At 45.8% G+C, this 71,566-nt stretch overlaps 3 protein-coding genes and 1 long non-coding RNA gene across 4 annotated transcripts in view; 2 read left to right on the top strand and 2 right to left on the bottom strand.

Moving 5' to 3' along the window:
• KLHL6 (kelch like family member 6) overlaps positions 1-13,976 on the top strand; it is an 18,948-nt gene extending 4,972 nt beyond the window's left edge. Inside the window, exons 3-7 of the mRNA XM_021396806.1 lie at positions 3,261-3,710; positions 5,942-6,179; positions 10,166-10,368; positions 10,786-10,999; positions 12,989-13,976. Of these exons, the coding sequence (XP_021252481.1) occupies positions 3,261-3,710; positions 5,942-6,179; positions 10,166-10,368; positions 10,786-10,999; positions 12,989-13,290 (1,407 nt within the window). The 3' untranslated portion in view covers positions 13,291-13,976. The remainder of the gene's footprint in view (positions 1-3,260; positions 3,711-5,941; positions 6,180-10,165; positions 10,369-10,785; positions 11,000-12,988) is intronic.
• Positions 17,890-19,104, bottom strand: GPR148 (G protein-coupled receptor 148). Its single transcript, XM_021393869.1, has one exon. It carries the CDS (start codon positions 19,102-19,104, stop codon positions 18,061-18,063), a length of 1,044 nt encoding a protein of 347 aa, XP_021249544.1. The 3' UTR covers positions 17,890-18,060.
• On the top strand, positions 42,193-55,348 carry AMER3 (APC membrane recruitment protein 3). Its single transcript, XM_021396780.1, has 2 exons — positions 42,193-42,280; positions 48,257-55,348. The coding sequence occupies exon 2, from the start codon at positions 48,281-48,283 to the stop codon at positions 51,227-51,229; it is 2,949 nt and encodes a 982-aa protein (XP_021252455.1). The 5' UTR covers positions 42,193-42,280; positions 48,257-48,280; the 3' UTR covers positions 51,230-55,348.
• LOC110398820 lies at positions 42,481-45,366 on the bottom strand. The gene is made up of 3 exons (XR_002438640.1): positions 45,168-45,366; positions 44,854-45,023; positions 42,481-42,855 (listed from the first exon to the last, which is right to left on the bottom strand). It is a non-coding gene; the product is annotated as an uncharacterized LOC110398820 (long non-coding RNA).

The following is a 71,566-nucleotide window of genomic DNA, read 5'->3' as shown; positions in this document are numbered from 1 at the left end:
GTCATGACTGAGGAAGTCAGACTGAGCAGTGTTATTCAGCCTTTGGTCCAAAAGGTATTCACGTGCCCTCTAAATCACCTGTGAGGTCTAGCAAATTGCAGGTCCCAGTACCAAGCTGCAAATCCCTAACAAATTGCAACCAGCATAACCTGCCAAGTGCCGATGTGTGTGTGTCCAGGTCTGTTCATTAAGGGAGGCGAGGAAAACCTGACTCCCTAAGCACCGCAGTTCTTGATGAACTAAAGATTCCTGAGTCTTAACTAAAGTAGCATGTGCTGATGCGACATCAGCCTGGTCCCTTGGGGTGACAGCAGCTGGTGCTTGCTGTGGGGAGAGCAGGGAAGTTACCCCTTACCATGGGGTAGCTCAGGGAAGGTGCTGCAGTGCCTGGGACTGGGTGCAGCTTGCTGAAGTTTGCAGCAGATCAGTACTGCAACAGATAGCACTCAGCAGTTGCTTTGGGTTAATTTTTCAGGACGCATTCCTGTGATTTTTTTTTGTTTGTTTTCTTCTGAAGCTTTTTACCTCAGGATCATTCCTCATGCTTTTTTTCTGAAACCATCAAGAGCATGAACTTACATTTTTTCCTTTCTCTTCCCTATTTATCATGAAAATTCAGATTCAACTTGATTCCCAGAGCTGGTACTGCTGGTACTTTAGGGAAAACTGTCAAATGCTGTAAGAGTGTTGGTAAAGCCAGGAGGGTGCCATGAACAAGAATAGTAAACTGCAAATACCTAGAAAACTAGGAATGTTCTACAAGAAGTAGTGATCCCAAGCCTTGCTGCAGCTGTCTTGGACGCCCTGAATATTTATAAGGCCTGAAAGCCTCACATTATACACGGGTGAGGTTTTTGGCTGAAGATATGTTTTGTGTAAAAAAGATTTAGTAACTATGAGCATTCTGCCAGTTTGCCTCCGCTATGCACACTGAAGAACAAAAAGAAACATTTGAAAGAGACAAATGTTTAATTTCAATATATTTACAGCTCAAAAGATGAATGCTTCATTTTATCGTAATATTTTTCTTGGGGCACTTCTTTACTTTCCACTTAACAATGTGAGAAAACCGATTTCCAAACAGTACTTTTTTATCCAACCAGCAACAATTTTTGGCAGCGCCTCTCTTCAACCTCTCTGATTCGACAGAGAACCAGAAAACAAATAATTTGCAGAGCATGGCCTGGGTCAAAGCTGGGACAAGCAGGGAGTTACACTGGGGGAAAAAGGCTTCATTATTCAGAGGGAAGGCCGAGTGGGGGCCATGCAAGCATATGGGATGCCTCTAGTGAGTAAGAACATGAATTTGAAGGAGTATTAGAAGTACCCAACATCTGGGGAGGATGTTGCCAGGTAACAGGGCTTTCAGAATGCCCAGGGCCGCATGAGGAGGGATCCTCATGGAAGGGAAGGATGACAATTCAGAGTGCGTGAAGGACAATGAGAGCAGAGGAACCAGAGGCCTGTGGTGTCCTCCTCCTGCATCACCTGCTCTTGTGGGGCTGACTGGTGTGTGCCCAGCAAATTGTGGGGAGTTTGGGGGAGTTTTGCCTCTAGATGAAGGCAGTGGTGGGAGCTAGGCAGCAGGGGTGAGGAGCCGCAGCCTGGGGAAGTCCTGACATGCTGCGCTCCTGAAGGCTGGTCTCTGGCTCAGCCTCGGCAGCACTGCTTCTCACGCCCACGCCTCGCGGTTCTGCATTCTCCTGGCTGCACAGGGGCGGCCCGGCACTGTGCGGCCGTTACACCTCTGGTGCCTGCTTGTGGGTATTGCTCTGAGCAAATGCATGCGTAATGAGAGCACTGCACAATGGTGGGACCATGCGGGGAGAGCACTGTGCTGGGGTCTGCTTCCAGACTTGCGAATGGCTTCGTGGGAGACCATGGCAAACCCCATCTATGCTATTTCCTGCATCTTAGTACCAGCAACTATGAAAGGGCTAATACATAACCTGCCTCAGGTCTGCAGACTGCTGGTGCTGGCAAAGTCCTTTCAGGTCCTCAGGAGATGCATGGTGGGTTCACAGTGTGAGCCTTGCAATGGCGTGGCCCTGTGGTGTGCTGCTGGCAGATGGATGTCACAGGTGATTGCAGCATGTCCTGAGGCCATGCGTAGCCTGGTGCACCAGTCCGTTGTGTTTCTCTAAACTCCTGACCACATCCAAATGTAAAACAGGAACCATGTAGTCTGTACCCAGCGTCTGTGATTGGCCAGCTCTGCTCAACAGTCTAAATGTGTCAGTGCAAAACCACAGAGTCTAGAAGATTCTATCCTGATTAATGAAACAAATCTAAATACTATTGTGTTCAAAAATGTCTTTTATTTGTTTCACTTCCTCTTTGCCCCTAAATTACTGTTATGCAATTTCCCCCTGTGGGGCAGAACAAGATAAAACGGTCTGCTTGCTGTATTGGCTGGAAAAAGGACCCAAAGGGCATGAACAGAAATGTGCAGCATCTGTTCTAGCCCATCTTTCTGTATGTCACTATTGCATCACTCGGTGACAACTGATACAAAGCACTGATGTCCTACCACATCCGAAATCACAGAGGCAAAGGAAAGCCCAGGCCAAAGTATTGTAATCTATCATTTGTGTTCAAGAAACGTTTAGATGTTGTATAAAGGGACATGGTTTAGTGTGGAAATATTAGTGATAGGTGGATGATTGGACTGATGATCTTGGAGGTCTTTTCCAACCCTGGTGATTCTATGATTCTATGATTTCTGCCCTGAGTAATCACCAGCAACCCAGCTCACATTGTAGCCCCACAGATATCTGTGGTCCAGGATCTGGGTCCAGGGAGACTGACGGGGCTGTTAGGCAAAGGAGATTAATGACAGTAGTTGTGATGCCCTACTAAACACAAACATGGGAAATTCTTTGATGAAGATTGCATGTGAAAGGCACATCTATGTTTTGTGAAGGAATACAAAGTCACTAAGACCTCCAAAAATCTCCTCCACGGCACATAGTAGCAAGACAGCCCTCACTGTTCAACAACTCAGAAATGTGCAGGTGGTCCTTCTCTTCCTGCCACATCTCCAGTACTGGATGGCACACCTGTGCATGCTGGGAAGGGCAGCACTTTGGTCCTCACCTTCCAGATCACAACATTCTGGGAGACCCCTGTCCTCGTATGACAGATTTCGTGTCTCTCCCAGCTCCTGGCTGGCTAGGGCCCACCCTGAGCTCATAAACTCTCCTGTGTTGTGTCACAAGAAGCCACTCTGTGCTATGCATGTTTTTTTTTTCTGCCCACAGTTCCTGCGCATGGTAGATGCTTGTGCTAGTTTTCTCACTGAATCCCTTCAGCCAGACAACTGCGTTGGCATCCTGAGGCTGGCTGATGCCCACTCCCTGCACAGCCTGAAGCAGCAGGTGCAGAACTACATTATCCAGAACTTCACCCAGGTCCTGAGCTACGAGGAGTTCCTGGAGCTCCCGGCCGATGTTCTCTGCAGCACGCTGAAGAGCGACGATCTTTACGTCACGGAAGAAGCACAGGTGTTTGAAACTGTCATGAACTGGGTCCGTTACAAAGAGTCAGAGAGGTTTCCTCTCTTGCCAAGTGTGCTGGAGAACGTCCGTCTGCCCCTGTTGGACCCTTGGTATTTCGTAGAGTCTGTTGAAGCCGATCAGCTCATTAGGCAGTGTCCGGATGTCTTTCCTTTGCTCCAGGAAGCAAGAATGTACCATCTGTCAGGCAATGAGGTGAGTAAAAATGGAAGGCATTTGTTGCTCCTTCTAAATGCCTCCTGCTTCTGCTCAAAAATCCCATGAGAAGAAGCACTACTATGAGGTGGAAAAAGAGGTATTCACACCGAGGTGTCACTAATTAGTGCTACTGAAAAGTCAAGATTGGCTTCACCAGTTATCCTGATTTAGAATGCACAGAAGCTTTTAGTAGTGTGTTTTAAAATCAAAGCTTCTAGCTCCCTGTTTATGAACACGTGGGCTCAAAAGCTCATACACAGACCTGAGCAACTAAACAAAGACCCAGATGACTTCCTTAGTAACTAGGTAACACAAATTGCATTACTTCCCAGACCTCACCATCTTAGCTAGTATTTCAAGCCCAAGAAAGGATGAATAATTTCCACACTAAACTCTGTCACAGTCTGTGGGGACATATCTTTCAGAAAGACCTTCCAGGGAAGAAGACAATGTCTCCCCAAAGGAGCCATGTGCCTATCCTCCTCATCTTCTGGGTCTCTGTACCCAAAGAGAAAGGTTAATCTGGGCACCTAGTCAGGGACTGTCCTGCCTGCTCGAGTTGGGCTGTGGTGGATGTCCAGTTCCTCACCTGGAAAGTTAGCAATCAGTCACATCTCCTGGCCCTACATGTGGGTGAGAGGGGAGAGCAGCCGGAGGTCAGATTTCCTAACAGGAGCAAAGGTACAGGAGTATGTGAGGACAGGAATGTGCAGGGAGGTGTGGGAGGGTGGGATGCCTCAGGAAAGTGCTATGGATCCATAGCTGACCGTGAATGTGAGTCACTGGAGGGGAGGAAGACCAGGTTCTTTGTGCTGGTGGCTGGGTGGGTCAGGTCCCAGCCACTCGGGGCAGTGGCAGCTGCTCTGGCGGAACTTCTTAAAGAAGCCGTGCCCCACAGCCTGCAGGCTGGCCTTGTTCTCCATTTGGTGCGGGACATATAAAGGGAGTATTGCTCAGGGCTGTACACTCATTGCACTCGTCTTCAAAGGGCAGCCGTCAGAAGCAGCCCTGCCAGCAGTGACAGACAAAAAACAGAAGTCTGAAAGCCAGCAAGTTCTGCGACAGATGATTAAAAAACCTCACCTAATGATTTGTTAAACATAGGTAAAACAAAAAACATTATATCTCTGTAAATGATCTTTTAAAATAGAAATAAATTGTGTCAATTTATAGAAATGTATTAAAAATAGTTTAATACCTGGAGACCCTTGGTCTTCTTCTTTGGACATTCAGAAGGTAACAAGCACAACCTGATTTTCACCAGATGTGGGGTTACTGCAGGGGGTGCAGAGCTCTCCCAGCACCCTTTGGGAGTCTGCAAACTGGCAGATGTCTTGGAATAAAGCAGAAGCAGAGGAACAACTTTATGTGCTCCCGTTACCTTCTAGACCACATTTCTTATATGATGAAGAATTGAAGGTGATAAAGAAGGTTATTCCTTCTGTCCTTCAACACAGAGCTGGCATACCTTGGGGCACAGTAATGCACTCATTTGCACTTGCCTGCAGATATTCCCTTCTAGCAGAACAGAAGCTTCCAAGCACCCCCTGCATTTTTTGCTCCTGGTGAACCTCTGCCTGGGAAGTGACTTTTTCCAGTGTCCCTGGTCGATGCAGTGAGCCAACAGGCAGTAAATCAGAGCTACGTTTCAGAGTCTTGTACTGGTTTTAAGTAAATGTTCTAGCTTTGGCTGACAATTAAAGCTTTCAAACAAAGAAACAAATAAAAGGAAAACACGGAAGAGAATTGCTATTGTTTTGACACTTCAACCTATGTCTTCAGGACAAATAATATCTTCTGTACTAATTGCAATCTTGCTCTTTCTGGATTCCACAAACCCTGTGGCTTTTCCACCTTGCCCTCACTCTGCTAGCCCCAGCAAAAGCCCCAGCTTTTCTGCTGCCCACGTGCACCCAGCCTCGTCACTAGTGCCCTCCTCATGATGGCTCTTAGTGCCAGCCTGGGAGCTCCTAAGGAGGTCGAGATCCAAAAGGATCCATGCAGGTGGTCACAAGTGGCCAAGTCTGGTGCTGGAGAAATCCTCCTTAAAGCAGTGCTTCCAGGATGCATTCTAGGCTTTCAACTTACAGAGCATGTGATAATTGGTTCAGCTGATTGTAAGCCAGCTGTGATTTGCAAGATAGGTAATCAAAAAATAGGTCACCAGACCATTCTGTAATTGTAGGTGTAAGTGCCCTGCATACTCACTCTGTCTTGCCTCCATTTAGATTATTACAGAGAGAACCAAGCCCAGGATGCACGAGTTCCAGTCTGAGGTGTTTATGATCATAGGGGGCTGTACTAAAGATGAGAAATTTGTAGCAGAAGTGACTTGCCTGGATCCTCTGAGGCGAAGCCGCCTGGAAGTGGCGAAATTACCAATCACAGAGCAGGAGACGGAGAATGAGAATAAAAAATGGGTGGAGTTTGCATGCATTACGCTAAAAAATGAAGTCTACATATCGGGTAAGGAACAAGATGTGGGGAGTGGTTGAGGGGTGCATACTGTTCTCATTATTAGTTTCAGCTTTTATTGAGAGCATTCTCATGGCTGCTTCATAAGAACTGAGCGCTGCAGGCATTCCCAATGCTTTGGCTTTCAGCAGGCTCCAGAGGAGCACTGGACACATGAGGACACTGCCTGGCCCTCGCAGGAGTTTAGGCACATTTCTCTTCAAACAGTATTCATCTGTACACATGGTTTCTTGTGTGCAGCACCGTAATCACAGAAAGGCCTCTGAGCACTGTTTAGCAAACATGAAATGAATACTCGCTACGGCATCTTCTTCATAGAATCATAGAACCCTTAGAGTTGGAAAGGACCTTTAAAGACCATGTAGTCCAACTCCCCTGCAATGCACAGGGACATCACAGCTGGATCAGGTTGCCTAGGGCCTGATCCAGCCTGGCCTTGAAAGTCTCCAGGGACAGAGCATCCACCACATCTCTGGGCAACCTGTGCCAGCATGTCACCACCCTCCCTGTAAAAGACTTTTTCCTCAGATCCAACATAAATCTCCCCTCTTTAAGCCTGAAGCCATTTCCCCTTGTTCTATAACCACAGACACTGCTAAAGAGTCTGTCCCCTTCTTTCCTGTAGCTCCCCTTTAGATGCTGACAGGCCACTCTCAGGTCACCTCGCAGCCTTCTCTTCTCCAGGCTGCACAGCCCCAGCTCTCTCATAGGAGAGGTGTTCCATCCCTGGAATCCCTTTTGTGGCCCTCCTCTGGATGAGCTCCAACAGCTCCATGTCTCTCCTGTACTGAGGACTCCACATCTGGACGCAGTGCTCCAGGTGAGGTCTCACAGCACAGAGCAGAGGGGCAGGATCACCTCCCTGACCTGCTGGCCATGCTTCTTTTGGTGCAGCCCAGGATATGGTTGGCTTTCTGGGCTTCAAGGGCATACAAGTGGACTCATTATAAGTCCACTTGCAGCTCTGCCTGCATAAGCAATAACCTTCCAGAATCTGACTAGTTCAGCAAGAATCAGTCAGTAATCTACAGGGAACTGTAACCACTGCTTGGCTGCTACCTGAAATCTGCACTTTCAGGAGCCCTTCAACAGCACATCAGACAGGACTCTGCGAGTGCCCATCTGTCAAAGGCACTGTAACTATCAGAGCCAGAGGAAAATTAGCGGCCAGACCAACAGCATATGTCAGGACACACGTATCCTGAACAAATATTTGCAGGCTTTCCTGGGAGCTTCAGGAGGTATATTTGCCTGCCCACACAAATACAGTTGAGCTCAATGTAGGAGGTGGATCTTGGAGCTGTAGAGATTTCGCCTTGACAATTGGAAACTTTAAACTCAAGCTTGCTGTTATTACAGTCTGAAAGCTGGCTTTGCTGTCCTGTCTAAAACAAATCTGATGGCCTCCTTCCACTTTCCAGAGGAAAAGAGACAGCAAGCTTGTAGTTACTGTCACATTATAGACCACAGTACAAAGCAGTGCCTCCATGGGTAGGAAGATTTTTCCTGCAAAATCATCCACAAGATTCTACTCTTACTGAGAACAGGAGAGTAGAAAGGATGTGGGAAAAGAGAAGGGAGAGCTAAAGTGTGAATGCTTGGCTTAAGAATGATTTGCTTTCATTCAAGTATCTTCTATTACATTTTCCTTTTTGAGAATCCAGATCTTTATTACTTTATTACAATTTAAAGTTTATTAAATCTTTACCCAGATGTAAGATTTAGATTCTTCCATCCTTAGTTAGAAAGAAGGTAGATTTCTCTTTCCAACCCCAATAAGGGGTTTCTCTTTACTTGACAGTAGACCCTCTGTCAGAGGTCAGCTGTAGAGGAGAACCCAAGTCAAACATCCTGACTAGCAAACATCCCTCACACTTTCACACCCTTGAGTGGAGAGGTCTCTTTTCCATTTGCCTTTAATCCCTTATCCTTTCCTCCTCCTCAAGGTCACAGGCTTTATTGCTCTCTCTTGCTCCTGTCATCTTTTCCAATGTCTCTTCTCTGCTTTTCCTTTCCTATTTATCCAGGCTGCCTCCAGGCCAGGCTAACACATCCCCATGATAGTATCAGCTGGCTTTGCTCTTGCTGCCACAGCTCCTCTCTCTTTCTTCCCTGCATCATTTCACATCTTTGACTGCCTCCCTTCATTCCCTCTAGACTTTATTCTTTCCACTTTTCACTCTTTCCACCCAAATAAAGGGCTGACTGGTCCACAGAAATTAGTAGTTTACTTCCAGCTAAACCAAATGTTTCATGGTTCATTCCCAGTTAAATATCTGCCTCCTCCTCTGTGTCCTTCAACTCTATTTTCTTACTTATAGCTCCCATGGCTTTCTAGTTCTTTTCTAACTTGACCTGCATCTTTCCTGACTTGTTTCCCATGCCACACACCCACTTCTCTTGGCATCTTGTTACAGTTTGGAGTCTTCCCTGTTCTTTTAGCTTCTGAACAATAGGAAAGGCTTTTGCATCACATTGATTCTAGATCACTATTTCCCCAAACAGTAGAAATGCTTTCACTGGATGGATAGAAACACTTCAAGTGCAACTAAAAATGTCACAAATTATGGATCATCATTATGCTCCTTTTACAAATGCAATTCCAATTTTTTCCTGAAATTAGAAAGAACTGTGGTCTAGAGGAAGACCAGAAATGAAACAAACCTCCAGTTCACTCAGAACTCTCTCCCTGCCCCATGATGTGCAGGCCCAGCTCCTAGTTGAGCCCTCAGCCTGTGGCGGGAGGCACAAAGCCTGGGCATGGGGACAGCAAGGGAGCGCGAAGGGAACACCTGCGGCCTCTCAGCCCCACTGTAGCCCTGAAGGCTGTGCTCAGGCCCCTCCAGCACTTCAGCCATTTGAGTGCAAATGAAATTCAATGCACACATGTGAAATGCACTTAGACAAAAGCATTACAAGCAGCTCTTCCTAGCAAGCTAATTATCTCCTTTTCAGTCTGATATTTGGCCCAGAGATGAACTCCGTCAGTTTGCAGTGATCTGGCTGCAGCACAGAATACCAACAAAGGCAGACACTTTCTCAATGGAATATGAATTCCCTTTTCAGTATATCCACCAGCAAAGTCAATGTTTAATCAGGTTGCAGATGACAGAGTAGCAGTCAGCCACTCCATCTGTGCAGGGGGTTTCAGGCTCAGCAACTTCTGTTCATATTCCAGCTCCACCATGAATGACATATAAACAAAAGTATTGGCTAAAACATTACTCTTTACTTTAGAATAAGGAAAGATTTACTTGCAAGTCAGCTCTAGAATGAATTTACAGGGACCAGTTCTGACCTTCTGTGTCTAAATATGAAACAAAACCAAGTCAGCAGAGAAAGAGACTAGGAAGAGATGTACAAAAATGAGATCCCGCACAGGTGGCTCCAGGGCTGAATAGCAGCACTTGCAACACACCATGCAGGGCTGCTATCAGCTAGGGGCTCCCAGTCATGTCTTTTTACCTCGTGCAGCACCAGCCTGGTTGGGTCCATCTTCTCTGTTCCATGTGGCAGCTCCCAGTGCAGACCTGCCTTCCAGGCACTGGTCCCACTGGCTGCTTACCCTCCTCTGTCTTAGGGCATGTCTGTTGGCTGCCAGCATTCTGCAAAGCTCATGGAGCACAGAGGTCTCCCGCGTACTGCTGTGCTCTGTGTGCATGCTCACTCAGTGTTAAGATGAATGTGCTGAAGTGGCAAAAATAGGCTGTGGTTTGATGTGAGGAACAGTGATCTACATTTACTGAATGTTTGCTGGAGAAGTTGTTCACTGTTTCCTTCACTAGCAAGTAAATTAAATGCTGATATGTTCTTCTTGTTTAATTGGGCCAGGCCACTAGGTAAATGAAGAAGCTAACGTTAAGCACCAGTGGTTTCTTCTCTATTGTGAGCAAGCCTGGTTACAATTTAGACACATTGGAAATTTTGCGGAAACACAAGTGATGGTGTCATATTCACACATGTCATGTACACTGCAGGTGGCAAAGAAACACAGCATGATGTCTGGAAATACAACGCCTCCATCAACAAATGGATACAAATCGAGTACCTGAACATTGGGCGATGGAGGCACAAAATGGCTGTGCTGGGCGGCAAAGTGTATGTCATTGGGGGGTTTGATGGCGTGCAGAGAATCAACAACATGGAGGCATACGATCCCTTTCATAACTGCTGGTCAGAGGTGAGACACTGCATTGTACAACAATTTACTTACTTGGAACATTTGAATCAGAAAATATTATGGCATTAAATCATAAAAATGGAGAAGACAGGATCTTGTACAGTTCTTTTTAAGTATTTCTGGCCTGTGAACACCCCAGGTATTTTCTCTCTCTAAATGGAGAAACTAGGAGTCATAGGATTGCCAGCCAAATTATGTGAGACACTCACTTCCTGATTTTCCTTTTCTTTTTTTGGCTTTTAGTGCTAGTAGTCCGTAAAGCACTAAGTAAGAGTATATGTGAACCAGAGCATGGGCTGGAAACTACTGCTCTGATATGTACAACAAAATGTGTACACCAACCTGTGGGATTCTCCCACCATGCAGCTATCAGTTCGGCCAATTGAATTCAGAATGGTTACTGATGATGTTTTACAGGCTGCTCCCCTGATGGTCAATGTCAGCTCCTTTGCAGCAGCGAGCTACAAGAAGAAGCTCTATGTGATTGGGGGAGGGCCCAACGGGAAGCTAGCAACGGACAAGACACAGTGCTACGACCCTGCAGCCAACACGTGGAGCCTGAGAGCTCCCATGCCGGTTGAAGCCAAATGCATCAATGCTGCAAGTTTCCGTGATCACATTTACGTTGTGGGTAGGTGAAGCATTAATGTTCCTCTTGTCCAGACACACTAGGGCTTGTTTCTGCCTGTTAGTTCACTTTACTGCAAACTCTGTGGAGTATAATTAAACACTCAGATAACTCTTTCCACTAAGCCTAGCAAGGATGGGAATCCATATACTTAAAAAGAGTGGTGAAGAGTCACACAGTCAGGCTCCCTGTTAACATGATAGGTATCTTGGAAGGCTGAGAACTTCAGGCTACCCAAAGATGGGTGCACAGTGGCAAGGGCATGAACTTGTGGCCACCTCATGTTCCTCTCTACTCCCCAGCATTATACAGCCACTGCATGCAGGATTTATGCAGGGAAATGGACACTATGGCAGAGACATTGGTACCCAAAGACCCAAAGACATCATGCCTGGGGCTGATTCTGTCAACTACCAGAACAGGATGCAAAGAAGAACAGGAGTTCAGTGGTGGTGGGCTGAACTGTGGAGTGGAGAGCCGGTGTACATCTCCACCTGGTGCTGTCCAGAAGCAGGAAAGTGGGCTCGTTTCAAACACATGAACCCTGAAAATCTCCCCCTCCCTCTCTCAGCCTTGGTGTGGTACCTCACTTGCAGTCAGTATGGTGCTGAGGGTGGGCACAGAGCCAGGGGATCACCAAATAGTGAATAGTGCTCTGAAGGCAGATCTATAGTGTGCACATCTGAACACAAACATGTACGCATGCACCTTGCGTGTATGCAAAGCTTGTGCTTCTCCTCAGATGGGAGTCTGCCATCACCCACTTTACAGGATGTCAGAAGACATGACTTAGGGGTTAGATGTTACAACTCTTGATACGATTTAGCATGATACTCCAGGTAAAGTCATGCAGATTCTTTCAGACAGCAGCATCCACCAGTAAGACTATCGTGTCTCTATGTGAGAAACATAGTTCCATTTGCATTGAATCTGAGCTTTAAAAGATAAAAAAGCCTCTGGTTATGGCATCCAAACAAACGAAATTACACAGGCAGGTGAGTTATTCACTGCCAAATGAGTCACTGTCACTGACAATGGGTATGATTTAGGCTGCTGTGATTATCTATGTCACCTTACAGTGGCTTGACCATCACTCAAGCACAGGATAAGTATTGTCAAAAGCAACTTTTAGTACAACTACCATAGATAAATGCTCGCTTTGGCCACAGGTAGAATCCCAGGCTACCTAGCAACTCATCAAGAAGACCAGGGCTTCAAGGTTTCCTCAGCCCCTTTTGATAAAGATGCTGTAGAAAACACACCCTGTCTGCAAATCTCAGAACAGAAGCCACTTAGCTCTTAGTAGTCTCAGGAGGAAATGTATTTCCAGAACCTTTCTTGGGTACTGAGGTATTGACCATTTTTTTGAAGGAAAAGGATCTTGCAAAAATAGGAAAGGTGCACAGTTTCAAGAATGACTGCAGATTTGGGTAACGTGGGAAAAATGAAGGTCACTCTGTTTAGCTTACCCATAAGAAGATTAAAAGTTCAGTTTACAAACTCTTAAAGAAGAAAAGGGCTTTTGAAAGCAGCTGCATTCAGGCAGAAGGTGCTTTGATGGGAAGGTGGACACCAAAGTCAGAGGAATTAGTGCAGAACTCACATGCCCATTTATAACTGTGACAGCTTACTGCACATAGATAGTCCTTCATGAGCTAAAATCTTTTAAACAAGGATATATTTTCCTAAACTTGTGTCTTTTGCTGAAGCAGTAGATATGAGCAAGGTCCATCCCTGGGTGCACTGCGCTCATGCTGCATGACCACAGCAGTCTGTTCTAGCCTTAAATTCCTCAGCCTTGGGAACAATAAGTGACTTTCTGTGGATCTGGCTTTCAAAACAATAAAGCAGCCCGTGACCTTGTTTTTTTCTTGGCTTTGGGTCATAAATCATTCTTACAAATGTCAGAAAGGAGCCTTGCTGAAGTGGATTGTTTTGTTAGAACCTTTGAAAGGAGCAGCTGCTGAAGGCTGATCTCCACTTCCTCTGCAGGTGGGGCGATGAAAGCTCTCTACTCGTACAGCCCCCAAGAAGATACGTGGTGCCTCGTGACTCAGTTCACCCATGAGAGAGCCAGCTGTGGGATCTCTCCTTGCAACAACAAGCTGTTCATCACCGGCGGCCGAGATGAAAAGAATGAAGTAATTGCGACAGTGTTGTGCTGGGACCCTGAGACCCAGAAACTGACAGAAGAGTGTGTCCTGCCACGGGGAGTGTCACATCACGGCAGCGTTACCCTCAGGAAGTCCTACACACACATCCGCAGAATTGTGCCCGGGGCAGTTTCTGTCTGACTGCAGGAAACTGCACAGAAACTCAATACCTTGATGCCCCTGTGGCACAGCCTGCAGGGACGGTGTTTTTGGCTGCAGGTAGCAATGGACAGCAGCTCTGCCATTAGGGTCACCTGGGGAATATCTGTATATATGCTCAGCCCTTGCGTTTTCTCTGTACAGTATGTCCTTAAATTATCTTAATTCCTTCCCTCCAGAAAAAAAAAGGCATCAGCTGTAGTTTACTCCTGCCAAGACTGTAGCTCCAGTCAGACAAAGACGTGTGATAGCTGGGTAGGAAACTCAGTTCCCTGCTAGATCTGCCTGAAGGGGCTCAGCCTGTCCTGAAGTTTGTTCTGTTATTTATTGTGATTAGTTGGACTTGCAGCACCTGCTGGTGAAAAAGAGAAGATACTTTTGGAATTAAAGTTTTATAACTGCCGTGAAATATAATGTTGTTTTCTCCAAAGTTGTGCTTTTTCTCAGTGATTGGCACATTAGCTTAAGTTAAAACTGGTTTGTTTGCTTGCTTGAAGACACTTCGTTAGATTTTCATCTCTGTGTGATGAAAAATTCCATCTCAATTTGCAAGCTTTGCTGTCAGTCCCAAGGAAGAGACTGCACCAGCTGCAAATATAAATTAACTCTAATCTTGTTCCACTGAACGTTCATTGTGGTTGTTTTCTAATAAAGCAGACCAAAACTTGGCTTCCCTTCTGTTCTATTCTGGGATGGTTACTGCTGTGTCTGTGAGGCTCTCTCCTCCCTGCTGCTGCACATAAGCATGTCCTGAGTTGCCCCCATCCCCGCTCTGTTCCCGCTGGATGGCAGTGCTCCCCCAGGCTTCCTCTCGTGGATTTGGACTTCCTGGAATGCCAGCGGACAGAACAGCCTGCTGGAAAGAAAATAGTTCCCGGTACTACAGCCGGCCTGATCCCTGGGAGCGTCACATGCTGTACCAGAAGGGGCAAATGTGCAACATGCCAGCAGGGCTGGAGCCTCAAGTCTCAGCATCTGGGTCAGTTGTAGAGAAGGGAAAATAAACATGGAAGAAGTCATGGCTGGGACACTCTGGGACACTCTTGGCCAAAGGCTGGGAACATATTCCTGTCCTCCTCCCCTGCCTAGCTGCTGGAAAGAGCAACTCACCACTAAATCAAAAACAGAATACACCACACAGAACAAATCTGCGCAAGCAGAGAGCACTGACTCCCTCTGGCCTTTCTCCCTCTCTCACTGTCTCTCCTTTTGCGTGACACAGTAGTAAAAACAGTATCTCTCCTGTTGGTCTGAGACAAAAGCGGGTGTTGCAGGATTTCTGCACCCCAGGTGCAGAGCACTCAGGCTGCAGAGGGGCCCAAAGCCACGCAGGGCTGCATGGTGCCAACAGCTTGAGAAGAATAACTTCAGAATGCACAATTGTAGCTTTCCTTAGCAGAGGCAGAGCAGAGCCCCCGGTGTCATATGCGTGGCTCCAGGCACCCTTGCTGCCCAGCACCAGGCCTCCCCCTCCTGCAGCGCACCAGGCTCTGCTGGAAGCTCTGATACTTTTGTAGCAGCTCATGCAGGGTTGTTTTTTTTTGCCCTTCAAATTTGTTCCTTCCTTTCAGATTGCACCTTTCTCATGTTGCAATCCGAAGGACTACTGGAAAAACAAGAACATTCAGCATCAGTGGTTTCACGAAGACACCAAAATCACGAGGTTTGTTTGTGGAAAAACTGCAAGGACTGCAGCGCTGTGCCCCCAGCAGTGAGATGGGGCAGAGCCTGCAAGCAGCACAGCCCATGTTCCAAGGAACCCTGCAATTTCTTTTTCCTGTCACTGGCTTTCCCCCACTGTCACACACACACACCTCCCAGTGGAATGATCACACATGAACCACAGATGGAACTTCCCTCCAGCGCTGCCCAGCTCCCAGCTCCCAGCTCCATTCTCCCAACTCTCAGCTCCCAGCTCCCAGGCCAGCCTGTGGGCTGTGAACCTGGCTGGGAGAGGGATGGCAGCAGTGAGCTTAGTGACTATGTCGGCATGAGAAAAGCAGAGAAAAATTAACTGGGAATACATTTGGGGTACACTTTAGGGCCCAGCATACACCTTAATGTTCAGCATTCATGCTACTGCGTTTTATTCAAGAGCTACTGCTCCCAGCTGCCAAATCACATGTTAGAGTTGACCGCTCTCCATTTCACTTACTGTGCTGGGCAGACAGACTGACATCCAAGAAGTTCACTTTGGTGACCTCAGGGAGGTCAGTGCCAGGGCCATGGTAAATAGCATCCACCTGAACTCCCAGGGCTCTCTGGAGACATCCTTAGAAGGCTGCTGATTGCTGCAAGTGGGGAAGCCTTACTATTTTTAAGATGAAACTCAAGACATTTATGAGAAGAATTACAGGAACCCAGTACTGGTGACCCTGCCCTGGTGACCCCCTCTGGTCCATGTGGACAGCTTTGGGAAGTCCCCCAGAGGTAAATGGTTTGGGTATACCATGTGCCCCTCCTATGGATGCATGCACCACTTCTGCATCAAACAGCACTGCAGCGGCCTCTGTAAGAGCTAATGTACAGACTGACACCTAGAAAGCCCTGCTTGTCCAGTGCTGAACCACACTCAAATGGATTAAGAAAATACCATTGGCTTTCCATGGGGATGCCTCATCTAGATTCCTGTTCAATATGATTAATTGCAGCTCAACTAAATTCTTTTAGACATACACCCATTTAAGGGAACAAGTTCAAGGAGATGTACAAGATGACCATATTCATCTTCCTCAGAAGGCCATTTCCACAAAGCAGCATTCTGTTTTCTTGGTCTTTATGATCTATCACCGTAGACAGGCTTTGTACATACATGAAGTTGCCATTATCACCAATTCACTTCCTCCTGCATTCAGTATCCTTCTGTGTGATACCAAACTTCCTCTAAATATACCCATGGGATGAGTACATAGGACAATGATAAAGAACTGGAATTGCAACTTTGTCTGAATCTGTTCTGGAGCTTTGTGATTAACAGAGGTTAGCAGAAAGATCAAACACTGCTCACCTGCAGCCATACCAAGTCAGCTATGGCTCTACCTTGCTCCATGCTATTCACACAGGATTCTTCACTACTTAGCATGAACATTTACAATATAGGCAAGCTTCTGGCAATTATGCTTGAAAGGATCTTCCATGGAGAAAATCCCGTACATTATTGGCACCCTTGCCACCAGGCAGAGGCGTACAGATGTGGCCCAGGATTGAGCGCTGAGGGGGTGCATCCGCACGCCTTTCAGCCCTGATCATGTGTGTGCTGACAAAGGTGAGAAGAAAGCACCTGACCGAGCACCCAGGTGTTGTTCCCACCCTTACCAGTGTTATGGGAGACCCTCCTTATAGGCTGCAACCAAAGTCCTTATACAAACACAGCTGATGTGGGCTGGTGTCTGCAGTACCTTCATTTTGGTGGAATATCAAGGCAGCCAGTAACAAGCAACTATACTATTTTTTTTTATTGAACATGATTGAGAAGAGTGTTTTTTTCTTCCTGGAAAACAAAGTGATTTCTCGGTGATTTAACTTTCCTTCAGGTAAACACACGGGAAGCACAGAGCCATGAATAAAGCAAACATGCAAGATGGTTTATTCACTTGCAACTACTTCAGCTTTAAGATGCTCTCACACAAGAAAGTCCCTTCACAGAACAACCCCCATGATGTCCCTGCACGTTCCCACCTCCACAACGAAACGTGTCTCCAGTCAGCTGTGCTGACATGGCAGTTTGCAGATCATGCTATAAAACAGATTTCTGGGGTAATCTCGGTTAGATTGAAAACAACATCACTTCTCCTTGAAGGGATATTTTTAGCCTGCAGCTCCATGAGCAGTTGCTTCAGCTAACAGGAGAGAGCAGAAAGCTGCAGGGCAAGGTGAGCAACCAGCAGTCAGTGATTGAGGAGAAGGGAACAGGACCTCTCAAACAGGCTTAATTCCCAAAGCACCCCCTGCTGCTGGGCACCCATCTCCTCCTGGCTCACACTCAGCAATCCTCAGATGAGTGTGAAATGCCCCACACCCACATTCTGCACAATCTCTGTGTTGCTTTAAGTAAAGAAAAAGCAGGGACCTAGCGGGGACGTGGCTAGGACAAGGCCCTCAGCCTTGGGAGCAGCCACTACACTGTGCACCCACCCAGCTGCCCCTTGTCCCTGAGAGCCTCATGGGCCACGCTGCTGATGGGTACCAGCTGCAGGGGACTGCCCACCAGCCCAGCTCTATGGGAATGCGGCGTTTGGTCAAACAGAGCCCGTAAGGCACATACAGGCTAACATGCAGCATGCAGTGCAGCATGGCACCGCGGTTTGCAGAGGCACCTTCCATCAAATGTTTTACAGAATAGGATGTCAGTTACCAACCTTGCAAGAATACATCATGAGGGAAAAAAAACAGTGGTTCTGCTCCTAGTACGTTCGGTTAAGGATCTTGCTCATGTAGGTGATGCTGTCAAGAGCTGTAGCTACCTCCTTTGCTTTGCACCCCTCTGCTTCACGCCATCTAGTTTTTCATTTTCTATTTTCCAGAAGGGCATCTGCCACAGGTGGGTGAAAATGAGCTTGACTTACTATCTCCTCTCAAATATGCTGCCCTCCCACACCAGAACAAAGCTTGGAACTTCATGGGGCAGCATTTGCTGCAATCCCAGCCGTGATGTGATGTGATGGAAGACCTGTGGCCTTCTGAAAGAAGCTGAGTGATTGCCACCAGGCTTGCATGCTGACGAGGCAAGGATGCGGCTGTCCGCTGTGTTCCTCAGGATGGTGATGGAGCGGGTGACACCAGGTGAAGACGCTTCCTTCCGACAAGGGATCTGAGAGATGCTGAGATCTCTCTGTACCGGAGCCCGTAGAGAAAGGGGAACAAAACTTTAGGCAGAATCATCAGGACGTTACAGATGGTCAGGGAGATCCAGATTGATGTCTGTAGTCCAATGACAATGTTAACATACAGGAACGATTCCACAAACAGGACCAAGAGTGGAGAGAAATAAAAGAAGAACACGGTGTTGTGCATTAAGCATGTCACGCTCGCTCTGGAGCAGATGCTCTCCCATATACCTGATCGCCTGGTTTTAAAATAAAGAATACCATAGCAACAGAATATTAGGGACAGGAAGAGAAAGATAACCGTGACAGACAGCCAGAAACAGAGTTTCACAGCATCGGTCCCACTCAGAGTTAGTAATATTATTACTGGAATTGCGCACATCTCCAGGACACAGGGCACAAAGTTGTGAGTGCTGGATAGCACCAGGAAGAAAATCCCAGGGAGAGCCCCAGAGCAGACCCATAGTAATGCAATCACTTTCCTTGTTCGTGAAGAAGGCAGAATAGCAATGTAGCGCAGAGGAAACAGAATAGCTATGTACGTGTCCAAAACCATCGCAGCAGCTGTGAACAATCCTCCACAGTAAGCCACGGCCAGCAAAAATAACTGGAGAACGCAGGCTTCCTTTGGGAGGCTTACATGCGCTGCGCTGAGAGCAGCTGACAGGGTGTAGAGCAAAAGGTAGAGCAGATCGCACAGCAGAGCGTTCCCCAGCAGCATGTACCTTGTCTCCTGGCGGATGCTGAACCTAGAGAAGATCACAAACAAGATGGAAGGAATGATGAGGACACCTGCCATGAGGCAGACGAGGGGAGGGATTAAAAACATCTTCACATTTGTGTCTGGTGTGTTGAGAGTCCATTCCTCCAGCAAATTATATGAAGACACTTCATCCAAATCTGAGGAAATGTTGGACTGCCTCTGGAGGGATGCATTCATCCTTATTACTGAAGCACAGAAGATGCTCATTTTCTTAGGATTTGAGATGACTGTCTGACTTGGAGAAAAGCAAGATCTTCTGTGCTGAGTCCTTAGATGGGCAAATGCCTACGGAAGCAAAACCAGTTCCCAGCTGATTCTGTCAGCTCTTCTCAAAGACAGTGAGTGGAACCCTGTAAGCAAATTCTGCAGTGTCAAAAGATGATTTTGCCTGAAGTGGAGAGTTTCTTTTTTCTGCAAAATCTAATGTTTAGTAGAGCATGAACATTTGTAAGGTTTAAAAAATAATCTAATCCCTCAGCTAGCTCTCTGATCAGAAATGAGCAGGTTGTTCATTATCATAATCTGAGTTTGAGCTCATAACATTCTCTCTCCAATGAGGCAGATGGGATATTAGCTCGATTCAGCAGATGTGAAATGATATAGAACAACATTCCAAGTGTACTGATGTAGGAGAGTCATAAACATGATCAAATGATGCTTTGCACCAATTTGTATTGAACAGCACAATCGATTTGAAGTGATCAATAAAGATGGCTTTCAATCCTGTTGTAAAACTGCTTCAGAATGGCCCTTGTGAATTAAATGATTCTATTTATGGAGGACAATACATTTTCTCTTCAGTGAATCAAAGCATCTTATTTATAGGCAATAAGCCTTCCCTGTCTCTATTAATGCATACAAATATTGAATTCTCATCTATGGTTGACTTACAATCTGTAACTCACTGGGGTGAGTGACATGCGCAGTAACATACCAGCATACTCTGCAGCACACCTGACATTTCCAGTGGCCTTTTGGAGACCAGTTCTTGGCTTGCTGACCATCACACTCTTGCTGTGCTGCACTGCTTTTACCACCAGATCTCAGAACCTGGGGTGCAACAAGAGAATGTGAAGGATCTGGATTGTGGAAAAAGAACTCTTTATGTTCTTTCAGGACTGATCTGATCAGAAGCAAAGTTGTTCTTTTTCATAGGCTCAGCACTGGCTGATTGTGTTTCAGTCTTAATCAGTCAAAAAAGTCTGTTAATACTATCATTGTAGGATGTAAAGTAAGCAACATTGCCCGAGCGTTACGGAGAAAATGACAATAATTTATGTGTTGGTACTGCACGTTACACAGAAAAGACTGGTGGATTTCAAGCAGATTATAAAAGACCAATATGTTAGGAAGAGGGACTGGGAAATGTGGCCCCAAATGCACTATCTGAACAGCAAAGATGCGTTATCTGTGTTGAGGCAGAACTGAGAGTCCTAACAACAGGGACTAAGTGGGACCAGGCTGTGGGTTGACACACAAGGACATCAACTTGATTCATCCCATCAGTGCCATGGAGGACAGGGTGGTCTGGCTGCGTCTCACACCAAGAGAACTGCAGAGCACGTAGGCAATGAGCTGGATCTGAGAGGGAAAAAAACAAGGGTGAGGAAGGTGCTTTAGGCTGCATGACAGATAATTTGCAATGAGTAAAATGGATGCAGAGAAAGAAGAACTTTCCCAATAAAGGTGTATAATTGAGTGCTCATTATGAGCTGTTTGCTACTGCTGCTGATATGCGATGAATGAATTGTAGTACATGCCTTAAAAAAGAATAAGGTCTTCACCACTCTGACAGAAGTTGCCCTGAATGCCAGCAGTACAGAAGGTCTGCGTATTGTCAGAAAACAAACACAGAAGGAGGCAGACACAGAAGGAGACAGTCTTAGGTTATTTTTTTCAAAGCAGTTGAAAGATCGGGGTGAGATTAGACTTCTCTGGGCAGCCATGTCCCTCAGATAATCAAAGTACTTTGCTGAGCAGGGAGAGGAGAAATGGCCAGTGAGCTTCAGGACAAACTGACATTTACTCCTCCCTCCTTCTCCCAGGCTCTGACAGATGTGGCACAGGAGTACCACCAGGCTGCCTGCAATGCACCTGCTTATTATGGATATAGAAATTCCATTGTGCTGCCTTGCCACTCCTCATGTTTCGCATCTGTGAGGAACGACTGATGCATGCATTGTGCTGAAGATGCTATTTCTATGGTAGCACGCACGTAACAGTCTCAAAAGAGCTCATGGCAGTGCATCCAGGGCAAGGAGGAAGGAAGCAGGACCGTCACCTGACCAGGGTGCTTCTACATGGCTCTGCTGTGGTTTAAAGTCTTCTTTGACATAGCAGCACTGTTTTCTTTCATGACCCACACCTCCTGCAGTCGCTTCCCTCCGGGTGAAAACCACACACAGCAGCATGCTGTTGCTACAACATCCCATTACTTAGCTGTTTTCAAAGAGCAGAAGCAGCAGAGACAAAAGACCTGCAGAGCATGTAGGCTGGTTACCTCCCTGCTCTAGGTCCTCTTCTCACCAGTGGTACAGGGCTATCCTGAAGCTTTTGAAGTAATGGTGAACACCACAGGATTGCTCTCAGTATTTGAAAAATAGCACTCACCCAAGCCAAGATAGTAGTCAAAATATAGCCCTTGAAATCTGCTGCCTGCCCAGCTGTTTTGAAATTACATTATTTATTTTTAAAAATAAAGGTGTGTACATTCAGAAAACCCTTCTGGCAGTCCTGACAAGCCTCCCACACTCACCAGCATTGTCAAATCTAACTCTTGTTCCAGCTATGACTTTCCTCCTCTTCTCAACCGATATGGATTCTACTGTTGTTGCTGCAGGAGCCACGGGAATGCAGCTCCTTCCTTACAGTAGCATCACTGTATTTATTATTTCCCTAGCACTACCAGCATGCTTGGACACTGTTAGCACAAAGCAACTCAGTGTGGCTCTATCCATGGGAGGTGGTGCAGGCTCATCTTGCAGAAGAACGTGCTGTGCTGTGGACATGCTGCCCCTCAGTATGCCAAGGCACACAGCAGACAGCTCGTGAAACTCAGTATCTGTCATCAAACCTTGTGCAAATTTCATCTCCCCTCATGCTGATACCTGGCATCTGTGGAGCCGTGTGTTAGGACAGTTCGACTGGCTGCACCATATGGAACAAAGGGATAGAAGGAAAAATAACAATCATTTTAAGAGCAGTATTTCAGTGGCTATGGTGCCTGGCTAGGCAAAACAGGTGGCTCTTCACTGGCTCAGTCCTGCCTCCACTAAAAATATGTGAACAGTATTGATGTGATGATCCATGCAGCTTCAGGATCCTTCTCTATACAAGCCGCTCTCAGCAAGCCACAGCACAGTTAATTCCTTAAGGAGAAAGCAGCACTCAAGCACGCAAAAGCAAAAAAAGGTTCAAAGCAAAAGTGGCAGCTCTGGCAAAGCTTCACCTGTTCTACACTGATCCCCCTGTGGAGCAATGGCTGCAGGACAATCTGTTACAGCAGTATTCTGCAGAGAGATTCTGTTCTGCTATAGTTATAAGGAATGGGAGAATTTTACCAAAATAGTAATTCTTTATCACTTTTAATAATCCACTTCTGCAGCTGTAAAGGAGTGAGCAGGTACATAATGTGAAATGTAAGCAAAGGAATAAGCTTGCCAGTTGTCCTGCAGTAGCTGGGAACGGGTTCACTCTGAGCTCCTGGCAAATGGGAAATAGTTCAGGGCTCCCACTTAGTCTTCATGTAGAGAGTGTTGCAGCACCTGTGGGACATCCCAGGTTCAAAGCCTTGCTTATCCTGCACTCAGCTACTTGCCGGCCACAGCCTAAAGATGGCAATGGACTGCTTGCAAGGAGACGGTGAATCTGAAGATCACTCCAGGGCATATTGAACTTAGACAGCTGCCTCACCGTTGTTGTGTTTGATGTTTTGTGGTACCAAACTGAACAGTTCTCCTGCAATTTCCTGTAAATCTGGCCTTAATGCTCTAGTTATTGATTTTATTTTTTAATGTTCTCTGGTAAACTTGTTAGGTGGATGCACTTTCTATGTATCTTGCTGATTCAGACCTATCGTATTAGCAGCCTCTCTTCTGACTCTTATTTTACAGTCTGTATCGATTTACAAACTGAATAATATGCTTTTAATCACTTTACTCATTTCTGCTTCAGCCAGCATCCCAGTGAAAGCTTAACTATCTTATCTGCTGAGTTTGGGAGATCTAAGAAGGCATGCAGTCAGTCATACGGAGCACTATAAATCCAGCAAAGGCTGTACTTTATCATAGTCTGATATTGTGTATAAACAGGTATTGTTAAATTGAACAAAAAAGGTCAGAAATACTACTGTCTTACAGTAGCTGCTGTGGACTTCACTGTGCACACACAGGAAAGACTCCTATTTCATGCAGAATTTAGTCTAACCGATTCACCAGGACAGAAACCCCACTGCTGCCATGGCCATACTTGTGCAGGAAAGGGAAGGTGACCACAACAGTGCGAGGGTTTCCCAGCCCTGCATCTCAGGAGACTGTCCTATGAGAGGAACTCTATGACCACACTGCACGCCCATGTTTGCCTCTGGGATTCCTGGGTGCCACCAGGTAGCCAGCTCAGTACGACAGGGCTGCCAGCTCCACGATCATGTGCTGGGTCCTGGCATGGGAAATGATGCCATGCTTTGTGTCTGCCCCAGGGACCAATCTGCCTAGCAGCGAGCCCAGGGACAGCACAGAAATACTGTCAAAGCCTTTGGTCAGCCTTGGCTTGGTACAACTAAATCAACATTTTCACTAGTTTGCTGTTTCATGGTGATATTTCCAGCCAGGTTTAGTAATAGAACTTTGACCTCAGGAGCCTTGGTGTTCTACCCCAGTTCCTTTGGTTTTCTTCCCTGAATGCCCCCATTCAGGGCTTATCAAGGTCCAGAAGGGACCACGCCTGCTGGAGAAGCCCTCTGCACCGTGAAGAGCTGAGTGCCATGAGCAGCTCAGCTCCTGCCAGCAGGCAGGGACAACCAGCCATAATTATGTCCTGTCCATGTCCATATTCTCTGTGTGAGGAAATGAGATCCTGCCAGCGCCAAACAAGCAGTCAGAACAGATTACCTACACTGTATTTCTGATTGAGTTTTTAAATTTTCTTCTCCTTTTAGTAGGCAGTCAGTTAAAAGACAACTTTTTAATAATCTCCAATATTTCCTATAAGCTTTTCTGCAAGTCTTCAATGTCAGGACCCCGGCTGAAGCCATACAGCCTGACTGCCCTAGCCTGATTTCCAGCTATCTCCATGCCTCAGCTATTTGTCTCCACTTGTCTCCAGAATTATTGAAAGCTATTCCATGCCTTGCCTGGTATTTGCTACAGATAAGATGCGTACGCATTACCCTTGTAACTGTACAAAGTTCACAAATTGAGCTTGTCAATTACTAGAGGTAAGGAAGTAAAGAAATAAATGTGAGAACTAAAATTGGATTACAGTGATTTTAAAGGTCAAATGGAAGACAAAACAGGAGAAGAAAACAGAGATTAGAAAGTGCCTTGAAGAATTTTAATGAGTTTCCCAAAGAAAACAGAGGGCATTGAGAGATTGGGAAAACTCAATCACTGAGGCTAAATCACTTTTTCTGATTCCAAATACCATCACCTTGGTGATCTCAAAGCCAAGACAAAGTTTGTAAGAAATTTGCTTTTCAGGAGCAATATTGAGAATTAAGCTGGATATCAAAAGAACAGGATTTTGGAAAAAATGACCGATATGTCAATAAAAGGCTAAATAAATTATACAACCTGAGAAAAAGAAATGCCATTAAGTCCCAGATGCCACCTGCTCTCCCCCAAGAGAGAAGCATCCTGCACTGATTCCTAGATTGAAGGATCTCTTCTGCATGCCCTCTTTTCAGCCATGCATTTGCAAAACAGCATCAATGACTTTCTAAATAAGGCCTGTTTTCAAACTACCAGTCTTATTTCTTAAAGGTTGTTTAAATCATAGGGAGGAACTTTCACCAGTCTAATAATTCTAAAAGAATTTCAAACTGTATACAACATTGGTGCCAGTGGGAGTTACTTGCATAAATGTAAGGCCTAAGGCAAAGAACAATACCATAGTTCTCTTACCTGAGGATTTATCAGCTACCAGATAAACTCCATGCAAGATCACATGGAGTTATGAGCACAACTAGAAATACATGTCTGAATTTGTGGCTCTTTGACTCCTCATCTTGGTCATGGAGAAAGCTCCTTCTCCTGAGAGAAAGCTTCTCAAATGGGGAAGCCAAATACATCTGCCAACCTCCAAAGAGAACTGGCCTTCCTACACCTCAGGCTGTCCTCCTGGCCATGGCCAGCACCTAAAATCTTCTGTCTCTGCCTCAACCACTGCCAGCATCATCTGGGAAAGAGTGCCACAGGCAGGCAAAAGCAGAAGCAATCTGGCTGTGTCCCTGTCCTAATGTGTTCTTTCATGTAAAAAGCCATGAAGTGCACAGGAGAGTAAAGTTTAGCATGGCATTTCCTTTAAGGATGGTTTGATGAGAAAGGGGACAGATGTCTGGAGAGTAGAAAGTGCAGGATGAAATGAAATGCCAGAAGAAAGGTGAGAAGAAAAGGGGCAGTACAGACAGTCTGAACATGGAGGCAGGCAAGCAAGAGCAGTTGTGGCCATTCAGCAGCCAGGAGTACCCCAGCCGCAGCTCTGCAGTCCCAGTTCTCCCTCACAGCTGGGGATAGTGTGCAGGCCCTGAGCAAGACAGGGGACAAAGAAATATAGGAAGCAATGTGGAAGGAAACATGGTAGAATCATAGAATCACCAAGGTTGGATAAGACCTCCAAGATCATCCAGTCCAACCGTCCATGTACCACCAATATTTCCCACTAAGCCATATGCCTCTGCACAGCATCTAAACATTTCTTGAACACCTCCAGGGATGGTGACTCCACCACCTCCTTGGGCAGCCCATTCCAGCACCCAACTGCTTTTTCAGAGAAGAAAATTTTCCTAATATCCAACCTGAATCTCCCCTGGCGCAACTTGAGGCCATCTCCTCTACTTCCATCTCTACTTACACAGGAAAAGAGGCTGACACCCACCTCACTACAACCTTCTTTCAGGGAGTTGCAGAGAGCGATGGGGTCTCCCCTGAGCCTCCTCTTCTCCAGACTGAACAATCCCAGCTCCCTCAGCAATTCCTCAAAAGACTTGCACTCTGGTCACCTCACCAACTTTGTTGCCCTTCTCTGGATAGGCTCCGGAGCCTCAATGTCTTTCTTGCAGTGAAAGGCCCAAAACTGGACACAGTACTCGAGGTGGGGCCTCACTAGTGCTGAGTACAGGGGACAATCACCTCCCTGCTCCTGCTGGCAACACTACTTCTGATACAAGTCAGGATGCCATTGGCCTTCTTGGCCACCTGGGCACACTGCTGGCTCATACTCAGCCAAGTGTCAACCAACACCCCCGGGTCCTTTTCTTCTACACAGTCTTCCAGCCACTCTGCCCTAAACCTGTAGTGTTGCCTGGGGTTGTTGCGGCCAAAGTGCAGGACCTGGCACTTGGACTTGTTTAACTTCATCCCACTGGCCTCAGCCCAGAGATCCAGCCTGCCCAGATCCCTCTGTAGGGCCTTTCTACCCCCAGGCAGATCAACACTTCCTCCCAACTTGGTGTCATCTGCATATTTACAGAGGTGCATTCAATCTCCTCATCCAGGTCATCAATAAAGATATTGCACAGGACAGGGCCCAATACCAACCCCTGGGGAACACCACTCATGACTGGTAGAGTTGGAGTAGAAGAGGAGTGGGAGGAGAAAGGCAGCGTGAAAGAGGATACATGTGTTATCTCTTCCTGCTCATGCTGTGAGGAGTCGTGCCCACTGTGCAGGGCATGCTCAGCATGAGGCCTGGTGCCCTCTGGGGGAAGGAGCCCCATGCTGAGGCTGAGGAACAGCAGCAGTGCTGGGTGACACAGGTGCTGAAGCAGCACCAGGTCTCCAAAATACCTGTGCCCGCAGAGAGACGCTGACCCTAGCTCACATGGTGGAGCAGGTGACAGGCACAGCTGCCATATGGCAGTGAGATTACTGCCAGCATGTGCTGAGCGAGAGCACAGCCTGCTATGGGCCAAACGGGGGTCCATGGTGGGCCAAACACACGGTGCTGTTCTCAGCCCACTTGTCCATTCTCTGCAGTTCCTTTGTTATGTACCTGGCTGCCAGCATCCAGGCCAAGCAAAGCATGGAAGATGCCTTCCTATGATCCACTTATGCTTTTGCACTATGATCTTTTGTGGGGACTGGACTCAAGAAGATTTTGGCTGCTTTAAGCAGCACAGAAATGCCAGTGCAGCCTCATCCCATGTACATGTTCCCCTGCCAGGCTGGGGCAGACTGGTTATTGCTGCTGGAGCCCAGAAGAGCTGTGACTGGCAACTTCATGACTTTCATGGCTGTACTGAGATGTGCTCTGACCACTCAGCCTTGTAAAATGGAGAAGACTGAACCAGTCTGTGAAGACCGGGAACCGTTTGGCTCAGGATGATTTGTTACACAGGGCTGGCCTGGGCCTGGCTCTGCTACACATGGACAGAATTACTAGGCTGACTTTACCTTGAAGAGACATGACCAGGTATAAGCACCCTTTTTTCCAGACTCTACTCCCATAAATATGACACTGGGCTAACACTATGGCCTGCCTTTTCCTTCACAAATCCACACTGGCAGCGATTGTCTTATCTACAATCCACATCTACAGCTCTTCCCAGCTGCTGATTCTGCTGGTTCCGGCCTTGAAGTTGTTCAGATTGTCCCTTTGTCTGTTCAAGACCTCTGCACTAACCATGCTAATCCCCAGTAAGCAATCACATCTCCCCATCTGTGCTTCTGTGATTTCCCTTGGCACCATGGTAGGACTAGAGCTGGATGCCTTGTCAAGACTTAGCTGCTCTGATTTCTCATTATGTTATCATAATACCATTTAGCAACACCACCCTTCTCAGCAAAAGAAACTGATCCCAGCCCCTTGAAGGCAGCACAGTGAGACAAAGAGAACTCAGCGGGGCCCACACTAATACTCAGCTGCACTCTTGTGAAGTGGCTGCATTTCCTTCCCAGGAAATATTCCAGTTCTTGCCTACTCACAAAAAAAAAAAATCTCAAAATGCATTTCCTTACTTTGTTGTTCTTTGTAGGTATGATCACATAGCATCAACTTCTTAATCCATCTGTGTATTGCTTGGTGACTGTTCTGTGCTTACATTATACCCTATTAGTGAAAGCTTGAATTTAGAGGCATCAGTTGTTAGTTGTTAGCATAGACTTTCCCAAACTTGCTTACCTGGCTACCACTATTACCAGCAGTGACTGAGGACAGTGAGGGCTCCCAGCTCTGGGCTATGCATGCTGAACTGAGGCAAGATGCAAAACCCTTCTATTGCATCTTTTTAGTGCCATGTCTGATGCATAAACCTAGTCCCCAAACCCTTTCTTACTCCCAAACTTTAGAAAGCCCAACCTCAGCGACTCCTTACCCTTGGTCCCACACTTCTCGATGTGTGTTTCCATGTCTTAAAGCAATGTGTGGTGCCTGCAGGTGCACTGACCTGACATTTGTGCACAAATCATCCAGGTAGCAGCAGTGATCTGTTTTGCATTGACTTCTGGCCAGCTCCCTGATGAAGCTCCCTTTGTCAGCACCTGCAGACTGGCAGGACTGGATGCAGTCTCTGGTACACATTGACCAGACTCATTTACAAAGCTCTGAAGCTGTGTACCCCTGAGCTGCGAACCGTCCTCTGGGAAGAAGCAGCACTGGAACGGCTGTGTGTGCAAGGAGCTCATGGCAGGAAGATGAGACTTCTGTCAAGCATCCTGCAATTTAACAGCAGGCAGCATCAGCAGAACATAAGATAGACAAGGACAACAAGCGGCGCTCCAGAGCAACAAATGTAAGAAAGTATTCTCTGCCCTGCTCCAAGGAAGAATGTACAAAATGGCCTCCTGCTGCCTGGTTGTGGGCAGATAACCTCCCAGATGCACTCTCCTAGGATCTGAGGTATGCATATTCTGAATACAGGTTGACAGTAAAAAGTACAAGGTATTTTAATATAGGTACAGAATTGCAGGAATGGCACTGCCTGGTTCCAGGCCTGGGGTTTGGCTGCATGAATCACAGGACAGAATGTTTGGATCTCTTTGAATCTCTTGCTGTTGACAAAGCTTTAAGTGAAATTCAAAGCCAAGAAACTGTATGCATGACTACAGGCTGCGTTCAAGCTTTGATGTGGAGGGCCATCTAGTGGAAAGTCTCTTCGTGCTGTTTTTTGCACCACCGCCTGAGCAAAGGCATTGTTGCCTGTTAGCATCTCAGAAAACGCACTTTTTGAGCTGCCCATTCCAGGCGGAAGGGTCCCTGCTCTGCTACTGCAGCATCCACCCATGCGCCTTTGGAACAGTCAAGCCTGCCTTGCTGCAACAAAATGTGCATTTCCTACAATCCATTTCCTTTGACTGATGGCTTTCGGAAGCTTTCCTTAAAACAAACAAGCAAAACAAAACAAAACAAAACAAAACAAAACAAAACAAAACAAAACCAAATAACTCAGTTTCAATTTTTGTTCTTGCTAATTCACATTCAAAAAAGGCTCAACGCAACTCCTGGACAGCACTGGGATGGTGCGGAAATGGAAGAGCATCTACATAATGCGGCATCCCTGCTATTTGGCTGAATGAATCAGGTAGCTACTCAGTATTTTCTGCAGAAATACTGAGTGCTCTGAGCCAGATTCTCTGGTCAAAGGACAGCAAGAATATAGAAAACACTGGAGCCATTTCAGATGAGTTCAGGTTCATGATTCCAGCAGCCCATCTGTGCAGTGAGGAGGGAGAGGCGGGTCCTGCAGCAGCTGCACGGTTACCTAGGAATCCCATCACAAATCTGGAAAACAGCTAGGATTTCAGTAAGTCTGGAGAAATCTTGTACATTTAGGATTTTACCATTTTCTCAAACCTTAGAATCAAAGAATCATAGAGTCATAGAATCATAGAATGTCTTGGGTTGAAAAGGACCTCAAAGATCATCGAGTTTCAACCCCTCTGCTGAGTGCAGGGTCACCAACACTAGACCAGGCTGCCCAGAGCCACATCCTGCCTTGCCTTGAATGTCTCCAGGGACGGGGCATCCACAACCTCCCTGGGCAACCTGTTCCAGTGCATCACCACCCTCTGTGTGAAAAACTTCCTCCTAATATCTAACCTACATCTCCCCTGTCTCAGTTTAAAACCATTCTCCCTTCTCCTATTGCTATCCACCCTCGTGAACAATCGTTCCCCCTTCTGTTTATATGCTCCCTTTAAGTACTGGAAGGCCACAATGAGGTCTCCCTGGAGCCTTCTCTTCTCCAAGCTAAACAAGCCCAGTTCCCTCAACCTTTCTTCATAGGAGAGGTGCTCCAGCCCTTTGATCATCTTGGTGGCCCTCCTCTGGACCTGTTTCAAGAGCTCTGTGTCTTTCCTGTACTGGGGGCCCCAGGCCTGGATGCAGTACTGCAGATGGGGCCTCACAAGAGCCAAGTAGAGGGGGACAATCACCTCCCTCACCCTTCTGGCCTTCCGGGCTGCCAGCGCACACTGCTGGCTCATGTCCAGCTTCTCGTCCACCAGGACCCCTAAGTTCTTCTCCACAGGGCTGCTCTCAAGGAGTTCTTCCCCCAGTCTGTATAAATAGCTGGGAAGAATACCTTAGCTACTGCTGCATTAAAGCTCACAAACAATTGCCCTTTTAACAGAGAGCATTTTTGTTTGTTTGTTTTTCACCATTGAAGTACTGATAGTTCAAGTATTGTCACAAGCCTAGGACCTTGTAACCTGTTACTGATTGACTGCTTTTGGTATCTACTACACTTACCTGCCTGTGGTGATCTTTTTTTCTTTCTTCTTGATTTGTAATTTCTTAAAAAAGCTGTGCTTCTTTTCCAGCCTTTCCCCAGTGGAGATAATTACACCACCCCTCTCTGCCAGCTTACCACCTAATTTCATGAAACGTGAAAAAAAAGTAACATTTTCTAAGAGCTCTGTTGCCATTGTGTGCATGCAGTAGCCGTGCTCCCTGCCCTGCCTGTGTCACCTCACAGCCTGGCTATCACCAAGCCTATTACTCACAGCCCTGGGGCACTGAGGGTAGCTTAGTGCTGGGGTGTGAAGGACCTGGTCTCCATCTCCTTACAGAAAGGGCTGATGACCGCCATCGGAGCACCATTTTGGGTGGAACAGCAGCACATATCAGGCAACACAATGCACAACTTCAAAGTCAGGTTTAGGTCATGAAGACCTGCAGCATGACGAGGTACAGCAACATTTCTGGTACTTGGAATGTTGGGATAGAGCAACAAATGAGGAAATCACGGTCCCCATTGCTCTGCCACTCGTGCCATTTCTGTGACAACACACATACCTACGTGTCAGCCCAGACTTCCTGCTTGGCTGGGTAACTCATTCATGGGCAAAGGGAGAATGTAAGTCACCCTGTGGCTGGCTTCTGCCTACTCTGATGTGCTGGGATGGGCCAGGCTCTCTGAATATTGTCTGGCTCCAGATTTTGGACTGTGCAGCTCTGCCAGCACAGACAACATAGCTGTGCTGGTGCACTCAGCCTTCTTACCCTTGCTTGTGTCCTGTTTCACAGGTTTGCTGGCCCTGCCAGCACACAGGAACAGAGATCACAGCATCCACTCTGCTACAGCTCAGCGCCATGGGTCCAGCCCAGCTGTGCCTGGTTCCAGGCTCCTGGCCCCAGGCACCACGCTTGCTTATTCTGACATGCTGCTGCCTGCTGGAAAGGGACTACTGCCCACTGCGAAGAGAAAAATGCAACAGCTTAATTGCTTGAATGCTATCTAGGCACATCAGCTGGCTTGGAAACTTTAAGAACCCCTTTGTGGAAAAAGCAAACAGCCAGGGAGAGATTGTTCTGTTCCAGAGCGATGGAAGTGCCAATCCCATGAGAGCATAAAACTCAAAGAATAGTGCCTGAAAAATCACCCCAATCGCAATGGCCTGGCAGCTAGGAGACCTATTAAAAAAAAACCTTATTTTAAAACCTTCTGGTAATTAGTGTAGCTGCAAACCAAATGATGACCTTGGCACTGTCAATACTCATGATACATTAATGAAGCATTCTGTCAGAGGCTGAGTTCTTTCAGTGTAATTTTTTTCTCTGCTGGAACTGTGGAAATATATTAATGGTCATGCTTCACTACCAGCAGAGCCTAACTTGTAATGCCGTATTCTTACTACAGACATCATTAAGAGACTTCAAGGTGCATGTTCAGAAGCTTTGAATTCCAGCTAGGAGGACTGCTCAGGCGGCAGCAGGCAGCAAGCTGCTGGTGTTGGCCTCTGCCACTGAGCACACAGGAGGTGAGAAAGTGAAACAGACACACAGCGTCAAACAGCACCTCTAGGTCTGCTAGCAAGCTGCTGTTAAGAGCCAGGGCTTTATTCTAAGACACACATCTTGCCACATTAAAATAACACTTGGTTTTGACATATTAATTGCCACAATACAAATCCAACATGCAGATTTGTTTAAAACATATGTTTGATTGGGTACATCAACTGTAAGCATTTATAATGGCATTGTTACCAAGTGCACTGATGGTGATTTCAGGGGCTTCATTTTTCATCTTCAAAATTTTCTTTTGTTTGCCTGTTTTGAAATATGGACCGGCAGACAGTGGGACTGTATGTGCAGGTGTACCTGCCACAGCTGGGACACATCCTGGACACTGTGCTCTTTTTCCTTGAGGTCCCACTGTCTGTACCTGCAGCCAAGAGGTTTCTTTCTTGGGGGCAGGATTTGTGATGTGCTTTATGCCACCCATGAGGACTCATTTGCGAGATCCTGTGATAAGACTATTATCTGCAGTGTTACCATGCCACAGTCTCGGTGGCGATTTGTTTTTTTTTCACAGATAGAACATAAAAGCATGCCAACAGTGCAGGACAAAGGTGGGAGCAGCAGCCTGTCCTGCTCACTGCTTAGCATCCCTGCCTGTGCATGTGGATCTCAGCCTGCTGTGCTTTCGCACTTCGCCTCGGTAATATTATCCAGCATCTAATTTCTCTCGTAACAAGGAGGCCATTTAGTTTTAGCCCCTCATGAATCACAACTTCAGCACCTGAAAGACTGTTACAACAGAGCCACTGAAATAGTTGCACCCTCACTGGTGGTCTGCCTCTGTTATTTGAAGCTGTGTGTCTATGGCTACTTCACCTGTGTTTCCATTTTTGTTTTCCTGACTGAGCCTTTAACAAAGCCTTCAGAACACTTAATTATGTACTTGGACAAAGAACAATACAAAATTAAGCAGGGAAACAAAGTCACACAAAGCAGTCATTAAAAATTTCCAATAGCATTCCCTCAAGTCATCACACAAGCATCTCCTCCAGCAGAATCAGAGAAAATTTTGCTTGTAGCTTGTACTTGGATATCTGTGGAAGTGTGCACTTCGCCAAGCCCATGCTGAATGATTATTTTGCATTTGAGATGGCAAAATCTTTTAATGACAGTACCAGTTCAATAAATTGGAGCTACTCTTGTCTCATCTGCCCAGATATCTATGACACACAGGCATATCATACAATCATCTCACTGAATCACAGAATGCTTTGGGTTGGAAGGGACCTTAAATCCCACTCAGTCCCATCCTGTGCCATGGGCAGGGACACCCACCCCAGCTCAGGCTGCACAGGGCCCCACCCAGCCTGGCCCTGAGCACCTCCAGGAATGGGGCACCCACACTTCTCTGGGCATCAGTGTCAGGTCCTCACCTCCTCACAGTAATGAATTTTCCCCCATACTTATATTCTGGGATATCTATAGTGGAGAAACTTTTGAATATGTGACCTGGATATTTGTATTTAAACATTTCTGTAGTCGGGTTCTCGAGTTGTCATGTCCTTTCCAGGTATTTTCTCTGTTCTCTAAAGCCTTGCCATTCTTTGTGATTTGGTGAAACTGTTCTTCTGGAGTAATTCTCTACATCATTTAATGCAGCTCATTTTTTCCTATACAGATTGTATAATCAAGCATTTATTACCTGAGCTTTTTGTTTAAAGGAAAAACTTTAATGGCAGCCACTATTCTAACAAGAGCAGCTGGAGCAGTGTCCTTAGAATCATAGAATTAGCTAGGTTGGAAAAGACCTACAAGATCATCCAGTCCAACCATCCACCTACCACCAATAACCCCACTAGACCATGTCTCTCAATGCTATATCTAAACGTTTCCTGAATACCTCCAGGGACGGTGACTCAACCACCTCCGTGGGCAGCCCATTCCAGTGCCTGACCACTCTTTCAGAGAAGTAGTATTTCCTAATGTCCAGCCTAAATCTCCCCTGGCATAACTTGAGGCCATTCCCCTCGTCCTGTCACTAGTTAGAAGAGAGAAGAGGCTGGCCCCCAGCTCACTACGACCTCCCTTCAGGTAGTTATAGAGAGTGATAAGGTCTCCCCTGAGCCTCCTCTTCTCCAGACTGAACAATCCCAGCTCCCTCAGCCGCTCCTCATAAGGCCTGTGCTCCAGACCCCTCACCAGCTTTGTTGCCCTCCTCTGAACACGCTCCAGGGCCTCAATGTCTTTCTTGCAGTGAGAGGCCCAAAACTGGACACAGTACTCGAGGTGGGGCCTCACCAGGGCTGAGTACAAAGGGACAATGACTTCCCTACTCCTACTGGCAACACTGTTCCTGATACAAGCCAGGATGCCATTGGCCTTCTTGGCCACCTGGGCACACTGCTGGCTCATGCTCAGCTGAGCATCGACCAATACCCCCAGGTCCATTTCCTCCACACAACCATCCAGCCACTCTGCCCGAAGCCTGTAGCATTGCCTGGGGTTGTTGCGGCCAAAGTGCAGGACCTGGCACTTGCTCTTATAGAATCTCATCCCATTGGCTTCAGCCCAGAGATCCAGCCTGTCCAGATCCCTCTGTAGGGCCTCTCTACCTCCAGGCAGATCCACACTTCCTGCCAGCTTGGTGTCATCTGCAAACTTACTGAGGGTGCTCTCAATCTCCTCATCCAGGTCATCAATAAAGGGGACAGGCCCCAGCACCGACCCCTGGGGAACACCACTCGTGACCGGTTGCCAGCTGGATTTAACTCCATTCACCCCCACTCTCTGGCCCCGGCCCTCCAGCCAGTTCCTTACCCAGCAAAGAGTGTACGTGTCCAAGCCACAGGCTGCCAGTTTCTCCAGGAGAATACTGTGGGAGACAGTGTCAAAGGCTTTGCTGAAGTCTCGGTAGACCACATCGACAGCCTTTCCCTCATCCACCAGACGGGTCACTCGATCATAGAAGGAGATCAGGTTGGTAAACCAGGACCTGCCCTTCACAAACCCATGCTGGCTGGGCCTGATCGCCCGACTGTCCTGCAAATGCCGCGTGATCTCCCTCGGGACAATCTGCTCCATAACCTTCCCTGGCACTGAGGCCAGGCTGACAGGCCTGTAGTTCCCTGGATCCTCCTTATGACCCTTCTTGTAGATGGGAGTCACACTGGCAAGTCTCCAGTCTTCTGGGACCTCTCCAGTTGACCAGGAACGCCGATAGATGATGGAAAGCGGCTTGGCTATCTCCTCCGCCAGCTCCCTCAGTACTCTTGGATGGATCTCGTCCGGCCCTATGGACTTGTGGCAGTCCAGGTGGAGTAGTAGGTCTCTGACCGTTTCCTCCTGAATCATGGGGGTTTATTTTGCTCCCCATCCGAGACTTCCATGTCAGAGAGTAGAGTACTCTGAGGACAACTGGTCTGGCTTTTAAAGACAGACGTAAAAAAGGCATTGAGAACCTCAGCTTTTTCATTGTCCTCAGTGGCCACATTCCCAGCCGCGTCCAGTAAAAAATGGAGATTCTCCTTGGTCCTCCTCTTACTGTGTATATATTTGTAAAAGAGTTTCTTGTTTCCTTTAATCCCAGCAGCCAAGCTTAGTTTGAGCTGGGCCTTTGCCTTTCTAATTTTCTCCCTGCACATCCTAACAACCTCTTTGTACTCTCCCCGAGTTTCCTGTCCCTTCTTCCACAGGAGGTAGATTCTCTTTTTCTCCTGGAGCCTCAAGAAAAGCTCCACACCAGTCTCCTTCCCTGCCGGCTCATCTTGCGGCTCAGGGGGACAGCCTGTTCCTGCACCTTCAGGACTTCCTTCTTGAGGAGCAACCAGCCTTCCTGGACCCCTTTACCCTCCAGGACCGAATCCCAAGGGACCCTCCCTACCAGTCTCCTGAACAATTCAAAGTCTGCCCTCCGAAAGTCCAAGGTAGCCGTTTTGCTGTCCCCTCTCCTGGTTCCACCAAGAATTGAGTACTCTACCATTTCATGGTCGCTCTGTCCAAGGCAGCCCCCAACTTCCACATCTCCCACCAGACCTTCCCTGTTTGTGAACAGCAGGTCTAGCAGGGCACCTCCCCTGGTAGGTTCTCTCACCAGCTGCAGAAGGAAGTTATCTTCCATACACTCTAGAAACTTCCTAGACTGCTTCTTCTGTGACGTGTTGTATTCCCAGCATTGATCAGGGAAGTTGAAGTCCCCCAAGAGGACAAGGGCTGGCGATCGTGCAACTTCTGCCAGCTGTTTATAGAACGCCTCATCTGTCTCTTCATCCTGGTTAGGCGGTCTATAACAGACCCCCACCAGGATGTCTGCCTTGTCAGCCTTCCCTTTGAACCTAACCCAAAGAGATTCAACGTTGTCTTCCCCAGTTGCAATCTCAGTAACATCAAAACAGTCTCTAACATAGAGAGCCATGCCACCACCCCTCCTTCCTTGCCTATCCTTCTGAAGAGCTTGTAGCCATCCATCACAGCACTCCAGTCATGGGAGCGATCCCACCATGTTTCCGTAATGGCAACTAAGTCATAGTTTGCCTGCCGCACAAAGGCTTCCAGCTCCTCCTGTTTGTTGCTCATGCTGCGGGCATTGGCATAGACGAACTTCAGCTGAGCCCGTTGCCTCACCCCTAATCCTGATGCCTGCCTAGGCACACCTCCTGCAGGGCTGGTTTTATCCCCTTCCCCCTTCCTCTCTAGTTTAAAGCCCTCTCTATAAGCCCTGCCAGCTCCTGGGCAAGGATGTGTTTTCCCCTTTGAGACAGGCCAGACCCATCAGCAAACCTCACGCCTGGTGCCAAGTAAACCACCCTGTGATCAAAGAACCCCAAATTCTTGTGCCTGCACCAGCCTCTCAGCCATGTGTTTATGAGATGGGTTTTCCTGCCCCTTTCAGTGTCCTTCTCTGAAAATGAAGGGATAGAAGAAAATACCACCTATACTGATACTCCTATTCCCTGAACTAACCGCCCTAGTCCCCTGAAGTCATTTTTGAAAAGTTTCAGGCTTCTGTCAGCAGTATCATCGCTGCCAGCCCGAACTATTAATAAAGGATAATAATCAGAGGGGTGGATCAAACTGGGGAGTTTTCTAGATGTATCCCTAACCCGGGCCCCAGGGAGGCAGCACACCTCCCTATCGGTAGGGTCAGGCCGACATATAGGGCCCTCCATTCTTCTCAGAACGGAGTCGCCTACGACAATCACCCTTCTGTCCTTCTTGGCAGAGGCAGTCTCAAGGCGTGGAGTCGACCGCCTCACTTTGGGCAACTTTGGCAACCTTGCGGGCAGAGCTCCTCCTCCTCCTGCATCCTCACTCACCTCTCTCACAGGTTCCAGGGCCTTAAACCTGTTACACAGAGGCACCTGGGGAACCAAGGTAGGCCGGGATGGGGGTTGCCTGCGTCGCAGAGCTGGGACCTGTTTCCATTCCTCCTCTTCTCCCAGTTTGTCTCCCTCAGCTCAATCATGGCAGGCAAGAGGATCTGCCACCGTCTGAGGGGTATCACTCCGGTGTCTTTCCTGCAGAGAGTTACACCACCAGTCTATTTCCCGCTCACATTCTCTGATGGATCTTAATCTCTCTACCTCCTCCTTGAGCTCCACTACCATGCTGAGCAGCTCATCCACCTGCTCACACCTCACACAGGTGGAATCCCTGCCACCCTCCCTCCGCAGCAGCAGGCTCCGGCACTCCCTGCAGCCTGAGACCTGAACTGCTACATCTCTGGGCAGGCCCTCCATCTGGGTCGCCACAGTCTTCTTGAGGTGAGCCCTCTGCCTGGTGGAGACCATGTTTAAACTTGAGGTCTCAGAGACTGTGAATGTGAGAGCAGGTCTCCTGACGAAAGAAGGGCAGCACTTACACACTCTACTCCTCAGCCACTGGCTCTGTAGCCCTGCTAGCTCAGCAGCCCTCCCACAAGCTGCCAGCCCCCCGGCACGGCACCGCATTTTTCCTGGCGTCAAAAAGTCCTAAAAAGAGCTTTTTTTGTGGCCGTTTTTGCTTCAGAACCCTTGCCCTGTGCAGTCTTACCTGCCCTGAGACTGGTCTCCGTAGCAATTACCATTTTCTTTTTTCTCAAAATGCCATTCCATTCTCCTGAAGACAACAAGCAGTTCACAGACAGTGGTTTATATTGCCCAGAATGGCAAAATGAGGAATGTGCACCATCCTGGAAGCACTCAGCACCACGTTGTGTCCTCACTGGCATCCTCACCAGCACTCCAAGTGCTGGCAGGCAGGCAGGAAGGCCAAGCTTTTTAATATCAGTACGGAAAGAAACCCTTGCAACCCTACCTGCTCCACCTCATCCCCTTGGCAGCAAGGATGGTGACGCTGTCTTATAGGGAAGACAGGCAGGAGATGATGAGGTAGAATACACTTGCAGAAACCTGTGGATAAAAATGCTTCTATTTCTGTGCTAAGTACTAATGTTATTAATAACAATCCTAAATTTTGCAGCAGACACTGGCTCACGAAGCAGATGAGAACAGAGTAGCAATTAACTTAACGGAAGCCCTGGAAAACAGTCAGATAAGTAGCAAAGACTGTTCACTTCAACCTGGTGCCATCATCTGCCAGATGTCTGGAGAGAAAATCCTCCATATCCCATTACCCATCCTCTGCAACCTGAAAAAACAAGAAATACTGGTTTGAATCCATGAATAATTAAATTTAAGCTGATATTAGCAGAAAACTCAACTGGATTGAGGGTGTTAGACTCTTCACTGGTTTGTTCACTGGCAGGAAATAGCCTGGGTCGAATTCATTCTGAGAGTCATTCCAGGAAACAAATACAGCTGCCTCAGCAAACAGTTTTTTCTGAGTCTCTGTAGGCTCAAAGAATCTGTTATGTTCTTTCAGGAGAGAAGATTACAAAATAGTGTAGTTTTCTTTCTGTGAGTTTCTCCTGCTAATAGTTGCCTTCATTCACCTGTTGCCAAAATTTGCTGTCTGTGCCGGGGAGATGCAGCCCTCCTATATGTGGCAGACTGGGCTTGCTCATCCCACTTTTTGTTTCCATACCAGCCTCCTCGTGGGTTGTCGTCCTCCTCACTGTACGCTAGGGATCCCCACTGCCCTCTTGCCACACCAGTGACCGTATGCTCTCATTCTTCTTCTCTCAAGGGTCCTCTTCTGACTTCCCCGTGCCGAGGACGGTGTGCTTCTGTTGAACAGATGGCAGCTGTTCCACATGCCCCTCATTTGCAATTTTCTGATTTCCCATCTCTTTCATGTCCACTGATGTTCAAAACAATTCTGGACAGACTGAATTAATCAGAGGGGATGATGAGATTCTCCAGGAGCTAACCTTTTGGACCTGGTTGACAGCCACAGGGAAACAGCCTGAAATAAATCAACAGCAGAAAAGCACAGTTCAGGGAACTGTAAGTTGAGAACTGTTTGGGTAGGAAAAAAGTTCCACTGCAATGCATAAAAGTACCATGGGTGAGCTGCTAGTCAATGTACTGTGTATTTACTGGTGCATGGAATAGGACTGTGATTTATGTCCATGAAAACTAAGGCTATGGATGGCTATGGCCATGGATAGCTATTACTATGTACAGCCTTAGCAATGGATTTAGGCCACTTCGTTTGTAGGAAGGAATAAAAGGCCCTGAAAATGGAAATGTTTTTCCAAGTGGATGTTCTAAAATAAACAAACATCCTAATGCCTGGAGTTCTCTTATCACAAGAGTTGCTTTACCTGAGTGACTGTGAACAGATTTGGATACCTAATAAATCCAGGACTAGCACAATCTCCTCTAATACTTCCAGCAAAGGGCAACAGGTGCCATCTGTGAGGCAGGAACACCTGGATGAGAGCTATCCCAGACCCTGAGGAGTAGTGACATGCTGTCCTAGAGTTGAGAGATTGTACAGGAACTACCTGAAACACCACAGGAGCTAGGAGCTCCTTCCTGGCCAAATGCACTTCTCAGGATCATTAAGGATAGTCTTATTGAACTTGAGTTTAACATAAAGTATGTTTCACCTGCAAATTTTATGTACCTGCAGTTGTCTGTTTCTTTTTCCATGTGGCAAATTTGGGTACATCTTTTCTGATGTACCTTTAATAGCTTTACTTAAGAGTTCAGAAATTTAACTCAGAAATAATGTGCATGCATGATTTTCAGGTCTGAATTATAAAACTGTAGTTTTTCCAGATTTTCTTGGACAATATCAATACTGGCCCTTAGCTCTGAATCAGCGCAAGATTCCTCTGATTGAATCTCATGTCTGCCAGTATTTCTACCAGGCCTTGGTGTCACTTTGTACAAGGACTTTGAAGTTTTAAAGTCTCCCTCTTTCCAAAACAGAGTGGACCACGTGGATGCTCTTAAAGGCAACATCACTGGAAGGATTTACCATCTGAAACTTTTAGCTGTGTATACCACTTATGAAGAAAGACTTCTTCTTATATTAGTACAGGTATTTCATGCAGAATAAAAGACATTAAATCAATTTCTATTTAATGCGTTTTCTCTCATGATTGCTCTTAATCTGCTTGCCAGAACTGCAAGTATTCACCCACTGCTTGTTTCCTCCTCCTCCAGCCTTTTTGTAGGTAAGAGAAGGGCTTTCTACCTGTTGCACATGGGGTGAGACTGGACTGGCAGTGTTTTCCAAGGCATAACCTTCCGGCCTCTGCCACCAAGGACAGTGAGGATTGCTGGATGCCAGTCAGAGCAGGAACATTTTAGCTCTGGAGGCCTCCTTCCCCCCCTAAGCTCCAAGATTCAGCTAACACACACTGTGAAAATGGGAGATGAGGACAAGGCTTTTGCTCCCTTTCCGTCGCCATGTAGGAGACAGAAGGTATCAGCACTCGCTGACTGATGCACCATTTTCTGAAAGAACGCTCACCTTTGGCTCCTGGAGAGCTGGAGAATGTGCTAAATACTTGCACAGATTTGGTCTGTCTGAATGTACTCTGCTTCACTCCATTGCCTGAGAGCAGCCTGCTCGTTGTACCAGAGCAGCAATGCTGGCTCTGCATGGAATGGATAAGCTGTATGCCACAGGACCTAGAAGCACAGCTCGGAAACTGTAGTTCATGGGAGAGCTGCTGCAGAGGATTAAACCACTGCTTCATGACTCACACTTTGGTTTTAAGAGACCTAGAAATGTGTTTTAAAAGGCAGGAAGGGGAAGGCAGGGGATCTGGAAGGACCAATGGACAGATGGTCAGATCAGAAAGCCTTCATAGGGAGAGGGCTGGGTGAGGAAGCCAGTGTTATGCCTTTGTGCAATTAAAGCTTTGGCATTTGTGATGATAATAAATTCATCTCTATACTGATGAATGATGTTGTAACATCAGATGTTGACTTCACTGCGCACTGAAGCGGAAGTTAGGCTGGCTCTAAGGAGATATCAATAAATCACATTTAGTGTAGCAGTGTGAGGCTCCAGCTTTGGGCAGCTGAAGTATTCACACGCATCCCTTCACCACTTTGCTCATGTAATCTTCTCTGAGTTTAGCACTAAAAGAAACCTCATGAACCACCATTGTCTGCATCTCTCTCACCTAGAAACACACTATGACTGCTTTTCCTGAATCCTAGTCAGAAACAAACATCCACGTGAGAAATGACGTTGATTTGGATGTGTTCCTCTGTATATAATAAGCTATGGTATACAGAGGAAGCGAAATGCTGGCTCAGGACTCCCGGGCTTACATCCTGGGCTTTTATTCCTTAGCAAAGAAGGCAATCTGTGATACCAAGCAGATGGCTGAAATATGCATCTTTCCTAAATTAAGCTACATGTGGAAGCCTGGAATCTATATAAGGTATGGAAAGCTGCAAGCAGGAGGAATGAAGGGGTGGGTATGAAAGAAGGAGGAGGAAAAGGCAGGGGGGTGGAGAGTAGCACTGGAGAACAGCAGTGGTCCAGCCCCTCTGATTCTGAAAAGCATCACCGGATCCTCTGGATAAAGACCAGCCTCATAGCAGGGCTAGGAGAGAGGATTTCTGCTCAGGGCTAAGACATGGTGAGTAGGCTTTTTGTCATCTGTCTTGTTGTTTGCTCTGGTGCAATGTCATGCCGTAAGCTCTGACACTCACGGAGACTCCAAGAGACTGTTATTTTGGGGTGGCTGCTTGTTTTCAAAGCATTGTTTTTGACTTATTTTTCAATCCACAGGACAAGTGCATGCCTGTGTTTACATAAATGCACATCCAATCTCTTCTTAAAGCAATAAACTACTGAAAACAGCCAAAGCTGTAAGGTTTAATGCACAACAGGCTGCTGGCCAGGGCAAGTAAAGATGCCCTGCTTCTCTTTCAGGTGCACAGCAGGGGTTTCTGCTCAGCTGCCTTCCGCTAGCACCAGGCTGCTGCTTCAGCAGCTCCCTGTGCAGGAGTTGATGCTGCCTTTCATACGGCGCAAGAAGAACATTTCAAGCGGTTATGCTTCTTTCAGGCTCAGGCGCAGAAGAAAATGGGGTGAAGGGAGCGGAGGTTTTGTCGGAGAAGAGCCTCCTTTTGTCACGGTCTGTCCCCACTCACACAAGGCTGGGCAGTCTTGGGCTCTGCCGCTGCCCCTGGGACCCCTTCTGTCGGGATGCTGCAATTAGGAACGTGCTTAATTTTACTATGGAAAAGCTGGAGCTACACAGAACAGCTGGCAGGGCTTAAAGGAAGGCTCAGGCTTCCCTACAGCACATAGCTAAGACTAAGCATTTAACTACGCATCCTCCTAGTATTCTTCTGGGGACTGTGAGTTTTTATTTTGTCTGCTTGGTGAAATTAAGATATAAGAAAAAAAAAAAAGCCAAAGTGTTTTTTAGAGAGAAAGCCATTGCCTGACCTAAATGTCTATGTAAATAATTGGGCATCCCGGGTTACCCGGCAGGGATGGGTGGCTGAGGGGAATGATGAGATACAGTCACCAGCAGTGCTGAGAGGAGAACACCAACGAGAGGCATGGTGTCAGAACAGGTCCGTGTGCCACACGGCTTTCTTTGAAAATAAGCATCCTCCAATTGTGAACCATGACTGCCCCTGGCTACGCCCTCTGTCCTTTCCCCCCTGCTCTTTTCTGTTTTCTGATAAAGAGGAGGTACTATCCAGAAGAAGTGAGAAGGTGAGCTTTAAAATCCTCTTTGGTTTTCCCCATAAGAACTATTGTGTTTATTCAGTCATTAGAAATAGCGTTACAGTGGTGTGGATGGGATCTCACTACCCTTTAGCAGGCATTGAACACAAGGTATGCTCACGGTTTTTAGTAAATGTTTCCTTTACTACTACTCATCTTCTGGGAGTGTGAAGGGTTTTGACAGTAAATAAACGGTCCTATTCCCAAAATAACCTCCACTTCGCTGGGAGCACAAGTTCTTCTTTCCGCATTGCTAATTGATTGGATCCTAAGCATTATAAATGAGCACCATCCACTGACTTTGCATGTAGCAGCGGCCTTTGACTCCTCATGCTTGTCTGTTAATGCACTTCAGGGCTTCCAGCCAGTGCGCAGCAAAACCCACCCAAGGGTGACTTGCCGTAGCAGGTAAGAGTCCCAGAGGGCTCAGTGCTTGGGTCTTTCCCTCTCCCGTTGTACGATTTGTCAAGAGATGCTCTAAAATATGCTTTGTTTTAAAGTGTGTCCATTTAAAGCATAACACATGCTCAGATGTCCCAACCAGACACATATTGCCAAGAAATGTAATTACGCTAACATCCCCATTTGGAATGAAGGGATAACATGCTCAAAGATAACTGATGCTCAGGATCTGAAGTCTCACTGATATGAAGCCACTTGTGGAAAAGAGATTTTGGACTCATTCCAGAATTGTACCCTAGGACACAAAAGCAGTGCAAATACAGTTTCACCCTTCTTTTTAAATGTAATAAACTTGAGAACTATGCCAGGTTGATAAAGCCTTCTGTTCAATAAAAGGGAAATGCTCAGAGGGAGGTAAAGTAGACCCCAGGTGGCCTGCAGAACTCTGCTCAGCGAGGCAGCACAGCCCCAGCTCCACAACATTCCAGTTTTACAAATTGACTCAATGTGAAAAAGGGGAAAGGGCACTCCTAGCTGCCCTGAAATACAACTTCTGCGTTCTGAATTTTGCTAATTTCTAGTCTCCAGGAAAGACAATTAGATATAAATCACATCAAACAAGCAAGAGAGAGTGTCCAAGCCAGACAGCTGGTAAGATTTTGGAATAGATGAACCTTAATTGTACTTTTCCCTGCTTAGCAAAAGTAATTTTGCTTATTAATTAAACCAAACTTGCTGAAGCCAGAGAGTTCATTGAAACTTTCTCTTCATAATCCTATTATTTCCATCTATGCACTTGTTGAAGCAAATACCCCTTCTTTTCCAGCAGGCTGATTTTCCTGGAGTTACATCCAGGAGGACTGGTATTGACTGGTACTGACACATTAATGCATCATCTATTTTACTTTTTATTAGAAGGTAACTAGGTGGAACCTAACCTTTGCCATGAGAGAAAAGCTAGTAATATATAAGATAATAATCTTATTATCATAACCCCAGAAGTCAAAACAAGTCTTCCCCCATTCCTCCACAGAGGGATGACCTCAGAAAATTCCCATATCTCACCTTGGGATCCATGGATGAATAGAGGCAAATGTGGCCTGCCCCTTCTCTGACCCACACACTGGAGGCACTGTTCAGACAGCTTGAGTCCCACCTGTACCGATCTCCCTCCGCCTGAACATCCAGGCCAGGGCTACACACTCTTCTCCACTTCCCCTGGCTGTTGAGCTGTGCTAAGGTAGAATTTAGGCCATCTGAAGATGGGTCGCATTATCCAGAATCTTACCTAATTCCATCTAGTCCTCAAAACCCAGGGCTATAAGGAATTTCTTTGGCTGACCTAAAACCAAGTCTCCTCAGCCCGCACACACGCTCACCTTCCCATTCTAAAACATTAATTCACTTGTAGATGAATCACAGACACAACAAAATCCCTTCTGTGTTTACAAGGCTATCAAACACCCTGCACAGATGGCATATGCTTGAACATGAAATAACTGCATTTTTGAGAAATATTATCCATATTTAACCCCCACCCTTATTCCAACGCTAACTCAACCTACTGATCTAATGCCTACTTAGAAGCTTGCAAAATCTCAGAAGTGAGCAGCTGGTGCGACTAAGAGAGATAGAAGTATAATTTGCTGCAGCTGGGAAGCCCAGCATGGCTGCACCTAGCACAACTGCAAATGATGATCAGCTGCAGCAGCAGGAGATTCAAGGGTGTGCTCTGTCCAAACAAGTGCTCATAAGTAATGGCAAAAGAGAGGTCAAGTGACGCAAATGAAGAAAGCATCCAGAGTTTGTTGGAAACAGGACAAACTAGCCTTGGGTAATGGACTGCTTGTTTCTGCAGGTTTCTGTTCTTTGTAGTGGAAACCAGTCCCTCACTTTCTCTTGATCCATGTGAAGAAGAAAGGTAATGCAAGTTATGTCCAAGAGGAGAGTAACTCAAGAGGAACAGAGACAGACAGCATTGTAGCTGAGTGCACAGGTCAAGAAATCCCACTGATGTACTATTTGAAAATGCCCAGAATAGTTTTTCACAGAATTTTGATTAACTTTACATAACCACTGACAAGGAACTTCCCCTTACACTGCTTCTTACTGCACTGGTACAACTTCTGGGATTAGAGATACACTTTGTGTTCCTGTGAGCACAGAAACTAGATATCCCAGTATGGGCCATTGCAACCAGAAGGGTTAAAGCATCAGCAAGTGTCAAAAGAGAGCAGCAGTGCATAATTATTTTTGTACTATATTTGAAAAGAAATACACTGATGATGAGGATAAAGAGGAACTCATAGGCAGGCAAGTTACAAAAAGTATTTTAAAAAGTCTGCAGGCTCAGGTATTTGGCACTCCTCTCCTGGAGCTCACATTTAATAATGGTTTTACCAGGGAAGATTCCCAAAATTGTGCTGTCGTTCAAACAGGATAAGCAGGATGATACAATGAACTAAATGCTAATTAGTCTGACAGGAATTCAGGGGAGGAATGAGAAAAAGTATATATGGGATTGAATAGAGGCATTAAACAATCAGGATACAAAGATGATGTTTAGATGCATAGTAGATTGTTCAATTTTTTTTTTTATCCTCGGACAAAACTGAAAAGCATAAAAACCTCTCAGAAGGATTTGTCTGTCTGCCTTATGACTGTCTGACCGAGAACCGTGAAGGCATGAGCCCTGCACAGCCTGCTGGCAGTGCAGCTTGTCTTCTGACACTGCGTGTGTTCTCAGTATAGATGTCACTTGGAACATCTGGGGTTTCACGTTATAACAGGGCACCTACTTCTGCTGGTGGAGACTGGGATGACAGATACGTCATATGTGGGACATCAATAACCAACATAGCGTTGGCTGTTTCTGGTTGTTTTCACAACTCTGTTGCAGTTCTGAGCACTGAATTTCTTCTCAGTTGCACCTTGCTTTTCAGAAGAGGAGTGTAGTCATGTCCCAGTGACCTATTTCTAAATATGCAAAACAGGCTTTCTGCAGCATCAGTGAACTGCAGCTATCTGACAGCGTAGTAAAATTTTTACTAGCTTTTATTAAGTATGCTCTGCAATAGTCACGTGCAGCCCCCAATGCAAGTAAACATGTCACCATCCCAATCACACCACCAGACCCACATCTATCACCACCTGCCAGGTTTTCCACAGCATCCATCCTCCTGATGCAGAATGCTCACACTTTCCCCTTACATTTTCTACCTTTTGTCTCTGGCCTACATTAAGTTGTAAATCCTGCCAGCCACCTGCCAGTTTGCAGATTCTATGGGCAATGGGCTGTCCCGACCTGTCTGCTGGGGCAGCTGACCTGTGCCTTTGAGATGCTGCTAGGGTACCGCTGCTCCAGTCCTTGCAACTGGTTGGCTCTGCAGGCTACTGACAGCTGTTGTGGTTCAAGGAAGCCTCAGCACTGCTCTGACTGTGACTTCAGGCATGTATAAAGGTTTATCTTAGTGCTGAATTTCAAGTTGCCCTTGCTGACTTTGTACTGGATACTGGTCTGGATCCAGGGATCTGATCTGACATCGCTCTCTAGGGAGTATTAGGATTAATAATTTTCATTTCATCAGAGCTGATAGATGTGGTTTGTCAAGGAGTGCTAAATGCAGCACTGTGTTGTTTGTATGCTTTTTAGAGTTCCATGGCTTTTTAAGTGGTTTTAGTTATGCATAAACAATTCAAAAGAAGACAAATATTTAATGAGATTTCATTAAGGAAAGCATGCATTTTCAAAAGCAGAAGTTTTTGTTCTGCTTTCTATCCACTAAAAGAATGGTTTCTCTGGCAGCTTTCAGGAAGTGACAGCTTCTTCCCTGACCTACCTTTATATAGCTCCATTGACTTGCAATTCAAGTTGACATAAGGCAGGGAAGAATCAGATGTGCCTATGAAATAACTGCTGGAAAACTGAAAGGATCATGGCCAGCGTAATTAGTAATTATATGTATGAAAACATAAACCAGTTCAATACTGAACTGTATAGGCATAGACCAAAGCTGACATCAATACAGGTATCAGAGTATGTTTAGAAATAGCTAAGCAACGTGCAATGCAGGTTCACTGTGCAATGCTCACAGTCCTCACACTAAATCCAAACACTTCTCCATTCTTACCGACAAAATGTTCTCAGAATCTCAGTTACCAACACACAGGGAGTGCTGTGGCCTCCCTGGGTCTGCCACATTTGTACACATACCTTCTGTTTCACTTATCTGGTTCTCATGCAATGCCAAGATTCAGTGATGGAAAATGCAGGTGACAACAAAGCCAGACACACAATGCTCTGTGGCTGCTCCCCAGCTGCAGTCTCTCGCGGTTTACAAGTGCTGTTGGGGCCGCAGGTAGCTGCAGATGGGCTCTTGCTCCAGGTGGGCTCCTCAGAGAATGTTAACTGACTGCTCATTGCCAGCCTTCCCCTAATAGTAGCTGTGTTCTGCTGCTTTCTTTACAGAAACAGATGTGAGGAAGCAGCAGTATGGAGCTCAAGAGAGGAAAGACCTTCATAAAATCCAGTGTGCAACATGAGAAAGTGCCACCAGCACACACCGCTCCTATAAACAGAGATGGCATGGGCAAGGACAAAAGGGCGGCTCTGGAGGGAAACCAAAGTGTAGCCCAAGTCCAGCTGGCATGTTTGGCCACCCACAAGAACTACAGATTTTCCAGCAGAGCAGCAAGGGGTGGGGCTGGTGACAACAGCCTGGAAAAGCCATCTGGGACCTCCTACAAACTCGTGAGGAAGAGTAAAACCCACGACTGTGTTAGTGAGGCTGACAAAAGTGAGCCGAGTGGCCCCAGCAGCAGGGTTTGTGAGGAAGGGTTTTCTGCAAAGGCCAAGGGGCGACTTGTCAATAGCGTCAGCTTTTCAGGGATGTCCAGTTCCAGCAGCAAGAAAGAGTGCGTGGTCAACCCCAGCCCGTCCGCCTGCAGCAGCCAGATGATTGATTACAGGAACTTTGTGCCACAGATGCCTTTTGTACCGGCTGTCGCAAAAACTATTCCCAGGAAGAGGATATCCCTCAAGAGATCAAAGAAAGGGCTCAGAGATATATTTCATATAAAAAAAAGTAAACCAGAAAGCCTCACATTCCTGGTTGAGAAGGACAAGAATCTGTCCTCCCCAGGCTGCAAGAGTGAGATGCCTAGGCGTCTTGCAAAGTCCCTTTTCAAAACTGGAGAAACATTTGCTGCCGACTGCTTGTCCCAAGACTGCTCGGACAATGAGCTGCAGTCCGACTCTTCCTATGACTGCTGCAATGCTCTGTGTGAAGATGTCGCATCTCTGAAGAGCTTTGACTCCCTCACTGGCTGCGGAGAAATCTTTGCTGATGAGAGCTCTGCTCACCTGGAGCTGGAAGGCAACAAAGAAGTCCTGGTGAGACGGAGCAAGCACAAGGAGAGCCCTGTCATGGGCTCCTTCCAGGGTGGCGTGGAGCAGCTGGCCTCCCCTGGCCAGAATGAGGCCGTTGAATTTGCAAAGTTTTGGGACAACATTAACAAATCAGTGAGGCTGCATCAGAGCATGCTGTTTGATAAGAAGGTACTGAAGATCCCCGGTTCTGACAAGGGAAAAGCCGGAGGCCAGGCTGCTGCACCTCCCACAGGCCCCCAGATGCCACCTGATAAAGATAGGGACAATTCCAAAGAGAGCTCCACAGAAACTGGAACACCAAAGAGTGACAACCAGGAATCCATATCCACAAGTGATGAAGGCTACTATGATTCATTCTCTCCTGGACAGGATGACGAAGTGAAGGAAGCTCAGACCCCTGGGGTCCCAGGCAGATTTCCAAGAGACAGCTACAGTGGAGATGCCCTTTATGAACTCTTCTATGACCCAAATGAAGTAAAAATAAACCCAGTCGTAGATGATGACTTGTGTACATCTGAAAGCATTTCAGAACAAGCCATTGAAATCCCCTTGTCCATCTACAGCTTTCATGTTGGAGCTGAGGAAAACATGGCTTCCCAGCCAGCTGTAGACATTATCAGCCAGGGATTTTTCCACAGCACGTGGAAAGGCAAAGAATGCTTGCTAAAGCTCTGTGATACTGAGCTTTCACTAACCATGGGGATAATAAACTGGCTGCGAAAACATGCGGGGCTTGTTTCCTCCCCAGGCTCTCTGCAGAGTCCCAGATCACAGCCAGAAGAGTGTAATGACTCACTGATCACTCCCAGTCCCAGTCCAGAGCAGAAAGTTAGCACAGAGGCTCAGCAGGAGAAAAAGAGCCAGGAAGAATCTAATACACCTAACCTAGGGGTGTTTTTGGATGAAGGCAAGGCTGCAACCCAGACCTCTTCAGTAAATGTTGCTGAAAGAGACTCCTCCGCTCACACAGCTAATCTGGCCTTCCAAGGAAGGGAAGGGAGCCACTGCCAGGACTCACCTACAGTGCCTGGGGCTGTGGAAACCACCGGAGCATCAAACAGTGTACCACAGTCATGGGCTAACGGGGACGACATGCAGCCATCTTCAACTGAGGATGAGAAGGTGACAATGTCAGAAGGATGCCAGATATCTGGAGGTGAAAACCCCCTGACAGAAAGTTTGAGCAGACACAGTGGCTCACAGAGCTCTGAAAACCCTCTGCTAAATGACAATCATGATGTAGAGTCTTGTTATTCCCACAAGACTGCTGCGACCTCACCCCTGGATCCCCTGGAGAGGGAGGACAGAAGTGAAGCAGTATACCACTCCCTGTCCATGTGCAACGAGCTGCTGCAGCCTCTCACTCTCAGACACTTCCAGGGCTACATCAGCCCCACAGCGCAGGAGAGCAGCGTTGGCATAGTGCAGCTCTTGGAGCAGTGCATGACACAAATGGCATCATTAAAAATCAGCTACGACAGCAAGTACCTGGAAGACAGCTGTGTTGAAAATGACGTGAACAATATTATCTGTAAGATGTCTCAGTACAAAAACAAGCTATTGTTGCAAAATGAATGCAACTGCACTGACCAAAAGTCAGAATACTGCAGTATTCCCCACACAAATCAATACAATTATGAAACGGATTTCCAAGCCAGCAGTCTGTATCATTTGAAGCAAAACGGGGAGCAAATTTGCTCTGAAGATCAGAAAAGCAGAGCAAAAATCCTAGATGAAGTCACTAGAGGCACGATCAATTTTGAATATGCCCAGCTAAATAGCAAAGCACTCTCCTATTTAAAAGACTTCACATTTGAGCTCAGTGCGGGTGATCCAGCTTCTGCAGCTCTCAGCAGGCCCACGTTCCTACCTCTCCCCAGCACACCTGCTGCCCCACCAGCCATGCACAGCCTGCCCCTCACCCCACAGTCCTGGGGGGCTGAGAAGCACAGCCCAGGGCCCTGGGGCTGCATGGCAGGAGGGGATGCCCTGTGCACCCACCCAGAGGCAGCAGCCCCAGACAGCACTGTGATGGGGAGCAGCCACCTGTAGCATATCGTGCTGAGAAGGTGAGTGCTCATGGGAGTCTGACAGGAGCGTGTGGCAGGTTGCGTCTGTCCCCTGCTAGCGGAGAGGCACCTATGACTGTGTGGTCTGACATGTGCTTGGGGTTCTCACAGTTTTCCAGTTTCGCTGCTCTTAGCTTTCCCTTCAGTGTGGCAGGTGAGAGTATTCAGAATGTAAATTTCACTGCTCCCAAACGAGGGACCATGTACAGCAACATCACCTTCACTGAGCCTCACGAATTCCATGCAAATGCTGAAGCCTTATCTTCCACCCGGTGCAGAAGGCTTTACACAAGTTGAAGCAGTGAAACCTTTTCTTTCCTCTTCTCCCGGATCTGTTGTGTTTGAAACAAAAGCAGGGATGTGGTTGCCTGGCCACAGAGTGCAGTAAGCACCCTGCCTGAGCCCTCACCACCAAGTCACAAAATGCTCTTCCTACCTAATGACAGCTTAAAACCTGGGCCCTGCTTCCCCTCAGTGTAAACTGGGCATCAGACAGCTCCCTCCTGCAGCACTTCCTGTGAGCTGCTGGGGACAGCCAGGCACAGGCTGTGCTAAGTCACAGGGAACTGGGCATGCTGTCCTGCAGGGCTGCACCTACAGCGCACCCTGGTGCAGGGGGAAAGCCCACAACAGCTGCTGGAGGTGTCCCAGAGGGTACTGCTCCCTGCAAGGCTGCAGGCCTGGTGTCCTTCTGCAGATGCAGCTGTCTCAGGCCAAACAGCGCTGGAGCTGCAGCAATGTTGTGCTCAAGAGGGAAATTCCAGGGGCTGTGCTGCACCTCAAGCTTTGAAAGTCCTTGAGCCACACTTACATAGCATGGGGACATCCAGATCCTGGTCTCTGATGTGGGGTAAGACACTCTGCTGTACAGAAGGCAGAACTGTGGTGCAGCCATGGCGCTAGTTCAGATCTGTCCATCACAGGGCTTTGGGCTACAGCAGACACCGCCTATAAGATATGGCTTTAACTCGGCTCCAGGTGGGAAACCCTCTGTCCCCCACTTGCTGAGAGGGTTATGTCCAAGCAGGATAAAACACACATAAGCTCTCTGCCATGTGCCTTGGCAAATCTGACAAACCAGCTGCATGCTGAAAAGGTGCCTTTGGAGGTGTTGGAAGATGGCAGGAGGCTGCAGCAAGGGCAGGGGCGGCAGTAAGGAACAGCTTGTTACTGCAGAGGGGGACCCAGGGAACACATCTGGCCCTGGCTGACAGCACTGTGACTGCTCCCTGGCATCTCCAAAGGCTTCTCAAGCAGCAGAAAACAAGGGCAGTGTTTCTCTCTGCATGAGCCCAAAGCAGCCTTGCAATTTCAAACCTAGGGAGACTCAGCTATGTACTCTGCTACCTACATCTTCATGAAGATGCCCTTCATCACTCAGATCCCCCAAGACAAGGGAGGAGGGTTTCAGGGGTCTCTGCAGACCGTCTTCAGTCCCCCTCACAGAGGCATAATCCAGTCATAAGTTCAGCAGTTTGTGGTCACAGCTGGTACATGTAAGAAACCAGTGCTCGGCACAGATCTGTCTGCGTATGGGCCCAATAGTTGCTGTTTGCTGTATTAGCACACAGAGTGCTGCAGCGTGGCAACAGCTGGATGGAACTGCACAGTGAGCAGGCAGAGCGGTGCCAGGGAACCACTGCACTGCATCAGTACTCAGACCTGCAGTGGCAGGAGTGTCACACAGCTCATGTGCTGTCACCGGAGTCCAGAGAGAAGATAATTTTTTTTCCAGAAGGGGTCTGCTGATTTATGACAGAGGTTTCTCTAATGGTAAAACGAATAGCATTTTAAAACTTTTAAAACTTTAAAACTAAAATGGCATTTAACACTGTCAAAAGAAATGGCTGTGGTGACAGATAGAAACACTGCCATGTGACCAAATTTTCCAGCCCAATGTCTTCTCCCCTGCCTCTACTACCAGATGGCTTACGGGTCTGCTGGAAATCTTGTCTATTTTTGGAAGGTGACTCAGGGTCTTTGCCTTACCCATGGGGGTGGTGGTGTACAATGGGCAGCATGCAAACATGGTGTCAACTCTGAATCCATGGAGATAGGCATGCATCACCAAGAAGCACTCCTACTGTGGACACGACTGTGCAAACTCCAGGAGCTTACCCATTAAGAGTACTCTGAGGTTCACTGTTTTGCCAAGCCAGAGCCAGCACCCCGCTTTGGCCCTCAGAGCAAATGCTGCATAAGCAGCTCCAGCACAGCCCTTGCTCCTCCCATGGACTCTCATGGTGGGGAAGGTCATCTTTCTTGCCATTTATTGCAGATAGAGGAAAGGTTGATGTCAAAAGCCATTCAGATCTCTGGGTATTGTCACCCAGTCTTCACATGTTTTTGTACCCACAGGAGCAAACACACCCACCCTCTCTGCTCCAACTAGTGTGCAGGGTTTCCCTTAGCCACACTTGATCCCCTGGACTGCTCCACCTTGCATAGCTAACAGTATGAGAAACACCAGCCTGAGCTCTTCTTCTGTTTCTCTCTTTTTTGACAAAAATTTGCAAATGCCTCATATTTGATCTGACCAGGAATTTGAACTGTGATGGTAAATATCATCCTTATACGGGGATACAGAAGGGTTAAGCAGACATTGGAAATTATCAGTAAAAAGTTCAATGAATGGCAGAAATATCATTCTTCAATGTAGAAAGGCTAGGACTTAGGAAGCAAATGCAGTTCATTTCTGAATATGGGGAGAATTCCTGGATTTGTGGAATCATCAGCTGTGGAATCCAAGCTGCAGAAGTCTGTGCTTTTCAGCTAGTTGCTTTCCAGTAGGAAACTCTTCAGCCTCCACAAGGGAACTTTGTCCCAAAGCAGTGTGTTGGGATCTCTTTTCCTGACTGCGAAAATCTCTGCAGAAGAGGCAGACCACCCCAGCGCCCCAGTGACTGGGCACGGGCAGGCAGAGCTCCCAGCAGACCTCAGCCTTTCAGAACACAGAGCCATTTCTACCACACAAGGTGGTGTGAAATGTATCTTCTGTTAGCTGGTAGAAACGGCAGAGCAGCAAAATGCACGCGTGCTCCCCTCGCTATGTGCTCTCATTTCATTCAGATGCTGAGCATTATGCACTGGTTGATGCTTTCAGATGTGTTTCAGTGATAGCACTAAATTGAGTGTATTGGAATAACCTTACCCTTGGGTCAGAAAAGAATAGATAACTTTCCATCAAAGAGGGATTGCCGTAATATATAGGGCAGCTGTAGATGAAAGGAGACAGTGTATGTGATTGCTGTTATCAAGGAACCGTGATTCAGAAGCTACACTGCAAAGTGACACAGGAATGTGTATCCAATCCTCACCAACAAAAGGGCTACTCACAGCCTAGGCAATTTCTGTAATGCTTTTTAATTGCGCCCAGTTCAATTTTATCCCCTTTGTCTAAAAAAAGGCTGCATTTCTGCTCGACAGATATCCTCTATCTGCAAAGCATAGGAAAGGTGGAGACTGCAGGATTTAGGCTCAACAAAAAGACAATGCAGAACTGTGCCTCATCTGCAGATAGGCGATGGTCTGATAAATTACAGTATTACTTCCCAAAATGTCCACAGAGATTTCTCAATTGGTGAAAACATGAATGCAAAATCCCTCAGAAATACACAGTAACAAGTCAGAAGCCTGGAGCAGTACATCTATATGTTCCCATGCATTCTCCATGGTATAGAAGAGTGGTCCTCTCCTCAATCTCACATAATGAAATGTAAAAACAATAAAATGCAGAGACAGCCAGCACACGTGCTGCATTGGCAGTGCCTCTGGCTCTGAAACATACACTTTCCTAATGTGGTCTGCCCAGATTGTCTTGCACTGAGGCAACTATTGAAATCTCCTCTGACAGTCCACCAGCCACACACACACACACACACACACACACACACACACACACACTCCCATTCAGACAAATGCATTGCAAAGTAGAAATGTACTGCTTGTCACATACAGTCCCACATAACCAAAGAGGGAGGCAGAGGGGACAGGTCATAGCCTCTGCTGACACATTGGAGTGTTAGCCACCATGTGCCCAGATACTTGGGCTAAATGCTAAATTGAACAATTTTCTCTCTCATTAAACACTGTTGTTGCTGGACTTGGCTCTGTCTCATTGTCCTGTCTTCATGGGTCTTTCTCATCCACGCTTACTCTACCCAAAATCTGAATCCTATCAGGATGAAGAAATATTCTTGCCAGCTTTTTCGGTACAGAAGGGTTTTTCAGCAGCGTTATCAGCACAGATGATCTCTTTAAAAGCAGATGCACTGTAATGTTGTGAAATGGGTTTCATTTTAAAACTGAAGAGATTGATTTGCTATTTTACTTGCTATTGCAGCAGGATTGTTTCTATGGATACAGTCTTACAGGGTCTCTATTTTTCCCCTGTTTTCAACAGTACAGAAAGCTAAATTCTCATCTTCTTTGCATTAGCATAAATATGAAGCCAGGGGAATGATTCCCAGATTTAACACTGTGAGCAGAATTTGGCTCCCTGTGTCCTTCAGCTTCACATTTGAGATCTTGAGGGGGATGGTGATGGATGAGAAAGAAAAGGAGAGCACATGGGTGAGGGATGGGACATAGGAAACAAACACAGCCAGCATGTCTGTGTGAGAAACAGAGAGAAGACAAGGCAGAAAGCAAATAAATTAATGGCTTGTTTGGGGTGTGACGCAACTGAAAAAGTGTGAGTCAGGTTTTGGCTACAGAAGTCTTTGACCTTATAGTATCTGCTTGAAATTCAGCCAAATACTGTCCCATTTGTTTTAATGAAAGGATGAGTCAGATTGCCATTTGGAAGAAAATTTGCTTCCCTTGCATTTTGCTGTGATGCCCAGGATGATATAAGGGTAGGGAAAAGAGCAAAATACTGGCCGTCACAGTGAAAGGCATGCAGCTGTGCTGTTCTAGGATAATGGTAAGGAAAAGTAGCACAGAGGGAGCTGCACAATGAGCCATGCTTCTCTGACTACGAATTCTTTTAAGGAAGTACTCCAAACGAGCACTTTTTCCCATCAGTGGAAGGCTGTTCTGGTTTAAGCATTCTCCTCCTCAGTTCCTCAAGGAATGCTACACTGTGTGCATCTGGTGTGGCACTTTTCTTATGGCATTAGAACCAGGGGCACTGCATCTCATTTACAACATTTGGAGGTGAGAAAATAGTTCCCAGTTTTTGGACAGCATCACAGATCACGAGAGGGAGGAGCGAAGAAGTGTTGTATGTTAGATTCTTCCCATTGAGTACACCATTAAATCTAACCCTCTCTCTTCAAGCTCTGTGGGAGGCCCATTGAAGTAGGGCTTAAAATATCCTGTGGTGCTTAGCAGGAGTGGCAGCTGGTGTTGGCAATTGCACAAACGACACTGTGAGATTGCAGCCAGCAAGTTTTCTCTTCCTTCAAGGTGATTCCTTGTGTGTGGGTCAAGGTACAGAGATTATTGGAGATCCAAGAAAAGGAAAGGTCCTCTTCATCCTTATTTCTGATTGAATGATTCTCACTTCACAACAGAGCACAAGGTATGAGAATTCAGATTTTATTGGTCCTTACTCTCTCTAGCAATCATAACTAACTGTGGTATCTTTCTCTCCAAATTTACTTGTTTCCCCTTCACAAAAGGTTTCCTTGCAAGCTGCCCCACACAGACCCAACTCTTTCCCTCCACATGCTTGTAGATTCCTGTTGCTCCTTCCTGGCTGGCCCCACCTACCACAAAACCTCTTCCCAACATACCTGCAGAGTTGGCACCTCCTCAAGGTCATTATTACTCCCCAACAATTCTCTGCACCCCCAGGAACACAAAACCTCTCTCAAGTGGTCAAAGTCTCCTCCCCAGGCAAATAAGATCTCTCCATCCCCACCTCAGTGGCTGAGCCCGATGGGGTGGGGACAGCGGGGAGAGCAATGTTACAGTGAAAGCAAAGCCATGATTTAGAACTGGCCCTTTGCTCCAGCAAGGCTGCACTAGCCAGGGCTCCTCTCTTCTCTGCTTTATCCTGCAAAGGAGATGTGCTGAGCCTACAGAATCTCAGTCCACAGCAAGTTGTAAATCACTATGCACAAAATGAAAATCGAGTGTTCAGCATGATGTCAAAATGTGCAGGCTTGCACAGAACCCCCAATGCTATGCCTTCAAAAGTTCTGTTAACTCCAACAGCAGCCTCAAAACTGAGCCTCGGGTCGGTGCTTTGGTCACACTGTCCAAGACAGGTCACACTGTCCTCCTTGAGAGGAGGACAGTAACTGATGGTGACAGGGAGGGAAGCACCACAACCTAAGATTAGGCAGGATTAAGGATTTTTGTCTCCTTGTTTTGTTTTTCCATCTCGCAGGCAAGAGAGGGGAAAAAAGACACAGTGGCTTCAGAGCTGTGATACTGTTGTGGTTTAACCCAGCAGGTGGCTCAGCACCACACAGTCCTTTGCTCACTCCCTCCTTCCCAGTGGGATGGGGGAGAGAGTTGAAAAAAAACCAACGAAATAAAGCTCATAAGTTGAGATAAAACTATTTACTATGATAGAGAAAAGGAAAAGAGTAATAGTTATGACTATATATATATATAAATACATGAATGTAAAAAACAAGTGATGCACAAGTAATTGCTCACCAACCCCCAGACCCAGCTAGCCCCAGAGCAGTGTTGGAGTGCGAGATGAAGTCCCACCCCCTTGAAAACTCCTTCTGCATGATGTCACATGGTATGGAATATCCCTTTGGCCAGTTTAAGTCAGCTGTCCTCACTCTGTTCCCTCCATGTTCCTTGGGCCCTTCACTGAGAACTGACTTGGCTCTGTACAACACTGCTTAGCAGCAGCCATAAACATCGGTGTGTTATCAGCATTGTTTTTCTCCTAGAACAAAAACAGCATCATACCAGGCACTCTGAAGAAAACAGTTCCATCCCATTGAAACAAAGGCAGATACAAAACCCAGGAGATGCTTGCAGAGGAATCAGCTGACATCAAATTCCCTCTGACTTCAGTAAGAATGGAGGTGGAGCCTTCTGTATAGCAGGACACATGCTGGGCAAGACACTGCACCACACATTTTCTCAGCTCTAGCTTTTTTTAGGGAGATTTTGCCTTCTGTTTCCATCTGCACATTTAGGAAATATTCAGTTAGGTGTTATCCTTAATTTGCCATGGTGCAGTTGCATTTCTGATATAAGGGAAGGTTGTATTTTATACAGACAGCCAAGGGGGCCTGTCAGCAGCATGAGAACCATTGAGAAAATGGAGAAGCTCCCCCATCTGTCTGCTTTAAACAGAGGATGCTCCAGTTTGTGGCTTAGAGAAATGCAAGCTAAATCTCCCTTCCTCTTTCATTCTATCTTCCTTCAAACATTCAGGCGAGTTGGGTTTTCCTCTTAAAAAGCACTAAATAGACTGTTGCTATAGTGACCAACTCCCTCAGACCTGGTTATAATTAAGATAGTGGTCTAACCACCTACAGAATACATTTTGCAAAAAAACAAAACAAAACAAAAAAAACCAACAACACCAAACCAGTTTACAGCTTCCTGAGTAACAACTGAATGTTTTGAGTTTACTTTGGTTAGGTTAGTTTGCAGGAGCGTTTAAGTGTTTGGAAGTAGCTTGCTAAGTAACTCAGCAAAAAGATGGCAAGAAGCAGCAGGGTTGCAACCTAAGGTTTTATTTTTTTTGCTACCTTCTTAAAGCTTCAATGAGTAACAAGACAGCGCTTTAATAATCTCAGCTCTCATGAGTGCTCTTCGACTCTAATCTGTATAAATTTGAAACATCTAATGAATCATACTTACAAATGTAAAAATGTCCTTGGCTTTTTTTGCACTTCAAAAGCTGTTTGACTTGAAAACACATAATAAAGCTAATCAAAAAAATCTGTTAGATTATGTTAGATTTCCTTCAGTGTTTATTAAAAGGGATGGCAGCTAGTCTGTATGATTGAGTGCTATCCTTGAAACACAAATTAAGCATGGATGAGATTCATTTAAAAATGACAGTTATTGCAGATTGAGAGCTGTATGATGAGAATGACAGAAATGTGAGGGCTTCATGTTATGAATTTTTATAGAGATATACATATGTTCAGACATTTAAAAAGAAAGGAAACCTAAAAATGAAATGAATATCCTGATATGCAACCCTTCTTCAAAAATACAGCAGGGAAAAAAGGGGCATTATTTACATTTAAGAAGTGTTGGTTCCACATTCTGACTTAATCCAGGTTAAAATGCATCCACAGAGAGACCTCAGCGTTAGATTTTACATGTGTGATTTTTGAAGTTCAGAAGGAATTGTAGGAAAGTAGGCATCCCACTACACTCCTTTGTTCTTCCTTCTCCCTCAGAGAGTTCTAGGCAAATCTATTTGAAGCGCTGGTAAAGCATCCTCAATGAAATGAACCCATTTTGATAACTCAGTCAAATGAAAGGTATTCTAACATTCCTGATGGTATTTTATGTAGCCTAGTGCCCTTAGGAGCAATTTGGACAGTACTTCTTTGGTAGGACTGAAGTCTGAAAACAAGGTAGACATTCAGTTAAGGCTGGATTATTGCCAGCTCTAATCAAGTAACAACAAGGAGAAAGGCTCTAAAGGCCAACCCCACTGCCTACTGCACTATTTTAGAACCCACGTTCTGTCTATTGCTCCCTTGACCACTGGAGCATATACTTTTACATTATAAAAGGTAAAGACAGTGTTCCCATCAGAGTATACTGAAACTGTAATGCCCATGACCCACAGTAATACAATCTAATAGCCTTCAAATTATACAGGAACATAAAATGCTTGAGTAACTTAGAGCTTCCCAAGTAAAACTAGCGTGTACTGCAGCGTGTCTCAAGCTTACTTAATTAAAGGGCCATACAGCCACTGAATATATAAAAAATCCACTGATGAAGCAGTCTTTTAAAAGAAGTCCTAAAACAAGGCAACTTTCATTTATCTCAAGAAAATTTATTCTAAATATTGACTACACATTCATTACTACTATTTTGCTACTTTTTGTTTTGGAAAAATGGATGCTTTCCACTTTATTTTCTGAGCTGTTTTACCAGTGATGCTGTAATATTTTAGGGGCTGGTAGTAACCCCAGAACATCAAGTTGAAGAGTTCTCTTCAGAGCCCTCCAGAAAGTCTAGATGTCATAACCAGAAAAGGGAAGTTCCACCTTTCTGGTCATCTTCTTCCTTCTAGAATAGTTCTAGTCTTTATCAGCCACTATTTTCTACCCTAACACCTTTCCCATTCCTGGTCTTCCTGTCAATGCCTTAATTGCTCCTTAGGAAAGCTGTATTTTTGTGGGGCCAATTCCTGTAGTTCATTTCCAGCCTAACAACCAGTAAATTGACAGAAAACTATTCCCAAGACCTGCAGGATTTTCCTCAGAAATCAGTGTCACTAATCCTCATCATGTGTATGCTCAGTAGGGCAGGATTCTTCCTTAAGCTGAATTGTAATATGTCAGGAGTTACACTATCTTCCTTTGTTAGCTAAAGAAATAACAAAAGAGGTTATAATAGCATTGGATAGTAACAATTACTGACTCAGTCCTGATTAGCAGAGGGACCTCAGCCCTTTTTGGCTTCTCTTCGGGTAGGCAGGTGATTGTAGTTCCAAGTTGCCCAGACAGTGAGACAGTGCTGGAAAAAACAAACAAATAAATATTTTCTCAATTTCCTTAGCTAATGTTGTACCTTACACTTTCCTGAAAGGAATGGAAAATAAAGCCTTTCAAATGAATGAACCAGGTGGGATGTAGACAATAATTAGGATTTTTCATATAGCAAACATCTTTATCCAGAAAGTCAACAGTAAATAATAAATCATGATATGTATCCTGGTAATGTATTTTAAGCTTAAGAGGCAATTTATTGAGAGGCACAACCAATTTCTTGGAGGAACGCCCTATAAAGCTACTTATTTTTCTATTGCCACTCAGAAAAGATTTATGGGATAACAACAGATGAACATGACAAAACAGATGGGTTACTCTTTGTCGCAACGCGTACGCCGAAGTCACCCACTGTACCAATATGGTTATCGCGTAGTGCTTAATTTATTGCAATTCGACTACAACATTTATAGAGCATCAGGTAGGTGTCGTGCACTACAACACTGCTAATTGGACAGCGGTTATCATCACATAGGCATTCTTGCAGTTAGATAGTGGTTAGCAGTCCTGTAAAGCACAACCTGGAGGCGTAGATGTTCGACCTTGCAACACGGCAGCTGTTCCTCGTCTCAGGCCTCCAAGGACACTCCAGGGATTACTCGAGCATGTTCTAATAAATATGCCCACTGTCCATCAAATACTTCCCACAACTCTTCACGTGTACTGAGAACCAAGCAAGCCAGGAACACAATCACCTGCAAGCCAGTGCCATGTGGCTAGGGCAGGATGAATGTTGTAAACCCTATGGCCTTTTTTGGCAACTCAGGAAGCCAGCGATACAGCTTCAAAATGGAGGTGGTGTCCAGACCACTTCCTCTGTATGAACATTTTTGTAGCTAAGCTAACACTGAGGAAGGAAGTCAAAGGAATATTTTAATCTCTACAGTCTTAAAAAAAAGCAATGTAAGCTGCACAATTTAGCTATCCTGTAGGCACTTCTGCGTTTATACTTCTAAAGTCATGTACCTCTTTCCTGCATATGCCCAGGTTATAGAGGCAGTGTGGAAGGACAGTTGGCTCTCCCCAGAGAACACAACAGCAGTTTCTGTGTTCCTGTGAGGCACAGGTTCCTTCCAGGTACTGCAGCTCTCCATTCTTTGGACTTTTTAATGGACTGGGAAGACCTGGATAGTGCAATAATACAGATAATATGGGCTCTCAGGAGGGGACTGTAGTGGGAATTTTTTTTTTTTTAAATAGAACAGCTTCACTCGGCCTGATGTGCTGTAGGAGCTCAGAAACCCAGACAAAGCTGCTTTCTGGGAGAGCACACCAGGCACAGCACATTTCCACACACTGCCATCGTGAGGCACCATGGCTAGCCCTGCATGCACAGCCTGCTTAATCAACAATTTGAGTGAATGCCCATTAGGGATCATGGAGCATTAATGGCAATCACAAAGCTGCTGGTCACCTCCGACTTCACACTGAGATTTACCAGAAATCACTATTCCCTACAGCGCACAGGTCACATACCATCCTTCCACATCCCTTTTTGCAATCTCCTTTGCAGCCCAGCCATCACATAGTTTCTTCATACTAGCACATCTGTGAGACAGAAGAGGCACTGTGGCCCAACAACTGCAGAGCTGGAATCAGCTGAATTGCTTAGTCTTTTGGGCCAGTTCTATCAATAAATGCACTGTTAGTCACTGATTTCTGATGGGATGCTACATGTGTTGAAAGAATGAATGCTTCATGTAGATTCCAGTTAGCTCGGAAATGTTTTCTGGTTCTTTGCCTAAAAGGACTCAGACAACAGTAGCATTGTTAGCAATGAACTGCTGCCTCTTAATGTTGAGTTACAAGAATTACTGGCTTAATAAATTACCACTGACCTTCTCTTATTAGTTTATTTTTAATTATTCATGAAGCTTTTGAAAAAATGATGTAGAAGGATATTTTAAATTGGGAGAGCATTTAGAACAGATGAGTTTGTTTACAACCCTGTGGCACCAAACTATTCATTGTTCAGAGAAAAGACAGGATTCCTAACCAAGTTCTAGGCTAGCTTTCCCACTGGTCTGCAAGCAAACAAGCAAACAACAACAACAACAACAACAACAACAACAACAAAACAGTCCAGCAAAAAAAACCTTTCATAGGAAAACTGCTCTTTGGCTATTGTACATGCTGAGCATTCTCCATTAGGATCGGGAAGTGCCTTACTTCTAATCTTCAGACCCAACCTCTTCAGAATTCTCCATTGTTGCCCTGCTTCTGCTGCCTCTCTCATCTTTCTTAGCACTGATTCTTTTCTGCAGGAGGGGAAGAGATGCAAACCTGAAGATAACATAACTAGAAGCAGGACTAACTTCATGTCTAGCCTCAGGAAAGAGATTGCAGAGGGAGCAGTTCCTAATCTGCCTTCCTTTGTCTTTCCTTGTATGTTGTTTAGACACAAAGCTGCAAGACTTCCAGGAGGGAACTTCTGGATCTTCTTTCTGCCCAAAGCAGAGAGAGCAGCTCACTCCTAAGTGACCTGCAAGCATGTGATGTTGTTTCAGTAGTCATTTAATGTCATCAGCCCAGGAAATCTGTAAAAAGTATTTTCAGCTAGTAAGGCAATCATGTACAGAATATAAATCAATGAACTTCATCTAACAACATGTTATCTCTCATCATATCACTCAGCAATCCACTTGGCACTATAAATAAATGAAGGTATAACAATTTAGAGTGGGCACAACAGAACTATGAATAATAGCCCAGTACAGAACTTTCTACAGTAGAAAACACATCCCACCATAAAGGGAGCATTCTCTAGCATACAGGAACACAATCCTTATGTCAATTCAGGGTCTGATTATTATCAAAGTAATGATGTTAAACACCTTCCTTCTCTATGCTATCAGACAGGAGATTCCTGACATTTTATAGGAAATAGCTTGAAAGTTAGGGAAGAACATCCACCAACCACAGCTGGCTAGCAATGGAGCTGATTTTGCTTGAAGGGCTGAAGACTTTTTTTCAAACACAATTTCTTAAAATGGGAAGGGATCACTGGCAGGAATTACTTCCTTCTGTTTGGTACACTGCCACCAAATAACTTTTGAAGTTGGAACTCTGAACTCTCCATTAACTTGAAACTTCGTACAATTTCATAATCACATTTCCATGAGCATAAATACCTAAGAATACAAAGTGCAGTGAATGGTATCCCTCACTGGTTTACAGGAATCCGGGCCTTTTATGCCCTGGGAGGTTACTGAAAATGCTTAAAAGTCTGTGTTTTTTTTATCAAAATTGCAAATCTGGAAAGACTCTGCTCAGCCTAACTGTGGTATCAGTGAGGTTCACTTCCATGGTTATTACAGATGAGTGAGACACAAAGGCTTCGATTCAGTTTGTTACAAAACACTGCAGTTCACACAGTAAGATTCAGGAACTTCTTGGCAGCCTTTCACAAAACTGAGCTCACACCTTCCATAATTCAAGCGTAATTACCTTCCGTAATTCAACTTGAGGAATTCTGTTCTTATGAATGAGAAAAAAGACAGTTTGACATGCTGTTACAACAGACAGATAGACATTTTTAGGATGGATACTTTTGTTAATAGATTTGACATCAAACAGTTGCATTTATGTGAATATGCAAAGCATCCATATAGGATCAGATGAAAGCCCCATTCATCTGTTCCCTAGCAGGGACTAGGATAGAATGCTTATGAAAGAAAACAAAGTAGGGCAAATAAAAAACTATGTAAATACTCTTGTGTTTCTCATCTTTGGCATTCAGTGGTAGTAAGATATCTAAGCCAAAGGCAAGTAATATTTATGCCACTGGACGTAACAAACAGAGATATTTTCTGTTATCTATTTCATCTCATTCTGAACCAATACGTACTTTCGGCCTCTATGACGTTTTGTGCTATTGAATTCTACTTTACATTAACTGCCTGATCAATATCTGGGAGCCTGTTATGCCCTGTGTTCTATGACATAACGAATCATTCCCTTTTTACCATTAGTGTATCGTTCATAGATCGTTTCCACATTCTTAACAGTCACCTTTCCAGTATAGTACATAAACATATATATTACAGGACTACTAACAGTTTTCCTTGAAATGATGTAAGTTAAGACTATACAATTACTTTAACATTTCTCAAGAGGCAATGAAAGCACAGACTTATGTGATGTGTAAGCAAAACAGAATGGTCATTTCACATCATTTTTTCTTCCTTTGCTGTTCTCCAAATTTTAATTAGAGTTTTTAGCTGCAAAGTACAGAAAAAAAAAATCCTGCCCACTGTGTCCTGATAATCTTCTAAGTGAGTTTCTTTAGGGGATGAAAATGAGAACTTGATAACATATAAGATCATTCATTTCAAGGCTGTCGATGTGGTCTACCCAAGGCTGTCGACGTGGTCTACCTGGACTTCAGTAAGGCCTTTGACACTGTCCCCCACAACATCCTTGTGGAGAAGCTGGCTGCCCATGGTTTGGATGGGCATACGCTCTGCTGGGTGAAACGCTGGCTGGATGGCCGGACCCAGAGAGTTGTGGTCAATGGAGTTAAATCCAGTTGGTGGCCAGTCACGAGCGGTGTCCCCCAGGGCTCAGTGCTGAGGCCTCTTCTATTCAATATCTTTATCAATGATCTTGATGAGGGGATTGAGTGCACCCTCAGTAAGTTTGCAGACGACACCAACTTGGGAGGGAGTGTTGATCTGCCAGAGGGTAGAAAGGCACTACAGAGGGACCTGGATAGACTGCATCAATGGGCCAAGGTAAACCATATGAGTTTCAACAAGGAACTGGGGTTGTTTAGTCTGGGGAAGAGGAGACTGAGGGGAGACCTTATTTCTCTCTTCAAATACCTGAAAGGTGATTGCAGTGAGAGCGGGGCTGGTCTCTTCTCAGTGGTGACATGTGACAGGACAAGGGGAAATGGCCTCAAGTTGCTCTAGGGGAGGTTTAGGTTGGATATCAGGAAAAACATCTTTACAGAAAGGGTTGTTAAGCACTGGAACAGGCTCCCCAGGGAGGTGGTTGAGTCACCGTCCCTGGAGGTGTTCAAGAAACATTTAGATGTTGTGCTGAGAGACATGGTTTAGTGGGGTTATAGTAGTGGTAGGTGGATGGTTGGACTGGATGATCTTGGAGGTCTTTTCCAACCTTGCTAATTCTATGATTCTATGATTCTCCCTCATTCAGTGCAATGTTGGGTACAGCTCATGTGCTACTGTGGGATACTTAGATGCATTCGTGCTTCTGTGTGTGTGCATTTACCTCTGGGTTGTGGCTGCTTTTAGAGCAGCCCAGCAGCACAAGAAGTACCTGGCCTGACTGCCATCACTGCCTAAGCAGATCTACCTGGATGCAACGTCTGTGGCTCACGCTACCGGGCTCATGTCAATACCTGTTAACAGAAAGACCTGTCAGTTGTCACTTAAGAGTAGCATGTTTAATATTGAGTGTAACAAAAAGAAGAATAGCATCTGAAAAGAGGTATGTTAAAACACTGCAGGGTTTGCAGACTATCTAACTTAATGTGGAAGTTTTCACCTAGCAGAAAACCCAGGGATGGCTTAGCTTAGGCTCTGCTGGAGCCTGCAGCAGGCACTCATTTTCCTTCAACAGATCTCCCTCATGTTGCAGCATAAAATCTGCTTCGTAGTTCACATCACTTGTGACCTGTTGTACCCTGTCACTGGCAATGCAAGCTAGTCACCTTGGCAGGAACCTTGACGTTATGAAGCTCAAAGAAAATAATTTGGGCATTTGCCCTTTGCCTACCCTGAAGTGTTTAGCAGGATGTGTTCTGGACTGACTCACTGCTTTGCCTTCCTGTTTTTCTAAGAGACTGCTATTAAATTAAACCCATACAGCTATACAGTCAGTTCCTAAATAACAAAGTTGCGATACTCAAATAACTGAGCTCAGGGCAGACATACTGTAGTTCATACGTCACAGATGCTGCTAAGTACAGCCCAGGAGGACTTCCTTCTCCCCTGCTCCCTGCTCCACACATGGCTGACAGTGACATTTATCGCATTCTCAGCAGTGGCCATCAAAAAACCAAGAAAGGAGCTTACAAAATTAAAACACACTCCTTCAGCAGATGTTACTCTGCATTCAAATCTCCAGCTACCTGCACGACATGTACTGGACCCAAAAGGCAGTTCTGAAAATATCTTTCTAAGATAAGAAAAGAAAATTGCTCTTTCTTTCTCTTTTCAAAATTGTTTCCAAACAGGTATAAATAGAAAGCTGCCTGGGCACCCTAACAGATATTGCTGAGTCTGTGCAGAAGTGTTGCAGGATTAGGGTGGCCACGGATCACTTGAGTGACTGTATGAGCAAGGGAGTACTGCAGAGTGTGTGTATGGAGTAGTTCTGGGTGGACGGTCAGCAGGGCCTAGGGGTCCTTGGGTGGGGCGGAGCCCAAGGACAGAAGTATCAGGAGGTTAACTGTTGGGCACAGGGGGGGTGGTTGCTGTTTGGCTTTGTTTGTTCAGCAAGTTGTAATCACCAATCAGAGGATGGGGCTGGGGTAGCCCCACCAATGGCAGTTTGCCAGGTGTAACTCAGTTTCTATATATGTTGTGAAATACTCCATTAAAGTTGAAGCTTGCGTACTCATATTGAGATTGTCATGCTTCCCGCACCGTGTAGCATTCGGCTCTAAATCCCTGGAAAATCCGCGGCACAGAAGAAGGTTCAAAGACGATAGAAAGGGAGCTGTCCAGTTTGAAGTCAAGAACACACAGCCCTGTGGGAGAGCAGCAGAAGTGGAAATGTAGAAGCAACTGTCTGCTCACCATTCAGGGCAGCTATGGTCTAATGCCTGCATTAAGAATGCTGCTGATTAACAGAAATCTGCAACAGGACTCTTGCTGGGTACGTTAATAACCAGCCAGGAGATCTAATAGCCCCAGGCAGTGTAGAAAGCCAAACAAACTATTAATTCCTGCAAACACTTACATAAGGGTTATTTTTACTGCAATCAGGCTAAATAGGAAAGCAAAATTGTACAAACTCAACACATTTCTAGTGCTACGCAGATGGCAACATCTCAGTGTTACATATTGCACATAGGAATAATGTGGTGTTCAAAAACAGAACAACTGTAAAAATCAGATATACAGGAAACAATCTGCCTGGTAACTTTAACTGCTGAATGTAATTTTTTGTTTAGGTTAGTGTGTGCACCCACTAATAAAGAACACGTCAGGTTTTCTCTACTGATGAACTTCACTGACAGCATCAGTTACATGCAAGGAAATCAAAACTATCTTCGTAGTTCCTAAATTATAGGAAATGTTCCCTAACGTGACTTTTAAATCAAAATATTCACTGGAAAATAGATCCAAAGTGAATAAATATGCTAGAAGATGAATTTTTAAAGTGTAATATGTTTGTCATCCCAGGGCACTTTTCATTTGTTCTCTTCACTCTTTGTAACTGAACTACTCATTTGTGTGAGTAAGGAAAATAATCTTATTGTGCAGCTTTTAATCTATTATTCAGTAGCTAAAAGGAAAGGAAAACCACCTTTTCTATCAATAATTCAGGTCCACCACAGCTTCGGTGTTACTGCAGCCATTCAGTTGTCCCCCCTTACCAAGGGCTCATACATTTTTAATGCTTAGGTTGCTTGTTATAAGGTCAAATGTGTGAATTATGGTTAGAAACACAGTTAGCAGGTGTGGGAAGGTCATCGAGAGACAATATTCCTGTTGCCAACAGAACAAATTAGCCTCCAGGATTGGGAAGGAAAACCACGTGGTTTAGTCATTGCCTGACTTGGCTGAAAACACAAAGTTCTGAGAAGCCTCACTCAGATGCCCCAGGTGCCCTGACAGCCCTACTGGTAATGCATGCGGAACTGCAGACGCAGTGAAGTGCTGAACACAGTGATGAGAGCAGTGCTTCCCTCGCAGCCACATTCTTACTAGACTGGATGCTACTATCATCTGAACACCTATCAGAAGACCTCAAACCTGGACTGCCTGGACCAAATCTCAGCATTTAAGCAGCTTTCCTGGTCTCTTCAGCTTTATAATTTGTGGGGCTTCTCTAGACTACTGCTCTTTAAACACCATAAGAATTTTTAAAGCTGCAGAATTGCAGATGGATTCCTCAGTCTACTTGTTCTGTAACACACAAATCAGATAGCTGCAAGAAAAACAAGAATTTTCATCAGCTGATAAGCCCCTCTGAGGGTGTAATTTTCCCTGATAATACAGTTATCTTTTGTAGAAAAGATTAGTATGTCCTAAGATCTCTTCATAAAGGCTGCACAGCCTCAGAGCTCAGACAGGCACCATCTCCTTCTGAGGGTGGCACAGAAAACTCCTGAATTTACACTAGAGACATCAGTGAGCTTTCAGACCTCTGCCATGAAGCAGTGTACATGAGCCTGGCATTGAGGAGCTGCTATTATCTTTGCATGCCTTGCCATTCCGTGAGACGGTAGGTTTCTGGTATGCAAGACAGAACCGTTCCTGGAAAAACCGTTCCTGGAAACTGGCCCCAACTTTAGCAAGTCAACAAACGTACCACAAATGTGCCATGCAAGGATGATGCAGGATTCACTGCAATCCAAGCCAGACGTGCCCTGAAGACACAGCTAGCTAGGCCTTAGCAGCTGATGAGCCAGATGCAATTGTGACACTGCTAACTGCCTGTAAATTACATCTTTTTGAAAAATTGAGGAATTTGAGAGGCCTTACTGCCTTCATTACCATTTCAATCAACATCAGCAAAATGCAGCACTGACAAGATTTGAATGAGTATCCAATATAAATAATCTGAAAGGCTCATGATAGCTAGAAGAAGAGATTATTTATAGACTATTTAATTATAGGCCTCCTATTTGGCAAAGATTTTGCACATGTGAACTTGTCTCAGTGCATCACATATAGGTCTTTGCTGGCAGCTCTTTCATAGAGATAAGAATTAAGGTTGAGGAAGGCAGAATGGAGGCATGGGAAATTGATTTGCAGGCTGTCTGTGACCTTGACTCAGAGGATGAATGTGAGCTGTGAAGCAGACAGTGAGGATGGGAACAAGCTGCAAACAGCAAAACAGCAAATTTCATTTGGAACCAGAGATTACAGATACAAATTCTGACAGCCTGATCCTGCCCATGTAATCATGTGCACTGAGTATGTGATGATATTGTAACTTACAGGGGCAGCTGAGTACCTATGAAAGCACAACAAAGTTCGGACACTATTTCTCCCAGGAAAAACATGTTAGAATGATATTCAAGACAATTGGGGTTAAAAACGGGCCGGGGTAGAGCGGGGGAAGATTCTGTCTATGTATCAGTTGTATTATCACATTGTGATAATCCTGTTTACTTACATGCTCATGAGATACTTCTACTAATTCACCTTCTGGCCTGAATTTTTTTAGGATGTGTCTGCAGAAAGAAAAAATTCAAAGAAGGAATACAGTCATGAAGGTAGAGAAACCTACTGGTCTCAGGTGAACTACATGCAATACAGTTAAGAAAGGCAGGGAACATTTGCAATTTATCATTGAGTTACAGGGACAAATATAAACATATCGGGTCTCCAGAAGTACAAAGAGGGACCCCGTTATGATTGCATGACTGTGATTCTCCAGCAAAGAGACAGTTCAAGAGGCTCTGTCTTGTTTCTTTCCGTGCCTTTTCTATTATGTAGTATGAGGAAAGGAAGAGCTAGCAGCTTAAGCTGGGACAGTGCTTTGTCAGCACAGGTATTATGTTTTACAATATGCAGGATATTATGCTGGCACAGCATTCTCTGGCAGATGTAGCTTATAACAGCAGAAAATGTTTTTACAGTACAGCTTCTTGATTCCCTGAGAGTGGCAGATTTTCTTTCTTGCATAGGTAGCTTCTGGCAATGTTGCTGTCGGGTCACAACCCAGTGTGCTAATCTGTACCAAGTTGGGTCACAGACAATTTGGTAGTACGGTCATAGCTACATAGCCTTTGAGCTACAGATGTTTCTCTCTTCTACCTACCGGTTTAAGATCTCTCGCATGGCATACAAAGGCGGGAGAAAATCAAGGAATAGAGTTTGCACTGCATTTCTTTTCTGTCTTGAAGCTCATTATAACTCAGTGTGAGAATTTGAGGTCTACAAGCAAAAATGTAGCGTCCAGAGTTAGAAGATTACACAAAGCTTTGATTTACACCATCAAGCTCCCTAGAATCTTATGCAGAGTTACAAATAATTCACGGGTCACTGCAGTGTAGCTGCAGACTCTTTCTATTTGGATGGTCAGTCTTCAGCAGGACTGCGATTCAATCTTGTACCACCAGTATTATTGGAAGCTTTCTACAAAATGTGCTTCCAAACAGCAATCACAGTACTTACTTTTTTAGTGGGCAGTAGTGTGCTCAAGGCACTATTCAGCAATGACACATGCCCTGAGAAACTGAGCTGACTGGGAAATGAAAATCCTTCCTGCAAAATATTTTGCTGCTTTAAAAAAATGGGCCAATTAGTGATTATGGTATTTTAAAACTGTATTTTTTTCATGGGAGTTTCTGAATAGCTCCATGGCAGACTGCTGAAATAAATTTTCTGTTTTGTGCTTGATGCTTCTGCTCAATTCTATACTATTAATGGGCAAATGATGCATTCAAGGAAACCATGCATTTTTCCTATTTTTCTGGAAAGTTTTTTTGTTCCAGTAAAAGTGAATTC

The sequence above is a fragment of the Numida meleagris genome, chromosome 4 (genome assembly GCF_002078875.1).
Source record: "Numida meleagris isolate 19003 breed g44 Domestic line chromosome 4, NumMel1.0, whole genome shotgun sequence".
Lineage (NCBI taxonomy): Eukaryota > Metazoa > Chordata > Aves > Galliformes > Numididae > Numida > Numida meleagris.
The sequence above is the reverse complement of the archived record's forward strand: the minus strand, read 5'-3'. Positions and strand labels throughout refer to the sequence as shown.

Bases quoted from the DNA above. Each gene is read 5' to 3' on its own strand.
- GPR148 (XM_021393869.1), bottom strand. From the start codon at position 19,104: ATGAGCATCTTCTGTGCTTCAGTAATAAGGATGAATGCATCCCTCCAG.
- AMER3 (XM_021396780.1), top strand. From the start codon at position 48,281: ATGGAGCTCAAGAGAGGAAAGACCTTCATAAAATCCAGTGTGCAACAT.